The sequence below is a fragment of the Phyllobates terribilis genome, unplaced genomic scaffold (genome assembly GCF_046119375.1).
Source record: "Phyllobates terribilis strain yellow unplaced genomic scaffold, ASM4611937v1 Scaffold_81__1_contigs__length_6697587, whole genome shotgun sequence".
Lineage (NCBI taxonomy): Eukaryota > Metazoa > Chordata > Amphibia > Anura > Dendrobatidae > Phyllobates > Phyllobates terribilis.
The window spans coordinates 5,494,000-5,566,088 of NW_027362841.1; positions in this window are offsets into that span (position 1 = coordinate 5,494,000).

The window sequence follows — 72,089 nt, forward strand, 5'->3', positions numbered from 1 at the left end:
CTACCAATCTCACCACCGGAGAGTTCTATCTGTTGCCGTCGCATCAGTGCCCGGATCTCTTTCTGGAGCACTCGCTGCTGGCCGGAGCTGGCGTTCTTGGCAACCTGTTGTAAAAGGAAAATCACCTCTGCAAGACAATTTTTAATTACATTAGTTCCTAGAGTTATCTTTGGGTGACTCTCGTGTTTGTCAATGTCTACAATGATCAGTCCCTGTGCTGCCAGTTCGACTCTACCGATTTTAATGGTCACCTCTTTAAATCCAATCTGTGGCACGGGCTGACCATTGCTGGCGATGATACTCAAGTCGTCGTCAGGGTAGCGGGTGATATCCGAGTCATTCCAGTACTGCTTGAAGAGCACGTACGGGATAGTGGTGACCTGTGACCCGGTGTCCAATAGGGCACTCATAGGGATGCCATCCAGTACCACAGGCAAGACTGGACGTCCTCCCACATATCTGTCGCGCCAGTTCGATGGGCCTGATGATCTTTTTCCTGGGGTTTGGCCCTCTACCCCAGGTTGTGCCAGTTTAAAGGACAGTACCTTGCCATATGTCCGGGTTGATTGCAGCGGCGGCAGATGGGTTGTCCGTCCTCGTTGTATCGGTCGCTGGGTCTTCCTCTGGCCGGTGGGGTCCTCCTTGGTCGACGCCACGGGATGTCCTCCGGTCCGGATGCCAGCTGGATCTTCCCTGGAGTGGAAACCTGTAAAGACTGCACAGTTCGGGTTAGCGCGGCAACGCTTTTAGCTAGCTCTTGGACCTGATGGTGCAGGTCTGGAGCCGGGTCATTGTTCAAAGCCTGCGCATCAGCTCCCACAGGCCCTGCCGACAAGGGTGCCGCCTCCTGGTGGTAAGTGGTAGTGGGGCATCTGTGGGTCACAACGCCACCTGGTGCCGGTTCTCGGAGCACCCGGATGTCTCTGTCCTTGAACTGTGCAAATCCCAGATGAGGGTCCTGTAAGGCCATTGCCCGCAACTGGGTTCGGTGGGCATTGCAATATAAACCCTCTATAAATTGTTCAGTCAACAGCCTGTCCTCGTCTCCCACGCCGTCAGGGTCGGTCTGCTTAATGGCTCTCAGGGCCTCTTGTAGGTTCAGGGCATAGTCCCTTATACTCTCATGTGCCTGCAGTTTGCACCCGTAGAATCTAAGCTTTATCTCGGCTGAGGTGCGGGTATCAAAGGTGTCCCTCAGCCGGGTTAGTATCTCTGCGACAGTCCTCCTCCCAGGTGGCCAGGACTTTACCTCCCTTTGGGCTGCCCCGGTTAATTGGGCCACCAGGATGCTCATTTTTTGCTCCTCTGTGAGGGGATACACCTGGAAGAGGCTATCCAGCTTTTCACTAAAGTCATGCAGGGTATGTGACTCCCCTGAGTACTGGGGTAGCCAGGCTGCCCCCGGGATATAGGGCATGGTGAAAGGCATGACCGCAACGGCGGTGGCGCTGGCGGGGGTTGAAGCGGTGAAGCTCTCCTCCGTATCCGACATCCTTCTCCCCCCTAGTGGACCGTGGCCTACCTTGCGATGATCCTCTTCCGTAGGCCGCGGCTCCGCAGTGGATCGTCAGGGTTGAGGACCTTCCGTCGCGCTCCTGTGACGTCAGCGTCTGCTGGGCTCCTTCCAGGACCTTACGCGACGTCTGGACGTGAGGCGGGGCTTCAGTTCTCGCGCGCTTTTGGAGTCCACGCCCCTCTTCTTCCCGCGCGGCGTCTTCAAGATGGCGTCCAACGGCGGGAAAACTCCACGGAATGCGGGAAGAAGGCTGAAAATGGCGCCGGATGGCGGGAATCTTCACCGATGGCGGGAAGAAGGCTGAAGATGGCGCCGGATGGCGGGAATCTTCACCACTGGTAAGTTTGAACAGTCTTTTTCAGGCACGCAGTACCCGGTGGTTGCGGGCACGAAATCCTGCCGACTACGCCAAAAGTTGACGCACCCCTGGGCCTGTGTCGCGCAGCGTTGCGCACGCGGGAGCTTACCCGGAGCCGGATCTGTTGAGGGTTGTAGTCTCGTGGCGGTGACCCGGTCCGTGCCCAGGGAGTCAGACTAAGTGGCGCTGTATTAGCAGTAGATGTTGTACGACTACGCCACCCGTTGAATGCAGCGAAGGAGCTGCCGCTGCAGGGCAGACCGCTGAGGCCGGTGGTAGGATTGTGCAGCGTGATAGTATCACCCCCATCGGGAGGGGTATGGCCTCAGGGAAGCCGACGTGGATGATGGGGGTAGCAGGAACCACTCGGAGACGGTACGGTGTAGTTCAGGGTCTTTACTGGTGACAAAGATAGACCCTCCCGGAGTACTGGCTAGCGATTGGGGCCTGGTCAGTCCTTGAGCAGATGGGATCTCCCCTGGCCAGGCGGAGTTGTAGGCCTCCCAAACTAACTGTACTCTTCTGGCTACCTTGCTAGAGGCGAGTATAAGTAGCCCACGTCCCTGAGTGTACCGTGTGGTGCTCACCCGTATGGCCGGTGACTCGGGGCCTTCTAGTAGCTTCCGCTCCACGACGGCGGTGCTGGTCCCACGCGTGTGACCGTGCCTTCGGGTTTCTTGGCCAGAGGACCTGAAATCCCCTGCCGGTCGGTTTCTGCTGCTGGATAGGAGTTAGTCCCCACAGCCTCGGACTCCGGGTCCGGTGATAGCTTCTCAGTCAGGGCGAGCTCTGCAGCTGCCAGCCCCTGACTCCTTGTAACACTGCTCCCACAGAGCTCCTGTTGTTTCTTCCTATGCTGCTTCTCTTCTCTGTCTCTACTTCTTCTCTACTCACTAACCCTGCCTCAGCCCTAGGTTTATATAGGGGAAGTCCTTCCCCTCCCAGGACTGGGCAGGAGGTGTGGCATGCATAGGATTCCTGACCAAGAGACCTCCCACCTGCTCTCAGACATAACATTGCTGTTACTGTGGAAACCAGACCCCTGGGGTGCCACATACATACATTACATTATTGATCCTGAGTAACATTCTGTATTATACTCCAGAGCTGCATTCACTATTCTGCTTGTGCAGTCACTGTGTACATACATTATATTTCTGATCCTGTACTGATCCTGAGTTACATCCTGTATTATACTCCAGAGCTGCGCTCACTATTCTGCTGGTGCAGTCACTGTGTACAGACATTACATTGCTGATCCTGTACTGATCCTGAGTTACATCCTGTATTATACTCCAGAGCTGCACTCACTATTCTGCTGGTGCAGTCACTGTGTACATACATTACATTACTGATCCTGAGTTACATCCTGTAGTATACCCCAGAGCTGCACTCACTATTCTGCTGGTGCAGTCACTGTGTACATATTTTACATTACTGATCCTGTACTCATCCTGAGTTATATCCTGTATTATACTCCAGAGCTGCATTCACTATTCTGCTGGTGCAGTCTCTGTGTACATACATTGCATTACTGATCCTGTACTGATCCTGCGTTACATCCTGTATTATACTCCAGAGCTGCACTCACTATTCTGCTGGTGCAGTCACTGTGTACATATATTACATTACAGATCCTGAGTTCCATCCTGTATTATACTCCAGAGCTGCTCTCACTATTCTGCTGCTGCAGTCACTGTGTACATACATTACATTACTGATCCTGTACTCATCCTGAGTTATATCCTGTATTATACTCCAGAGCTGCATTCACTATTCTGCTGGTGCAGTCTCTGTGTACATACATTACATTACTGATCATGAGTTATATCCTGTATTATACTCCAGAGCTGCACTCACTTTTCTGCAGGTGTAGACACTGTGTACATCCATTACATTACTGATCCTGAGTTCCATCCTGTATTATACTCCAGAGCTGCACTCACTATTCTGCTGGTCCAGTCACTGTGTACATACATTACATTACTGACCCTGAGTTCCATCCTGTATTATACTCCAGAGCTGTACTCACTATTCTGCTGGTGCAGTCACTGTGTACATACATTACATTACTGATCTTGAGTTACATCCTGTATTATACTCCAGAGCTGCACTCACTATTCTGCTGGTGCAGTCACTGTGTACATACCTTACATTACTGATCCTGTGTTACATCCTGTATTATACTCCAGAGCTGCACTCACTATTCTGCTAGTGCAGTCACTGTGTACATACATTACATTACTGATCCTGTGTTACATCCTGTATTATACTCCAGAGCTGCACTCACTATTCTGCAGGTGCAGTCACTGTGTACATACATTACATTGCTGATCCTGAGTTCCATCCTGTATTATACTCCAGAGCAGCACTCACTTTTCTGCAGGTGCAGTCACTGTGTACATATATTACATTATTGATCCTGTACTGATCCTGAGTTACATCTTGTATTATACTGCAGAGCTGCACTCACTATTCTGCTGGTACAGTCACTGTGTACATACATTACATTACTGATCCTTTACTGATCCTGAGTTACATCCTGTATTACACTGCAGAGCTGCACTCACTATTCTGCTGCTGCAGTCACTGTGTTCATACATTACATTGCTGATTCTGAGTTCCATCCTGTATTATACTCCAGAGCTGCACTCACTTTTCTGAAGGTGCAGTCACTGTGTACATATATTACATTATTGATCCTGCACTGATCCTGAGTTACATCCTGTATTATACTCCAGAGCTGCACTCACTTTTCTGCAGGTGTAGACACTGTGTACATACATTACATTACTGATCCTGAGTTCCATCCTGTATTATACTCCAGAGCTGCACTCACTATTCTGCTGGTGCAGTCACTGTGTACATACATTACATTACTGATCCTGTGTTACATCCTGTATTATACTCTAGAGCTGCACTCACTATTCTGCTGGTGCAGTCACTGTGTACATACGTTACATTACTGATCCTGAGTTCCATCCTGTATTATACTCCAGAGCTGCACTCACTTTTCTGCAGGTGCAGTCACTGTGTACATACATTACATTACTGATCCTTTACTGATCCTGAGTTACATCCTGTATTACACTGCAGAGCTGCACTCATTATTCTGCTGCTGCAGTCACTGTGTTCATACATTACATTGCTGATCCTGAGTTTCATCCTGTATTATACTCCAGAGCTGCACTCACTTTTCTGCAGGTGCAGTCACTGTGTACATATATTGCATTATTGATCCTGCACTGATCCTGAGTTACATCCTGTATTATACTCCAGAGCTGCACTCACTATTCTACTGGTGAAGTCACTGTGTACATACATTACATTACTGATCCTGAGTTACATCCTGTATTATACTCCAGAGCTGCACTAACTATTCTGCCAGTGCAGTCACTATGTACATACATTACATTACTGATCCTGAGTTACCTCCTGTATTATACTCCAGAGCTGCACTCACTATTCTGCTGGTGCAGTCACTGTGTACATACATTACATTACTGATCCTGAGTTCCATCCTGTATTATACTCCAGAGCAGCACTCACTTTTCTGCAGGTGCAGTCACTGTGTACATATATTACATTATTGATCCTGTACTGATCCTGAGTTACATCTTGTATTATACTGCAGAGCTGCACTCACTATTCTGCAGGTACAGTCACTGTGTACATACATTACATTACTGATCCTGAATTACATATTGTATTACACTGCAGAGCTGCACTCACTATTGTGCTGCTGCAGTCACTGTGTTCATACATTACATTGCTGATCCTCAGTTCCATCCTGTATTATACTCCATAGCTGCACTCACTTTTCTGCAGGTGCAGTCACTGTGTACATATATTACATTATTGATCCTGCACTGATCCTGAGTTACATCCTGTATTATACTCCAGAGCTGCACTCACTTTTCTGCAGGTGTAGACACTGTGTACATACATTACATTACTGATCCTGAGTTCCATCCTGTATTATACTCCAGAGCTGCACTCACTATTCTGCTGGTCCAGTCACTGTGTACATACATTACATTACTGATCCGGAGTTCCATCCTGTATTATACTCCAGAGCTGCACTCACTATTCTGCTGGTGCAGTCACTGTGTACATACATTACATTACTGATCCTGTGTTACATCCTGTATTATACTCTAGAGCTGCACTCACTATTCTGCTGGTGCAGTCACTGTGTACATACGTTACATTACTGATCCTGAGTTCCATCCTGTATTATACTCCAGAGCTGCACTCACTTTTCTGCAGGTGCAGTCACTGTGTACATACATTACATTACTGATCCTTTACTGATCCTGAGTTACATCGTGTATTACACTGCAGAGCTGCACCCACTATTCTGCTGGTGCAGTCACTGTGTACATACATTACATTACTGATCCTGAGTTACATCCTGTATTACACTGCAGAGCTGCACTCATTATTCTGCTGCTGCAGTCACTGTGTTCATACATTACATTGCTGATCCTGAGTTTCATCCTGTATTATACTCCAGAGCTGCACTCACTTTTCTGCAGATGCAGTCACTGTGTACATATATTGCATTATTGATCCTGCACTGATCCTGAGTTACATCCTGTATTATACTCCAGAGCTGCACTCACTATTCTACTGGTGAAGTCACTGTGTACATACATTACATTACTGATCCTGAGTTACATCCTGTATTATACTCCAGAGCTGCACTCACTATTCTACTGGTGCAGTCACTGTGTACATACATTACATTACTGATCCTGAGTTACATCCTGTATTATACTCCAGAGCTGCACTAACTATTCTGCCAGTGCAGTCACTATGTACATACATTACATTACTGATCCTGAGTTACCTCCTGTATTATACTCCAGAGCTGCACTCACTATTCTGCTGGTGCAGTCACTGTGTACATACATTACATTACTGATCCTGAGTTCCATCCTGTATTATACTCCAGAGCTGCACTCACTTTTCTGCAGGTGCAGTCACTGTGTACATATATTACATTACTGATCCTGCACTGATCCTGAGTTACATCCTGTATTATACACCAGAGCTGCACTCACTATTCTGCTGGAGCAGTCACTGTGTGCATACATTACATTACTGTTCCTGTACTGATCCAGAGTTACATCCTGTATTATACTGCAGAGCTGCACTCACTATTCTGCTCGTGCAGTCACTGTGTACATACATTACATTACTGATCCTGTACTGATCCTGAGTTACATCCTGTATTATACACCAGAGCTGCACTCACTATTCTGCTCGTGCAGTCACTGTGTACATACATTACATTACTGATCCTGTACTGATCCTGAGTTACATCCTGTATTATACTCCAGAGCTGCACTCACTATTCTGCTGCAGCAGTCACTGTATACATACATTACTGATCCTGAGTTACCTCCTGTATTATACTCCAGAGCTGCACTCACTATTCTGCTGGTGCAGTCACTGTGTACATACATTACATTACTGATCCTGAGTTCCATCCTGTATTATACTCCAGAGCTGCACTCACTATTCTGCTGGTGCAGTCACTGTGTACATATATTACATTACTGATCCTCTACTGATCCTGAGTTACATCCTGTATTATACTCCAGAGCTGCACTCACTATTCTGCTGGGGCAGTCACTGTGCACATACATTACATTACTGATCCTGAGTTCCATCCTGTATTATACTCCAGAGCTGCACTCACTATTCTGCTGGTGCAGTCACTGTGTACATATATTACATTACTGATCCTCTACTGATCCTGAGTTACATCCTGTATTATACTCCAGAGCTGCACTCACTATTCTGCTGGGGCAGTCACTGTGCACATACATTACATTACTGATCCTGAGTTACATCCTGTATTATACTCCAGAGCTGCACTCACTTTTCTGCAGGTGCAGTCACTGTGTACTTACATTACATTACTGATCCTGTACTGATCCTGAGTTACATCCTCTATTATACTCCAGAGCTGCATTCACTATTCTGCTGGTGCAGTCACTGTGTACATACATTACATTACTGATCCTGTACTGATCCTGAGTTACATCCTGTATTATACTCCAGAGCTGCGCTCACTATTCTGCTGGTGCATTCACTGTGTACATACATTACATTACTGATCCTGAGCTACATCATGTATTATACCCCAGAGCTGCGCTCACTATTCTGCTGGTGCAGTCACTGTGTACATACATTACATTATTGATCCTGCACTGATCCTGAGTTACATCCTGTATTATACTCCAGAGCTGCTCTCACTATTCTGCTGGTGCAGTCACTGTGTACATACATTACAATACTGATCCTGTACTGATCCTGAGTTACATCCTGTATTATACTCCAGAGCTGCACTCACTATTCTGCTGTTGTAGTCACTGTGTACATACATTACATTACTGATCCTGAGTTACATCCTGTATTATACTCCAGAGCTGCACTCACTATTCTGCTGGTGCATTCACTGTGTACATACATTACATTACTGATCCTGAGTTACATCCTGTATTATACTCCAGAGCTGCACTCACTATTCTGCTGGTGCAGTCACTGTGTACATATATTACATTACTGATCCTGCACTGATCCTGAGATACATCCTGTATTATACTCCAGAGCTGCACTCACTATTCTGCTGGTGCAGTCACTGTGCACATACATTACATTACTCATCCTGAGTTCCATCCTGTATTATACTCCAGAGCAGCACTCACTTTTCTGCAGGTGCAGTCACTGTGTACTTACATTACATTACTGATCCTGTACTGATCCTGAGTTACATCCTGTATTATACTCCAGAGCTGCATTCACTATTCTGCTGGTGCAGTCACTGTGTACATACATTACATTACTGATCCTGTACTGATCCTGAGTTACATCCTGTATTATACTCCAGAGCTGCGCTCACTATTCTGCTGGTGCATTCACTGTGTACATACATTACATTACTGATCCTGAGCTACATCATGTATTATACCCCAGAGCTGCGCTCACTATTCTGCTGGTGCAGTCACTGTGTACATATATTACAATACTGATCCTGTACTGATCCTGAGTTACATCCTGTATTATACCCCAGAGCTGCGCTCACTATTCTGCTGGTGCAGTCACTGTGTACAGACATTACATTGCTGATCCTGCACTTATCCTGAGTTACCTCCTGTATTATACTCCAGAGCTGCATTCACTATTCTGCTGGTGCAGTCACTGTGTTCATACATTACATTACTGATCCTGTACTCATCCTGAGTTATATCCTGTATTATACTCCAGAGCTGCATTCACTATTCTGCTGGTGCAGTCACTGTGTACATACATTACATTACTGATCCAGAGTTCCATCCTGTATTATACTCCAGAGCTGCACTCACTTTTCTGCAGGTGCAGTCACTGTGTACATACATTACATTACTGATCCTGAGTTACATCCTGTATTATACTCCAGAGCTGCACTCACTATTCTGCTGGTCCAGCCGCTCCCTCTCTCCTCACACACATATTATACATATATACACAATAATAACTACCTACACCATGACATCTGGTCCGGTTACCAAACAAATAATAACAATATAATAAACAATAACCGACAAATTATATACAAACTAATATATACATTCTTCTTTTTTTTTTTTTTTTTTAAATAAATAAAATAAAATAAATACTAACTATACAAATATATACAAGACAAAACAAAACCCCCCACACTCAAGCCCACCAGTCCCTCCCCGGCACTGACCTGAGAGCTGGTCCTGCGCCTCATGCCTCAGTCCAACGTTCATAGGCCAGATCAGGCAGTGCCAGTTTTTCACCCAAATAACCAGTGTCCCACAAGATGAACCCACCTTCCCCCTTTTCCCTCCACCCAACCTAACACCTACACCCAAACCCATATATACAATATATACAGAAACAAACAATACAATAACCACAACTGACAAAGCCCAAGTTCGGTGCCTGCCGCCCTACATCACTGTCTACTGATCAATAAAACAAAAATCTATGGTGTCAGCAGCAGCCCACCACCAGGAGAGGCGATGACCAGACTAGGGCACACTAAAAGAAAAGCCCCTCCAGAGGAGAGCGGCCCTCCGTGTACCCAGTCTCTCATACTCCAGAGAACGCACCTTCACCAGGTCACCGAGTATGGTCCTAAACACATCGTCCACTGGGAGGATTTTCCGCTGCGTCGATACTAAGCACCGTGCGTTCCACGTGTGATACCTAACCACTGCGCTAACTAGAAATAAGGTGCAGCGGTCCCGACCATCCAGGTCCCCGAATGCTCCATAGGCCCATTCCGCATAAGAGAGACCGACCAGCCGGGGCCAGCCAATGGAGGCGCCCACCCTGTTGTACACCTCTGTGTTAAAGGGACAATGAAGCAGGAAGTGGTCCATGCTTTCAAGCATGGTACCACAATGCTCCCGAGGACAGTTCCTGTCCTCAGAGCTCCTACACTTCAGATTGTCCCTCACACACAGTTTCCCATGGAAGCAGCGCCAAGCCAAGTCCCAAACCTTCGAGGGGATCCTGATAGAATTCAAAAGATGCAGACCCACCCCAAGATCCCGACTTGGGCAATCCCTGAGCGCCAGAGGCCTCTGAAAATGGGTCAACAGAACCCTTTTGTCAAGGAGCTTCCTTGGCAGAGTCCTGACCTCCCACATTCCCAGACCCCACCAGCGAATTACCTTCAGAACCACGGTAGCGTAAGCCGGGAGATGTTCATGCGGTGTGCAGAGATCCTTCACTTGCCCTCCTGTCTCCCATTCCTGGAAGAAAGGCTGAAACCATCCCTTACAGGAGAATACCCACGGAGGAGCCCTCTCTTTCCAGAGGTTTGCAATATTGATCTTAATGAAGGTATTCACAAGGAATACCACAGGGTTGACCATACCCATCCCTCCTAGTCTCCTCGTACGGTAAGTAACCTCCCTCTTGACCAGGTTCAGTCTATTCCCCCATAACAGTTGAAAGAACAAACTGTAGACCCGAGTCCAGAGAGGCTCTGGTAAGATGCACACACTGCCCAGATAGATCAGCAAAGGGAGCAGGTAAGTTTTGATCAGGTTTACCCTCTCCCTTAGGGTCAAAGACCAACCCTTCCATTGGTTCACCTTCTGAGTGGCGATCTCTAGCCTGCTGTCCCAATTTTGTTTGGGGTAATCCCCCTGGCCAAATTCGATGCCAAGAACTTTTGCAGAGACTTTGGGTTCTGGAAGGGTGTCCGGGAGATCAAAACCAGGATCTCCTCCTCCCAGCCAGAGACTCTCACACTTATCCCGGTTGATCTTAGACCCGGATGCCTCCGAGTAGCGATTTACCTCTGACATCAGCCATTCTGCCTCCCCATCAGAGGAAACAAAAACGGTGACGTCATCGGCATACGCCACCACTCTCAGAGTGGCTTCCGGTGCTGCCCGGTCCATCCCGATCCCAGCCAACGGTCCACGCTCCACCCTCCTAAGAAGTGGGTCAATCGCAAACACGTACAGTAGCGGGCTCAAGGGACAACCCTGGCGAACAGCACACCCAACCTCAAAAGAGCTGCCAATCCAACCGTTCGCAAGCGGGAAACTCTCTGCCCCAGAGTACAAGGTCTTAAGCCAATCAACAAACCCCCCCGGCAGGCCATACCTGAGAAGGACAGACCAGAGGTACTCATGATTAACCCGATCAAACGCTTTTGCCTGGTCCAATGACAGCATGTACCCCTTCCATTGGCCAGCCCTACCCTGCTCCACCGCCTCTCGGACACAGAGTACAGCACTAATTGTACTGCGGCCCGGAACAGAGCAATGCTGGGCCCCCGAAAGGAGCTGGGGTGAAAATTTCACCAGCCGATTAAACAGCACCTTTGCCAAAACCTTCCTGTCTGCATTCAGAAGCGCTATGGGAGGCCAATTCTCAATGCAAGATGGGTCCTTACCCTTTGACAAGATGATCAGGGCAGACCTCCTCATTGACTTTGGCAGAGTGCCCGAGGAAAGACACTCATTGAATACCTCAGTCAAGAGGGGAACCAAGGCGTCCTTAAAGGTCTTATAGAATTCAGATGTTAAGCCATCCGGACCGGGAGATTTCTTCAGGGCAAGCCCTTCAATCGCCAACTTAACTTCCTCTTCCCTGATCATCTCTGTCAAAACGCCAAGAGAGGGGTCTACCCCTGGTTCGGGGACGGCTTCAGCCAGAAAAGCCGACATCTCATCCCAATCCAGATCCCTCTTCCCCAAGAGGTGCGAGTAGAAGGATCTGACGACCTCCAGGATCCCTGATCTGGAACTTTTCAAGGACCCCGCAGTGTCAACCAGTCCTGTAACAACTTTACTCTTCACTGACATCTTGCAGTTTCTATAAGGGTCGGGCGAGCGGTACTTCCCGTAATCCCTCTCAAAAACCAAAGATGCGTGTCTATCATACTGACACCTCATTAGCAAAGATTTCACTCTGGAGATCTCCTCGCGGCTACCTCCAGTTGAGACAAGATGCTCGAGTTTCCTCCTCAGGCCCTGATACAGGCGGTACCTGTCCAGGCTCCTGAGGCTCGAGAGCTGGCGGAAGAATCTCGCCACCCTTTTCTTAAACATCTCCCACCACTCTGACTTACTACTACAAAGATCCAGTAAGGGTACCTGGCTCTGAAGAAAATCCTCAAAGGACTGTCTTATCTCCGCTTCTTCCAAGAGAGACGAATTGAGCCTCCAAAAGCCTCTTCCCATCCGGGGGGTCTCTGTAACATTCAGGGAAAACAAAATCAAACAGTGATCGGAGAACTCCACCTCAACAACAGATACTGCTGAAGAGACGGCTTCCTCCTTTAAATAAAACCTGTCTATCCTGGACCTACAGTTACCTCTATGATAGGTGAACCCCTCGTGGCCTGCGGTGTGCCGGATGTGGACATCCACCAGGCGAGCCTCACTAGCTATACTATTAAGGGCGACGCTATCATAAGTCAGCTTGTCTCTGGAACCTCCTCTATCCCGGGGCCTCGTGACAGTGTTGAAGTCGCCTCCAAAGACGACCTGCCGACTTGTAAAAAGGTAGGGCTTGATCCTCATAAAGAGACACTTCCGGTCCCATTTAGATTGGGGACCATAGATGTTAATGAGCCGAAGCTCTTGTCCCTTCATGAGGACATCTAATATCAGGCACCTCCCCATTTCTAACTCAATAACCCGTCGGCATTCTACCGGTGCGGTAAAAAGGACCGCCACTCCGCTATACGGCTCGACCGCAAGAGACCAATAGGAGGGCCCGAGTCTCCACTCCCTCTTAGCTATAAACACCTCTGCCATATTTGGCAGCCTGGTCTCTTGCAAAAAGAAAATGTCAGCTTCAACCCGGCTGACAAAATCAAAGGCCGCAAATCTAGCCATGTTTGACTTAATGCTGGCGACATTAATGGACGCCAGCGTCAACGGAGTGGGTACCGCCATCATTGGTGATTGAGTTAGATGGCTTTCTTCTTCCGACTCCCCTTATCCTCTGCCTCAGAGGAGGAATCCTTCCACCACACAGAGGTGTCCATTCCCACATTTTTCCTTCTTTTTTCGTCCTCGTCTCTGGACTCTGGGCCAGTCCCTCCCCCCAAGGACCTTGCATCCCCAGGAGGAGGAGACTCGGCGCCCCCTGTAAGCTCCGCTGAAGCCGGAACCTCAGCCTCCTCCTCAGAGGAAGAGATGTTATCAAGGGCTTGGAACCGGTTAGAAAGACCAACTAGAGGGGAGTCGGTTTTACCTTCCTTAGGTACTATACTCCAGAGCTGCACTCACTATTCTGCTGGTTCAGTCACTGTGTACATATATTACATTACTGATCCTGAGTTACATCCTGTATTATACCCCAGAGCTGCACTCACTATTCTGCTGGAGCAGTCACTGTGCACAAATATTACATTACTGATCCTGCACTGATCCTGAGTTACATCATGTATTATACTCCAGAGCTGCACTCACTATTCTGCCAGTGCAGTCACTATGGACATACATTACATTACTGATCCTGTACTGATCCTGAGTTACATCCTGTATTATACTCCAGAGCTGCACTCACTATTCTGCTGGTGCAGTCACTGTATACATACATTACATTACTGATCCTGAGTTACATCCTGTATTATACTCCAGAGCTGCACTCACTATTCTGCTGCTGCAGTCACTGTGTACATATATTACATTACTGATCCTGAGTTACATCCTGTATTATAGTCCAGAGCTGCACTCACTATTCTGCTGGTGCAGTAACTGTGTTCATATATTACATTACTGATCCTGCACTGATCCTGAGTTACATCGTGTATTATACTCCAGAGCTGCACTCACTATTCTGCTGGTGCAGTCACTGTGTACATACATTACATTACTGATCCTGAGTTACATCCTGTATTATACTCCAGAGCTACACTCACTATTCTGCTGCTGCAGTCACTGTGTACATACATTATATTACTGATCCTGAGTTACATCCTGTATTTTACCCCAGAGCTGCACTCACTATTCTGCCAGTGCAGTCACTATGTACATACATTACATTACTGATCCTGAGTTACATCCTGTATTATACTCCAGAGCTGCACTCACTAATCGGCTGGAGCAGTCACTGTGTACATACATTACATTACTGATCCTGAGTTACATCCTGTATTATACCCCAGAGCTGCACTCACTATTCTGCTGGTGTAGTCAATGGGTACATACATTACATTACTGATCCTGAGTTACATCCTGTATTATACTCCAGAGCTGCACTCACTATTCTGCTGGTGCAGTCACTGTGTACTTACATTACATTACTGATCCTGAGTTACATCCTGTGTTATACTCCAGAGCTGCACTCACTATTCTGCTTGTGCAGTCACTGTGAACATATATTACATTACTGATCCTGCACTGATCCTGAGTTACATCCTGTATTATACCCCAGAGCTGCACTCACTATTCTGCTGGAGCAGTCACTGTGCACATATATTACATTACTGATCCTGCACTGATCCTGAGTTACATCATGTATTATACTCCAGAGCTGCACTCACTATTCTGCCAGTGCAGTCACTATGGACATACATTACATTACTGATCCTGTACTGATCCTGAGTTACATCCTGTATTATACTCCAGAGCTGCACTCACTATTCTGCTGGTGCAGTCACTGTGTACATACATTACATTACTGATCCTGAGTTACATCCTGTATTATACTCCAGAGCTGCACTCACTATTCTGCTGCTGCAGTCACTGTGTACATATATTACATTACTGATCCTGAGTTACATCCTGTATTATAGTCCAGAGCTGCACTCACTATTCTGGTGGTGCAGTAACTGTGTTCATATATTACATTACTGATCCTGCACTGATCCTGAGTTACATCCTGTATTATACTCCAGAGCTGCACTCACTATTCTGCTGGTGCAGTCACTGTGTACATACATTACATTACTGATCCTGAGTTACATCCTGTATTATACTCCAGAGCTACAGTCACTATTCTGCTGCTGCAGTCACTGTGTACATACATTATATTACTGATCCTGAGTTACATCCTGTATTTTACCCCAGAGCTGCACTCACTATTCTGCCAGTGCAGTCACTATGTACATACATTACATTACTGATCCTGCACTGATCCTGAGTTACATCCTGTATTATACTCCAGAGCTGCACTCACTAATCGGCTGGAGCAGTCACTGTGTACATACATTACATTACTGATCCTGAGTTACATCCTGTATTATACCCCAGAGCTGCACTCACTATTCTGCTGGTGTAGTCAATGGGTACATACATTACATTACTGATCCTGAGTTACATCCTGTATTATACTCCAGAGCTGCACTCACTATTCTGCTGGTGCAGTCACTGTGTACTTACATTACATTACTGATCCTGAGTTACATCCTGTGTTATACTCCAGAGCTGCACTCACTATTCTGCTTGTGCAGTCACTGTGTACATATATTACATTACTGATCCTGCACTGATCCTGAGTTCCATCCTGTATTATACCCCAGAGCTGCACTCACTATTCTGCTGGTGCAGTCACTGTGTACATGCATTACATTACTGATCCTGCACTGATCCTGACTTACATCCTGTATTATACTGCAGAGCTGCACTCACTATTCTGCTGGTGCAGTCACTGTGTACATACATTACATTACTGATCCTGAGTTACATCCTGTATTATACTCCAGAGCTGCACTCACTATTCTGCTGGTGCAGTCACTGTGTACATACATTACATTACTGATCCTGAGTTACATCCTGTATTATACTCCAGAGCTGCACTCACTATTCTGCTGGTACAGTCACTGTGTACATACATTACTAATCGGAGAGAATTATGAATACAGCTCTGGAGTATTATACTGGTTGTAATGATAAGTAATACAATATATTTAAGCAGTAATATGCGTCTCACAATTCGACAAACCCTTTCTAACAACATTCCCTCTTGAACATTGGAGAAACCTCACTGTCCTGTAATATTACAGTATATTATATATAACGCTCTGGATTCATTGTAGCGTTTGTTCTGTTAGTAAATAACAATGTAACATTAATAGACCCCAGATGTGGTGATCAGAGAGGGGCCGCTGCTCTTACCAGGGATGGTGCGGCCATTGTTCTCCTGGATGTGCTCTGCTGCGGTTCTGCTGCTGGACTGGGCTGTGACCCCGACTCCAGGACACATTATATAAGGGTCACACTTGTTTCTGGCCTTTCCTGGAAAGTTCATTACCGGATATTCAGGCTTCAATGACTTTGTGTATTTTTTATGATTTATTTTTCCTAATCTTTAGTAATGGGAAACACTGGGAGAATGGAAAGGTCCGGATCATCTCCGCTGTGGAATCCCTTAATCACTAATTAACCTGCAGAGCGGACACAGAAATAATATTCCCTGATGAAGATAAGAAGAGTCATAAACCCGAGCGCGGACTTGTAATAACAGGTGTGAGAAGCAGAAGACGTTCTGTCCCTCCATATACTCAGAGGGGCATCTGCGGACTGCGGGGGATGTCAGATGTAGTAGACTGCCTTATAGGCGTGTGAGTGGTGTGACGGGGGTAATTCTGGGTATAATTAATTGGGGAAACAATATATAAAACACCATAAATGAGGGGTGTCAGTGCTTTATGTATGATCGTATGAATGCTCGGCGGTCTTTCCCCGCTCCACCCCGACTCATGGAGAAAGCCTGACAGTCCTGCTGCTTCCACCTAATTAAACAGAAAGCCCATAAAGCCAATTCATCATTGCCTTGGGTCTGTTTTTTGTTTGTGCCATATTCATCTTTTCATTTGCCCTTTTTTATCGCCACTGTTTTATTTCTTCATCTGTTGGTTTTTATGTTCTCCGTTGCCGGTGAGGTTTTGCCTTTCCAGATGTTTTCATCCGGTTCATCATTTACGACTTTCTGAAAAGTTACAAAAGTTTTGCAGATATGCACTTGTGGCGCCCCTGCGGGTGGTTCAGTCTCCACAGGGGTACTGCATCTCAGCCAGAAGTGTGGTACCCCACTCTCAGGTAAGGAGGGAGCACTACCCGGGACCCACACACTCACATCCAACACTACACCACCTCATTAGGGAAGGGCAAGATTGCTCCTGAGGGAGAGCACAGCCCCTGTCCCTGTGTAGAGGTACACAGGGGGTCCATTCAAGTGCACCCAAATTAACTGAGAGTCTGCTGGATCACTTCCCCGGAGGACACAGGACGACGTGGGCGGTTATAATTCGGCGGCTGTAACCTGGAGCATCTTGACAACTGTGAGTAAAACCTGAAGACTGCACCCGCTGTGTCCTTGACTAATTGCTGCACCACCTGCCTTGCACTACACCAACATCTACCTCATCAAACACTATATCCTGCCCTGGAGCTGAGCTCTGCCGGTGGAGAGCTGCACTATCTCTGCTGCGTCACCATCAGCTCCAGAGGATCTGCACCGCAGCGGCGCCCCCTATAGCCACATACCACGGGTGGCGTCACAAATTTTATTCCCCTTTTCTTTATTCCAAAATTGACTTTCACTGTTCTTCATTTGACCGCCCTGGGCCATGGACCGGGTCACCGCCACCGTGACAATACAGGACCGGCCCGGCTACCGAGTACCCCACGGCCCATGGGGCGCGTCACTCCTCTCTCCTCTCCCTCCCTTGAGTGATTTTATGTATGCTAGTTTATTTTTTATTTTGGGCGGGGGGGTGAAAAATGTGCAACTTATTGTGCTGAAGAAAGGCAAAAAAAAGTTTTAATAAAAATAAAGGAAATGTTTTTCTTTAGTGCAGAGTTCATGAATCATTGATATAAAGTTACTAGAGATGATGGAATCTGCCAGGATTTCTATTTGTCAAAATGTGAGAATTTTACAGGGAAATTTGATTTGCCGCAAAGTTATTCTCTGCTAATTGAATCTTCCTCATTATGGGGTCTCTATTGTAATATCTTTAATCTATTGTAACCGTTTGCCCTCTATGGTTCAGCAAGATGGCGGCTGCAGCCGGCTGTCGTTATGTTGAATATGCAATAAAACTTATATTCTGGAGAAAACGGAGTTTTGTACAATTCAAAATTCAATGAGAATTCCAGTCGAATAAATTTCATCATCTTTAATAGTTACATTACAGGAAAGCAATGATGGGGGGATAGTTATATTAGGAAACCCCGAGGTCCGTCACTGCTGTGAGTTATTATCTCTGAGGCCCCAGATAAGCGGAGAGTTCAGATAAACGATGGCCGTGATTTAGGGAAGTGCTGGGATCTGACGCTGGTTTCTCTCTTTTATAATCGGACATTATAGGGCAGAGTCGGACAGTCCACAGTGACGGCCTCCATTCCTCACCGGTCACAGACACTGCGGGAACTTACAGAAACTTTTAGGAAAACTCTGATTCCTGGGATGGAGACTCCAACTGGAGCAAAAAGTGGTATAAATAGCGAGAGGGACGGGGATGGAAGGATCAGACAGGAGATCCACCGGAATATAGAGCGACCAGAAGAAGCAGGATGGTCCTTACAAGAACATCTCTCATCCTTGTGAGCAGGGGTGGATTAAGAGTAGCAAGGGCCCCGGGCAGTTTAGATGGCATGGCCCCCCCCCCACACACACACCTGATGTATCACGTGACTTGTCACATGATCCCCCTTTGATAGATCATGTAATAGTTCATGTGAAATTAATTCTGCACAATATTAATATATTAACCCCTTCGCAACCTTGGGTTTTGTCGTTTTTGCTTTTTCGTTTTTTGCTCCCCTTGTTCCCAGAGCCATAGCGTCTTTATTTTTTGGACAATATGGCCGTCTGAGGGCTTATTTTTTGCGGGACAAGTTGTACTTTTCAACACCATTACTAGTTTTACCATAGCGTGTACGGGAAAACGGTAAAAAAATTCCAAGTGCAGTAAAATTGCAAAAAAAGTCCAATACCACAGTTGTTTTTTATTTATTTTTTTACCACTTTCACTGAATGCTAAAACTGACTTGCCATTCTTATTCTCCAGATCATTACAAATTCGTAGACACCAAACATGTATAGGTTATTTTATATTTAAGTGGTGAAAAAAAATTCAAAAATTTGGTAAATTTTTTTTTAAAAAAATAGCGCCATTTTCCGAGACCTGTAGCGTCTCCATTTTTCGGGATCTGGGGCTGGGTGAGGGCTTATTTTTTGCGCGTCGGGCTTACGTTTTTATTGATAACATTTTGGGGTAGATCCGATGTTTTGATCGCCCGTTATTGCATTTTATTTCAACTTTGCGGCGACCAAAAAACGTAATTCTGGCGTTTAGAATTTTTTTCTCGTTACACCGTTTACCGATAGGATTAATTCTTTTTTTATATTGATAGATCGGGCGATTCTGAACGCGGCGATACCAAATATGTGTATGTGGTTTTTTTTTTTTTATATTTTATTTTGAATGGGGTAAAAGGGGGGTGATTTAAACTTTTATATTTTTTTTATATTTTTAAAAACATTTTTTTTTCACTTACTGCATGCTTCTATAGTCTCCATAGGAGACTAGAAGCAGCAGTTGTCTGATCGTCTCTGCTAGATACAGGGGACCAGCAGATCCCCTGCATATAGCAGAAATGGTCCTGTGCTATGAGCGCCGACCACTAGGTGGCGCTCATAGCGACGAGATCATGACAACCACAGGCGTCTGCTGCAGACCCTGGGTTGTCATGCACGCCCATCGGTTACCCGCGATCACGTGACGGGGTCGCCGGTGGGCGGGGCTTATGACGCGCAACCCAGAAGCGCGCGTTTAATGTCGCTGTCGGAGATTGACAGCGGCATTTAACATGTTAACAGCCGCGGGTGGATCGCGATTCCACCCGCGGCTGTTGCGGGCACATGTCAGCTGTAAGAATCAGCTGACATGTGCTCGGTTCAGTGCGGGCTCAGCGCCGGAGCCCTCACTGAACCGGGGGTACGCAAATGTGCGTACTAATACGGCAAGGGTTGGAAAGGGGTTAATTATAATTTTTTTTTTATATTAATTGTATGACTTAATATTGAGCACAATTAAGTATGCTGACATCCCCCTATGTATGTAGGGTCTCATACTGTATAATATGAGCTTTCACATAATCCTCCTATACACAGCAGGAGGCCGCACGGCGCTCCCCCCCAGATACAGCAGGAGGCTGCACGGCCCCCCCCCCCCCCGCAGATACAGCAGGAGGCCGCTCGGCGCCCCCCCCCCCCAGATACAGCAGGAGGCCGCACGGCGCTCCCCCGATACAGCCGGAGGCCGCACGGCGCTTCCCCCCCCAGATACAGCGGGAGGCCGCCCGACGCCCCCCCCAGATACAGCAGGAGGCCGCACGGCGCTCCCCCCCCCAGATACAGCAGGAAGCCGCACGGCGCTCCCCCGATACAGCCGGAGGCTGCAAGGCGCCCATCGAGATACAGCCGGAGACCGCACGGCCCCCCCCCCCAGATACAGCAGGAGGCCGCCCGGCGCCCCCCCCAGATACAGCAGGAGGCCGCACGGCGCTCCCCCCCCCAGATACAGCAGGAGGCCGCACGGCGCTCCCCCCCCCAGATACAGCGGGAGGCCGCACGGCGCTCCCCCGATACAGCCGGAGGCTGCAAGGCGCCCATCGAGATACAGCCGGAGACCGCACGGCCCCCCCCCCCCCAGATACAGCAGGAGGCCGCCCGACGCCCCCCCCAGATACAGCAGGAGGCCGCACGGCGCTCCCCCCCCCAGATACAGCAGGAGGCCGCACGGCGCTCCCCCGATACAGCCGGAGGCTGCAAGGCGCCCATCGAGATACAGCCGGAGACCGCACGGCCCCCCCCCCCAGATACAGCAGGAGGCCGCACGGCGCTCCCCCCCCCAGATACAGCAGGAGGCCGCACGGCGCTCCCCCCCCCAGATACAGCAGGAGGCCGCACGGCGCTCCCCCGATACAGCCGGAGGCTGCAAGGCGCCCATCGAGATACAGCCGGAGACTGCACGGCCCCCCCCCCCCCCAGATACAGCAGGAGGCCGCCCGGCGCCCCCCCCAGATACAGCAGGAGGCCGCACGGCGCTCCCCCCCCCAGATACAGCAGGAGGCCGCACGGCGCTCCCCCCCCCAGATACAGCAGGAGGCCGCACGGCGCCCCCCCCCCAGATACAGCAGGAGGCCGCACGGCGCCCCCCCCCCCAGATACAGCCGGAGACCGCACGGCCCCTCCCCCCCAGATACAGCCGGAGACCGCACGGCCCCTCCCCCCCAGATACAGCAGGAGGCCGCACGGCGCCCCCCCCCAGATACAGCAGGAGGCCGCACGGCGCCCCCCTCCCCAGATACAGCAGGAGGCCGCACGGCGCCCCCCCCCCCAGATACAGCCGGAGACCGCACGGCCCCCCCCCCCAGATACAGCAGGAGGCCGCACGGCGCCCCCCCCCCAGATACAGCAGGAGGCCGCACGGCGCCCCCCCCCCCAGATACAGCAGGAGGCCGCACGGCGCTCCCCCCCCCAGATACAGCAGGAGGCCGCACGGCGCTCCCCCCCCAGATACAGCCGGAGGCCGCACGGCGCTCCTCCCCAGATACAGCCGGAGGCCGCACGGCGCTCCCCCCCCAGATACAGCCGGAGGCCGCACGGCGCTCCCCCCCCAGATACAGCCGGAGGCCGCACGGCGCTCCCCCCCCAGATACAGCCGGAGGCAGCACGGCGCTCCCCCCCCAGATACAGCAGGAGGCCGCATGGCGCCCCCCCCAAATACAGCCGGAGTCAGCACGGCGCCCCCCCCAGATACAGCTGGAGGCCGCACGGCACCCCCCCCAGATACAGCCGGAGGCCGCACGGCGCCCCCCCCAGATACAGCCGGAGGCCGCACGGCGCCCCCCCCGAGATACAGCAGGAGGCCGCACGGCACCCCCCCCAGATACAGCAGGAGGCCGCACGGCGCCCCCCCCAGATACAGCAGGAGGCCGCACGGCGCCCCCCCCAGATACAGCAGGAGGCCGCACACACACAAACAAACATATACAGACATATACAAAGACAAATATATACACGCATAGGCTGCGTTCCCACTGTGCGTTTTTCAAGCGTTTTTGCCACGGAATTTCCGCAGCGAAAACGCTGAAAAAACTCTTGGTAATAGGTGCCCCATGGTCCCTAATGATAATCCTAATCCTAATGATAATGCGGATTATCATTGCGGAAAAATCCGCAGCATGTCCATTCATTTTGCGGACATGCAGTGTAATTGCCGCCATTGAATTGCATTGAATCGCTTAATATCCGTATGACTACATGTGCACATGCGGATATTAAGCGACTCAATGTGCGGATGGTACCCGGGTTTTGAGAAGAGGAGACTCTCATCCAGACCCGGGTACCATAGAACCTGTAAAAAAAAAGAATTTAAAATAAATAAAATAAAGATTATACTTACCTTCCGTTGGCCCCCGGTCTCCTCAGCGATACGTCCGGTCTGTTGTATGCGTCGCGGTGGTGTGAAAGGACCTGCCATGATGTCATTTAGTCATGTGACAGGTCACACGACAGCTGACATCGGCTGTCGCGTGACCTGTCACATGACTAAATGACATCATGAAAGGTCCTTTCACACCACCGTGATCCGCCGAAGACACCGGACGCATCGCTGAGGAGACCGGGGGCCATCGGAAGCTAAGTATAATCTTTATTTTTTACCATTCTCATTCTTTTTTTTAACTATTACTTGGTCACACTATATATGCCGGTTGCCGGTTGCATGGATTTATATAGTGTGACCAAGTTGTCAAGCACTTTCCAAGTGATGCTAAAATCTCTAGGAAAGTGCTTGATAACCCGCATGCATGAATGCTGCAAAAACGCTTGACAAACGCTTCTACCTGGCGGGAAAAGCGCATGCACAATAAGCACGTACAATCCGCATGCGTTTTTCCTGCCAGGGAGAAGCGGAAAAAATCTGCAGCATTTCTGCATGGTGGGCACATAGCCATAAACACATTTGAAACAGAAAAATACATATAAAGAGACATATCACACAATGATATCGGCACACACTGACACATCACTCACCGTCCCCCTGCTCGGCTCCAGTCGTCCAGCTCCTCTCTGGTGGTAAGAAGCAGTGCAGGGCGCACTGCATGACGTCATGCTAGCAGACACTGCCGCGCACAGGGCCGTGTCTTCTAGCTGTGATGCGGCCGGGCCAGCACACGTGCGCACGCACGATATGCAGATATGCGCACAGACACATGCACATGGTACGCAAGATATGCGCACAGACACATGCATACAGGCATACGTACATATCTTACAAACACATAAAACTGTCCTGTCCAGCAGCTCCTCAGGCATGTCTCAGTGCAGGGCCACCAGCGTGTCACAGACATGGCCCTGCTTTCAGAGGGGCCCACTCGCCGTTGGGGCCTGGGCTGCTTCTACAGCATCTGTGTAGGACCTCTAGCGCTGCTTGATTGCCAGCACTTCACCTGACATGGCCGTGCGCTGTGCGGTTGAGTCTGGTAGTAATGGCGCGGCAGGGGCAATACACAAGCACAATTATAGGCGCAGTGTCGCCCCAGCCGTGTCATTAATACCAGACACAGCCACACAGCTCACGGCCATGTCAGGTGACGTGCCAGTGGTCCTGCACGGGGGAAGCAGCCCGGGCCACAACAGAGAGTGAGCCCCCCTGATGGTCCACAAATACATACACATAGATAGATACACACACACATATACATACATACACACATATATATATATATATATATATATATATATATATATATATATAATATATATAACAGACACTGCACATGGACTTACCCTTTCTGTACATTATGCAGGTTGTTCTTTCATCTTCCCTGTGGGGCAGCCTCCCCTCCTCTTGGGGCCCGACTGCAGAGTTCTCGGTGTAATTGCTGGGCAGGAGGGGGAGAGCGGAGAGGTAACATTCAGACCCGGGTAGGGGGCAGGGGGAGCAGTGGCCATGCTGTAAGCGGTCTCTGTGCTCTGCTGGAGGCCGGAGCAGGTGGGCGGAGCCTCCTCTACTGCACTTACACAGTCAGCACCTGGTGAGTCATCCTCGCAGCGCCGCGGGACACAGCAGAGCAGATTCCATCTTCAGGCTCCCGGGCCCTCCTGTCACACATTATAATGAGGTCAATCCGGCCACAGGCCCCTGGGAGCCCCGGGCCCCATGGCAGCCCCGGGCGGTAGCCCGGATTGACCTCATTATAATCCGCCTATGCTTGTGAGTATTATAGGGACCATGTTATACTATTGTGTTCAGTAAGGGAGATGATATCCAGAATTCAAATGTTAATTCCAATAGTCTGGAAAAAGTTCCATGATTTATAGCACTTGCAAGTATTTGATAAAATAATAGTTAAAGGAATTTTTCTATGAAGAGGTAAGATTATATTGAATGCTTTTATGAAATCAGAAGAGGAGAAAGGCAGGACTCTGATCCTAAATAGTTATTTTAAAATGATTTTTCAGCTCGGGGTTAATAAAACAGTTTATAAATGAAAAGTTCTATATCTTTCTATTATACTTTGGAGCCGATTCTTTGGTGACTGTTTTTTGCCCAGTTTTTGGTGTTCGGCACCTTTTATTTTTGTTTGTGGCGTATTCATCTTAACATTTACACCTTTTGTTTCAGTCCCTTTTTTATGTTTTCGTCCTTTTTTTGTTTGTTCGCTTCTTTTTTTCGCTACATTGCGGAGTTTAGGGTTTCCAGATGTTTTCGTCTGATTTATCATTTGTGACTTTTCAAAAAATCTTGCCCATATTTTGCAACATTTTAGCAGAACATTCAACTTTTTAAGCTAAAAAGTTGCAAGACAGGTTAAAGTAAAAAGCATTTTTTGATTTTAGCGCAAAGTTGATGAAACGTTTGGGCCATTTTGATGACTTTGGCACATTGAAAACCAAAGGACAAAAAAAAGAAAAAAAATGCAAATGATAAACTGGACCCTTTATGTTTCAATTGCTCCCAATTTTAAGGCTATGTGCCCACGTTGCATTTATGAAGCAGAAAATTTCTGCTGCATAAATGCAAGTCCTCTCCCGGAAAAACGCATGCGGAATTCCGCACGCGTTTATCGCGCATTTTTCGCGCGTTTATCACGCGTTTTCCACATGCGGAATTGCCTTGCGTTTTTTATGCATTGGACAAAGGCAATTCCGCTTGCGGAAACGCAAAATTAAATGACATGCTGCGGATTTTTGAACGCGGCATAAACACTGCGGAAAAATCCGCAGCATGTGCATAGAACTTGCGGAATCCCATTGGGGACCATGGGGTGCGGATATACATGCGTTTTTCAAGCGTTTGCGCTGCGGAAATTCCGCAGCATATACGCTTGAAAAATGCTACGTGGGCACACAGCCTAAAGATATTAGTTTGCTGTCAGTGAATGAGAACACTGCTGTTTCCATTCAGAGGCAGTAAACCTGTCTGTATCTAGTCGAGAAGCGGATACAATTGTATCCAGTGCAGACAATGCTCTGTGAGCAAAACCCCAGACTGATACATTGTAACAAGCTATTAGATTGTGGCTGATATATATTGTGCTCAGGAGCATTTTCTAGACTGGATACAATGTATCCGCTGAGAGCAGGAGCAGCAATGTGCAGGATTACGCCCTCCGAATGGAAACAGAACCGTCCTCATTCACTGACATCAAGCAGAGATCCTGAAGATGGTGAGAGATGAAACACAAAGTGTAATAACACAAAGATGGAGAAGATTTCATTTATTCACTGATTTACCGCTGCTCCCATCACTAGTGGTGACGTTACATTTCTTAAAGAGACAGGACACATAATATTTGTAATTCTCCCTCTAAAGGTAGATAATAGACTCAGCCTTGTTAAAGGGGTTATAAGAAACTGTTTTATATATATATAAAGAAAACAAACCAAGTATTGCTCACCCTCCCCAGGTCTAACTCCAGCTTTCCGACACTGCCTGGTCTGTGCTGATTGTCTGCAGTGCTGACATCAAGTTGACAGCATTGCAACCAATCAGTGAGCTGAACACAACCATGATTGGCTGCAGAGTTGTCGATGTGATGTCAGTGCTGCAGACAATCAGCAGAGATCCGGCAGCAGCGGAGAGCTGGAGTTAGACCCAGGGAGGGGGAGTAATACTCAGTTTGTTTTGTTACAGCCACTGTAGCCCATGATAGTCACTATTCTGAAAGGGGACAACCCCTTCAAGGCAAACGTCATCTGCACAAGACAAGTTTCCCCTCTTCTGTTTGCAATGATGTGAATCATTCTCCATGTTCTCCCCATCTTTCCCTATCTCTCAGACGGCTGTCCTGGTCTCCTTCAGCTCGTCGGCCTTTCTACCAGAGGAGGATTTGCCCCATGATCAGGAAGGATCTAGGGGTGAAGAGCTCCCTCTAGAGGGCAGACAGAGATGTCCTGGAAGAAGGAACCGGCGCCTGCCGACCAGTATGACAGTGGACACCAGTCTGATTGACAGCAGCTCTATGGACGGCTCGGTGCAGATGGAGGACGGTCCCACCCGCTCTCTGTCCCCCTGGGAATACAGGTAATATCACAACCTGTCACATTACAAGCAGCGCTGAATAGTGATACAGTCCGGTGGAGATTCCCGGAGTCTCCTATAGAAGGACGTCTAGTAAAGTATAGAAAGAAAATAATCTTTTCAGTAGAGTTACAATAGCAGGGAATAGCTTGTCGGGATGTTTTTATAACCCCTTTAGTGGAGAATAACGTCTTCCCACCTTCTAGCCGCCTCTCGTTCTTCTTTTCCTGCCTACAAGCTCCCAGTAACCGTTCAGAAATCTCCCCTGTCCCCAAATAGACTTCAGGGGAGGAGGGAGATGCAGCTGCAGTTATTAGGAATTAAACATGAAGGAGAGAAGCTGAGAGCGCGCGGCGCGGCTCTGACATCACCCAGAATAACCTTGTATGGAGGGAGAAACTGGAGATTTATAGAAGACTGAAGAAAAAGCCTTGAGAATCTGCAGGATGAGGACAAGGAGCGCGGACATGGACCAGGTGTTACACAGCTTCTCTCACTGTGTATTTTTATTCCCAGTCTCTGCACAGATCCCAACAGGTTCCCTATCGTCATTGCCGAGGCCGATTGTCTGACTTTTGCTTGTGTAGACGCTGATGGCCATGAAAGTCCAGACCTGATCTCCTTCCCCATCCAGCAGGAGGTGATGGTCCTACGACGGGAGCAGAAAGGCTGCAGCTTCTCCTACAGACTGGAGGGCGAGGTGGTGACTCTGGGCTGCACATGTGTCACACCAACCATCAGCTATTACTGAATACGTGGAAATATGGATGGTGGACGCCTGATTGTCAACTTATAAGATTTCTTAAGAATTTTTTATTTAAATAATAAAATAAAAGCAACTTTAATTTTTTTATAGTGTTATCTCTGGTTACAATAGATTTTGGGGTTTGGTAGTAGCTACTTGTCCATTACACAGGTCCATGTTATGGTGGAAAATACTGGTATCATCAGAGGACACATGCCGTATATTCTCATTGTATAGGGCCATGCTGCTCCTTCAGGTGTCCTCAAGTTCATATGGAGGCGTCTTTTCTTCTTTAGATTCCAATACAATGTTTCTAGGGAAAGTTCCTCCATAAAAAGAAATCTAATATGGCAGAACGTCTGCTGCTCCGTAATATGAGGGAATCGGTGTGACGCTCTACAGGCGATGGGCAAATGGGCCTTCACCTTAAAGGTTTGGAACAAGATGGTGAGTTATCACTTATCCATAGGGGATAATTACTGATCGCTTGGGGCCCAATCACTAAAGACCCCACTAATCCCAAATGTGGGCTCCATAATGAATGGAGTGGAGGTCAAGTATGCAGACCCCTCATTATGTATGGGATTGTTGGATTGCCCAGACTAGCGCTCATTCTCAGGATTCCAAGACACGGACAAGATGGCGGATGAGACTATAAATTATCTTGAAAGTTTCTGACATGGCTGAAAATCAGTTTTTTGGCCATTATAAAATACTGTGAGGCCGATATATTAAGACTAAAGTTGTGCACGGACTGAAGTAGCATTACTGGCAGAAGAAACGCCAACGCTCTTGCAGAATTTGACAGGTGGACATAGCCATGTCCCATCCAGTCCCGGCTCCTCTCTAGCTCTGCCCAATTTGGCGGAGTTTCTTCAAACTGCCGAAAAAAATTTTAAAACTTGGAATATTTCTGTACAACTCCTCTTTGCTCAATTTTTTTGAATACATTTCAAAGCAGATTGCGCCAGTTTTCTGATAAAAAAAGCTATGATGAAAGATTTTGGTAAGTCCATTACTACACACCACCAAAAACCCACCTCTCCCAGGGGCTTGCCTATAATAAGTGCAGGGTTTACTGTCTCCTTCGTGCCCTAGAGACTAGGGGAGCCAAAAAGGTCCCTTTGTCCCATATGTAAAGAGTCTAGATTATTACTACTAAAGACCTGTGTCAGTTGGAGGAACTGATGGAGATTTAGCATCTGGGCCCTCGAGCTTCTGGATACATCACTGATCACCCTTATACTAAAATAAGGATATGGCAGCATCATGTTCTGTCTCAGGCTCTGGAAGACGTGTGAAGGTAAGGAGTAAAATGGGTTCTGAGGAAAACAGGGAAATCCTGGAGAAAACCTTCTGCAGGTGACGACTCGTGAGCAGATTTATCTTCCAGCAAAGCGAGAACTCAGACCGTAAAACCAAAACTACACAGAATGGACTGAAAAACAACAATGTGGTGGGGTCACTGACCAAATCAACCCATTAAAGGACGCGTGGATAAACCTGAAGCTTAAGTGAGGATTGGGGAACATGGCAGGGATTGTCCAGACCTATAGACTTATCCAGGACTCAAGACAATGACTGCCAAAAAGTCCACCAATGTCTTCATTTACGTGTGTCTATGCTATGACTCTTTCAGGGTCATCTATTTGGTCTCCGACATGTCTCCTGGTTCATGTATTGTCCGTATTGTGTTATTATATAAAACGCTGGGTCATTGAGAGGAAGAGGAGCCGGAGCTATAATGTGCACCAGGGCTAAGGGACATTTAGGCCACGTGAGCGCAACATGCAGCCCGGGCTCCACAGTATGTAGATGGCCGTGCCACACTCTCTGCCCTGAAGACCTTGTGAGATCCGGGTCAGCACCCGCTATCGACTGCTCCCATGTATCTTCTCTGGCTTGTGGCTTAAAGTGATGCCCAGAATGGACAAGACAGCGCTAATGGCACACAATGTGGCTAGCATGGCATAAACGGCAATGTTATGGAGGCACTGTGTGGCTGACACTGTTATGGGGGCATTGTGTATGAACTGGTCAGTCATCAACACTGGAGGTCCTATGTAAGTAGATCCCACCATTCACCAGGCACCTAAATCAGAGGAACGTACCGCCCCCTACTCCAGGTAGAAAAATGTAAAACCGTCCATGTTGTTAATATTGTGTAATATAAATGATTTTCCTGCATAAGTTGCTGAATATTCTTTATCATTTGCTGTTATAAATTTGTTATTAGTCATTATTACAGGTGGAGATTGTCTTACTGACCCCACAGCCCTAGTGAAAAGGGTGGTCTCAGAAGTGATCACTAGAATACAGAAGGTTATGTGACAGTGGGTATGTGACCCCTGGGCTCCCCAGGACGCCCAGCACCGAATCCAACTGGTCCCTGTGCATAACACTTATGTAGAGCCATATTAGGTAAAAAGGTCCAAGTCTATGGATAAAATCTATGGATCAGAACATGTTTTTTCTACATTGACCGTCATTCTTAGGTGTAACAGAATCACTGGTCCTCGCCTACACTTTTGGTTGAGGTTTAGAGGATTAATGGGAGACATGTAACAGATATTCTCCTGTTTGGAGCCCACCCATCAAACATGTATAACGTATAGTACTGACGCCCCATAAATGTCTATTAAATCCAAAGGGACATTAATCAATTTGAAAGTTTTATTTTTAAATTAAGAATTGCATGGAAGGACGAGGAGATGTTCTTGGAGGAACCTCCTTCTTCAGCAGATGTTCCTTGCTGGTCAGGAGGCCACATGTAGATGGTGCCAGTCCTTCCATACAGGTACAGCATTGATGGTGGACGCGCTGTACTTTCCTCAGGGTGCTAGACGTGGCGGTTTTCTGCCCTCGCGATGTTTATGGAGCCGCGGTGACAGACACCAAATAAGCAGCTTTCTCGGATGGAGTGAGCAGCCCTGGATAGTCCACGCCGGCAGGATGAGATCACCCGGCGGAAGAGAGAACCTATGAGAAGAGACGTAACACTGATGTCAGTAACAGGACTCCATATCAGAGGACACGGCTGTGCGGTCACTGTGGCCGGACGGCAGAGGAATCATCCATACACAGGTGACCCTTATTAACATGACATTACTTGTAATGTGCCGCAGTGTTGCCTTATAATCAGTTATATAAACCTCAGCGTAACATTGAGGCCATAAAGGGGTCAGTATGGGTCATATGGGGCCGTGGGCGCAGGATTCGGGTCAGTTTGGCAGAAGACTAAAAGGCTCCTTATAACTTTTAATGAATAAAAGAATGAAGATTTTTACAGAATGAACTGCTCATTGCTTTATAGAGAGAAAAAAGTAGTAATTTTCTGATCCTTTATGTGCACGTTCACATTACACGTTTTGATCATAGGCTGTAATAGGATGTCATATAGACCTGTACACACCTGACAATGGGGAGGACTCGCTGTCCTTAGCAGTAAAACACTGCTTGTCTCCATCAGGTTTGGAAGGGGAAGATTCTTGCTGCCTGTTTGGTAGAAGAAAAACATATAAATTACAAGTAAAAACAATAAGAACACCCGTCTGCAAAACCGGTTAGGACATTTGGATAACATGGAGGAGGCACCCTGCTCAGGACCCACTTCTATCACTAAGAATGGAGAATCGCTAGTAAGATTGGCCTGTAATGAACTGGAAATGATTGACTGGTCGCAATGATCGTCTGTTATCGCCAGCGTTATCACAAGCCAGAACCACAGTGATCATCAATCATGGGGTGGTGGTGCTGGATATAGTGCTGAGTTACACTTATCTTACAGTTGATCTTCTGATATATCAGATCCAAACCCAATAATAATAATTTACTCACATTTCTGAGTGTTTTGCACTCTCTGGGGAATACACTGGAGGTGGCTTCAGTTCTTCATCGTTCATCACCCTGGTATTGGTGGAACAGAGCTAAAACATAGAGAAAAATAAAATAAATATATATTTAAACTTTATTTTAATTATAAGTTTTATAGATCTTACCGGTCACACTTACTTTAGAAAGCCTTTGAGACGATGATATAAAGTTCAGGCTTTCTGGCCAGTCATTGTCCTCGCTTGTGTCCCCCTCATCTGAATCAATAAGTTCGTAATTGCTACATTGAGCTGAAAAGCACAAGTGTTATTAGAGATTATTAGTATGAGACCGGATCACGGAAAGTTACCATTTGATCACTATTAATGATTAGGACTGATTGTCACAAAATATGAAAGACAAGACACACAAAAGCTTTCTGCAGATGACGTCTCCTTCTACTTACGGTCAAAGTAGCCGGTGTCCTCTTCTGACTCAAAGTTAGGAATGAAATGTGGCTCCTTACTTAGAAGACTGTCAAAGTCTATGCCACATAGGAATGGATGCATTTTGATCTCTTTAGCTCCTCCTGGGAAAGGAAGACAATAAAAAGTGATATAGACATTATCAGACAGACAGCTCCATATCTGAACAGTTTATGTTACTCTGAACTGAAGACGTAACAGAGCTGATGTGAAGAAAAGTTGCTGAAAGTCAGAGCATGAAGAAAGGGAATGGAAAAGCAGGTAAAGCAGAGAACCTCAGTGCTGATCCTCAGGGGCGTGATCATTTATCTGGTCACAGATGTGTAATAATTCATTATTAATACTATTATATACATTACCTGTCCCAAGTCTATGTGCTGGATCTTTTCTGAGCAGCTCAGTGATGATGTCCTGAGCATCAGGTGGAGGAGTGCGATTATCAAATGTCCAAGTTATGTCATCTGTTATATTAAAAGAAAATGTTACAGAAAATAAAACCTCCTCATTTACTTTATTAACACAAAAATCTTTTGTATTAACACAACAAGTAACTAAACCACAGAACCAATCTAAGCAAATAACAATGACACCACACCGCATTCAGATTATTTTACTTACCCCTTAATATACTGCAGTAAGTGTCATATTTGGAATCCCCATGAAATGGTACACGGAATAGAAGGAATTCGTGTAGGATGATCCCTACCGACCACCAGTCCACAGGCCGCCCATAGCCTTCCTGTAAGATGACTTCAGGGGCGATGTATTCAGGGGAGCCAGCAATCTGGAAAGCAACAGAAGAAGGAGATGAGGAGCTGAGAAAATAATTGTGACGAATAACATCAGAGGAAAACGTTTTCTAGATGAGAAGATATCAGAGAAGAAGAAATAGATGAGAAGAGTAAAGAACAAGATCCTGTAAGTAAAGCCGACCTCATCATCACGGAACTCTCTGGTGACGTCCTCGGTTGGAGCCTTGTAGGTTTCTGATGTTGGTCTCATGAGGCCGAGTTTGGAAAGTCCGAAGTCCGTGACTTTAATATGACCAGATGCCGATACCAGGAGGCTGTGAGAAAACAGACGGTGTCAGCCCCAAGTAATAACCCATAGACTTTATGACAATCTCTAACTTTCTTCCTCCTAGAGGGGGCACTTACTTCTCAGGCTTCAGGTCTCGGTGCACCACACCAAAGCTGTGCAGGTATTCCACAGCCAGGACTGTTTCTGCAATGTACTTTCGGGCCAAGGGGACAGGTAAAGGTCCATAGATGTTCATAAGACTGCCACAGTCTCCTCCTACAGGAGAAAGCAAGTATGACAGGAGAGGGTTTGTTACAATGTAAATGACACATGATGCGTGTGAATGAGAAATAAGCGGAGACATTGGGGCAGGATGTCACACATAGAGATATACTGTGTAATAATGCAAAAGAAAAACAATGGAGCGTACCCTAATAGTAACTAGGACTGCGCTGAATGTCTATGAAGCAAAACCACAAATGTGCAAAAGCTGCAGAAATAAGTGCAAGGAAACAACGTCCCATATAAAAATGTGAAGCTATACTATGTATATTACAATAAATAACCTAAATAAATCTATAATTGATAGAAGGTGTCAGCCGTCTCATAGTATGGTGTAATATAATCTGACGGAGTATGAAACGCTTGTTGCAGCGCGGTACTCATACTTTTTTTCTTAAATATAGCTATCCACTCTCCTTCATGGCTGGATATTACCATCAACAAGAATATATTATATATACTACCCCATCCTATGAGATTGCTGACATCTTCTATGATTTATAGATTTATCTCGCTTATTTATTGTAAGACACTATACTTTTTTGGCCGTATTAGTATCCCTTTTTTCTATGAGTTACCTTGTTAGTTTAAGTTATTTATTCCATGGGACTAATAAAGATTCATATTTTTATATAGGGGGTTGTTTTATTGCATTTATTTGTACAGCTTTTGCTCATTTGTGGCTTTGCTTTATGTACTGTACTATGTAGAGCGTATACTATATACTGCAGAGCGACCCTATACATAAAGACAGAGCTGGGCTTCATCTACGAGCCTCTGGTTCATTTCTCTATGAAATGCTCATCTACCGTGGTTCCCCGAAAATAACACCTACCCCGAAAATAAGCTCTAGCAAGGTTTTACAGGATTTTTGGAGTATGCTTGAAATATAAGTCCTACTCCAAAAATAAGCCCTAGTTACAGTCAGGGCCAGCATTAGGAGGGGGGGGGGACACTTGGGAGTTGCCCAGGGCCCGCACTCTTTTAGGGGCTCCCAGCATTTTTATTCTGAGGTTAAGACTGCTTAAGGACTTTTGGTGACATCATGGTCATGTGACCATGATGTGACCATAGGTCCTTTAACTACAAGAGAGTCTAGATGAACTGAAGGGGAGGCAGGCTACTATGTATCATTTATGCAGTGTGTGTATAGGCATGTGTATGTATGTGCTGTGTGCATGTACGTATCTATGTATGTGCTGTGTGTGTATAGGCATGTGTATGTATGTGCTGTGCGTGCATGTACATATCTATGTATGTGCTGTGTGTGTATATACATCTGTATGTGCAGTATATGTGTGTATAAACATGTGTATGTATGTGCTGTGTGTGCATGTACATATATATCTATGTATTTGCTGTGTGTGTATATACATGTGTATGTATGTGATGTGTGTATGTGCAGTGTTTCTGTGTATACAGTTGTGCTCAAAAGTTTACATACCCCGGCAGAATTTTTCTTTCTTGGTTTTGTTTCAGTGAATATGAATGATAACAAAAAAAAATTTCTCCACTCATGGTTATTGGTTGGGCGAAGCCATTTATTGTCAAACTCAGCAAATACTGGAGGAAAATTTGCACTCATCAGCCCGGAAGCTGCGGATGGGACGTACTTGGACGTTCCAACATGAAAACGATCCAAAACACAAGGCCAAGTCGACCTGTCATTGGCTACAGCAGAACAAAGTGAAGGTTCTGGAGTGGCCATCTCAGTCTCCTGACCTCAATATCATTGAGCCACTCTGGGGAAATCTCAAGCGCGCAGTTCATGCAAGACAGCCCAGGAATTTACAGGAACTGGAGGCTTTTTGCCAAGAAGAATGGGCAGCTTTACCATCTGAGAAAATAGAGAACCTCATCCACAACTACCACAAAAGACTCCAAGCTGTCATTGATGTTAGAGGGGGCAATACACGGTATTAAGAACTGGGGTATGTGAACTTTTGATCAGGGTCATTTGGATGTTTTTGGTTGTCATTAAGATTTAAAAAGAGAAAACACAGGAGTTTGACAATAAATGGCTTCACCCAACCAATAACCATGAGTGGAGAAAAAGTTATCATTCATATTCTCTGAAACAAGGCCAAGAAAGGAAAAATTCTGCCGGGGTATGTAAACTTTTGAGCACAACTGTACATGTGAATATGTAGTGTGTGTATGTGCAGTGTGTGTGTTTGATGATATAGTTATATTTGAAAAAATGTTTCTTTTTTTCAAGAATAAATGTGGATTGTTGTGCATGAGGAAAACAATAAGACATCCCCTGAAAAACAACGAACCCATCTCTCACAGCAAAAAACTATAGACCCTGTGTTATTTTTGAGGAAACATGGTGCAAACTGTTAAAATTCAGTCAAATCCTCCTTTCTCCATAGTGGAGATTTCTGCCATGCTCAGTGAGGACATACCCTGAAGACTTTCACAGACAAATTCATTTTTCTGGCCTGTTGCTAACAGATAACTTATAGTAAAAGCAGTGTGGACATGTAACCATCTATGTGGTCACATTCTGCTTATGGAGAAGGTCCTAGAGATGAGCAGACCAGCGCTGGATATAGATACGATGGAGATGTCCTACCTGGTACATACTCCATGACCATGCACAGATGACGTGTAGCTGGAAAGGAGCACAACATGGAGGCCACGAAGGGACAATCTGCGAATGTTAGGATGTCCCTCTCTAGAAAGGCCCGTTCAAGTCTTACTGGATCTTTCAGCTTCTGCTTGTCCAGTTTCTTCATGGCGTATAACTGTTTGGAGTCTTTTTGGCGCACTAAGTGGACGGTTCTGAAGAGGAAGAAAATCGGTGGTTTATAATGTATTCTTACTAACAGTCTGTCTATAGACCTCATCACATCTCCTGTACTAATGGTGAATACTAGATGAGCTGCCATCGCTACATAGATGATCTCCACTGGGAGGTCCTCATCCGTGCCCCATCGTAAATGAACTGAATAATGACAATTAGATGTGCACAGAAGAGATGAGAGAATTAATTACAGTGAAATAGAATTCTACTCATATTTTACAAAGATCTGTATTCACCAAAATGGCGATTTTATTTTGTAATTTGCTTCCTCATGGATTCAGCAAAATGATGAGCAAGTGAACACTATTTTCTAAACCTTAAAAGGCCTTCAAAATGTTAAAAAAAACACATTCTTATCCTCACCTCTCCGGCCCCTCTGCCTCAACTGCCTGGTCCGCACTTTCAAATCTCTGCTGCCAGTGCAGAAGTCCAAACATGTCTAAGGCTGAGACAGGACTTCTGGCATTGAGGAGGTCTAGGAGGATTCTGCACAAACGCATGAAAGGTCACGGTGTCGTGGCATTGGGAACCTTCATGAGCTTGCATAGAATCCTCCTGAAGCTCCTCAAAACTAGAAGTTCTGGCCCAGCGTGAGCAGCGGCAATCTGAAGATGTGGTGAGGACTGGACGGATGTTGGTAAAAAGCAGAGGGGTCGGAGAGGTGAACAGTGAGGTCAGTATAAGTCTATTGTCCACTTTTTACATCTTACATTTATTAGGCTCTGGGGTCTGGAGAGAACCCAGACCATAACAAAAGACATTCAATTCGTGAATCACATTTCCCAGGAAAGTCTGCATGAACAGGCGAATGTGAATTATGCCAGATCCGCTCTTCTCTAGAGAACAGGGATGTAGACTCCAATAATTCCTCTATGGTAACACTGTACGGGCACAGAGACAGAGGGATCATCATAAGGAGCCCTAGAAAACATATATTATGCCGACATCAAGCTCACCCAAAAGCTCCACAGCTGAACTGTTTGATCTGTTTGTAGTCGCTCTTACAAGGATTTCTCCCTGGGTTCAATGATCCGATCAAGGCCTAGAAATAATAAGAAATGGCATTAAAGCATAAAATCTGCAGAAAGATAAAATCTGTGGATGCAGGAACTTCTCCTGTATATTATGTGGACGTGATACAAGCCGGACCCCCACAGACACCATTATATATAGGGGATATCCCCCATACACAGACATCACTGTACTGCAGGGGAGGAGACGGGAGATCACACAGCGGGGGCAGGAATAATAATGCCGCCATCACACACAATAGATCTGATCTACATGAAGAATAGGGATATCCCCTCGTCATATGGGGGATAATATTATATGTGTAATTCACCCCCGTTACCTGATGGTACACAGACATCTCCGCTGATACTTACACTGACAGATTCCTGGACCTCGGGGGTCTCACATATTCCACCGTCATTAATTGGTGGCACAGATATTCCTATAATAATGAGGAAACGTTTTGTATTAGACGATATCAGTACATAATATATAACATCCATATTAAGAAGGAGATGAGACGGGCTCTGTACACGGTGTAATACTGGTATATGGGATTCTGCACACAACATATATATTTATGGCTCCTCCATAGATGGATATTCTGGACCATAAATGGCCATTGTTCAGGATCTGATTTATCCTAGAACAATTACATGATTGGGGACCTAGGAGCCTCCTTGTACATGATAAAGAAGAGCACAGAGGAGAGAAGCAGAATTACCTGCGCCCCCTCCATTATAGTCTATAAGGGGCTCCGGAGCCGTCACCGGCCTCATACAGAGGTTGGAGAGTAAATCTACATGTTCTCTGCCGTTCTCTATAATATCTCGATATGTGAATGTAAGAATATTAGATGATTGCTCACCTTCCATCAGATCAGTGTTCAGCCCCTGCTGACTGGTATTAGGGTCCGGGATAGTCAGGTTTTCCCCCTCTTCGGAGTCACCTTCTGATGTTTCCTGATGGGTTTAATATGTGCAATTAATATAACATTTCACAAATACTAAATTACCGTATACAGTCCATCCTCGACTTATGAACTTCTGACTTACAAACGACTCCAAGATACAAAGGGTTGATGTTGAAAAAAAAGCTAATATTCACCCTCCAGTCCTTTCCACTGTCATGTGCCATTTCTCTGGTCTCTTTACTATAGTCTAGGACTTCCGGCCGCATTCAGGACCCAGAGGTCACTGTTCATCATAAGGTCATAAGGATGAGGCTGGAAGTCCTGCCCCATAGTGAAGAGGCTGGAAATGTGGTACACTATGATGGAAAAAGGAGGACCGGGTGGCGGGCAGCGAGCAAAAAATTATTGTTTTTTTTTACCCTGTTTTAACTTATATACAAATTTGGGTTACAAACAAACCTATAGGATTTATCTAGTTTGTGACAAGGGGACGACCTGTACATAAGTCAGGAAGTACTAAACTAGGACCTAGGGAATAAGCTCAGTATTGGACGGACTATGCATAAGGCAGGAAGTACTAAACCTGGATCTACGGGACAATCTCAGTATTGGATGGACCATACACGGCCGCTCCCTCCAGAAAATCCACATGAATTTGTAAGGGACTTGTATCTACAGCTGTTTTCTAATAACTTCTATTATCAGAACTGCAGCATTTACAAGATGGAAGATTGTGATGATGGAGTGAGACAGAGACGGAAACACAACCTCTGCAGCCGTAGAGACAGGCGGCCATAGAATATCCTGCACCTCTGACATCATAAATCTGCCCCTCTGCTGTATGACGGCTAATCTGGAGAAGATCAGACCAGGACGTGTGATATAGAAGGTGATGGATCCTTACCAGACGCTCCAGTGAGCCGGCCGGACGCTCCAGTACATACAGGACATTTTGGGCCAGTTGTATAATAAAGGCCAATTCTCCACTTGAGGATTTTTCTTCAGACTATAAAGATGGAAATAAATAGAAAGGGAAAATCATGAGAGAACATGGAGGAGGCCGGTTATGCCACCACTTTACTCCTGCGATCTACTTTACAATTACTACATATCTGGTGACTTGGTGCCAGTTGTCTATAATATAATCAGGGATGTGTCCGTCTGTCCGAAGCCTCTATAGACTGCGCCTGCACAGTCTGGCCCCAGACAGAAGAATGCATCCAGCCATTACAGGTGACAGATAAGATGAGTATATGGCACTGGAGATCGCAGTATGCGTAGGCACTGAAGGCATACTGCGTTCAGAGCCTACGCATACCTAGGCCGGGGGAGGAATGCAACGTCGGAATCGGCGCTTGTGCATAGCGCGCTATCTGGCGCCATTTTAGTGAAAGCAGATTTGCAGTGTGTCTTCAATAAAATGACACTGGACAGCGCTGTATGCGCACGCGAGTACTCTGGCGCCTTTTTGTTGAATACATGCGGTAAATGTGTCTTCACTAAAATGGAGCCAGATTCCGATTGTCATTTCAGTAAAATAACACAGGTGACGCGCTTCCGGGGAGCGATGGAAAGGTGAGTAGGATGGGTAGCACATAACAGGATGGGGGAGCAAGATAGGGGAGCACAAAACAGGATGGGGGAGCACATAACAGGATTGTGGAGCACATAACAGGATGGGGTGCACATAATAGGATGGAAGAGCACATAACAGGATGGGGGCAGCACATAGTATAAGGGCAGCACATAACAGGATGGGGAGCACATAACAGGATGGGGGAGCACATAACAGGATGGGGAGCACTTAACAGGATGGGGGCAGCACATAGGATAGGGGCAGCACATAACAGGATGGGGAGCACATAACAGGATGGGGGAGCACATAACAGGATGGGGGCAGCACATAACAGGATGGGGGAGCACATAACAGGATGGGGAGCACATAACAGGATGGGGGGGCAGGATGGTGGAGCACATAACAGGATGGCAGAGCACATAACAGGATGGGGAGCACATAACAGGATGGGGGAGCACATAACAGGATGGGGGAGCATGGACCAGAATGGGGGCAGCACATAACAGGATGGAGGAGCACATAACAGGATGGGGGAGCACATAACAGGATAGGGAAGCATATACCAGGATGGAGGAGCATATACCAGGATGGGGAAGCAGGATGGGGGAGCATGGACCAGGATGGGGGAGCATGGACGAGGATGGGGGAGCATGGACCAGGATGGGGGATCATGAACCAGGATAGGGGACCATATACCAGTAACAAATGCTCCCCACCCGGGCGTAGAATGGGTTCAATAGCTAGTATACTATATTACTGTCGGCCTAAAGAACAATTTTATGTGAATAAACTTATATTCCATCATTATTACTTTTATATGTTTTGTGCAGATTTCTGCTACTTACCTGTTGCACCAATCTCCTGATGTTCTTCTGTAAATGCTCAAGATATGCTGAGCTCATACGACCTTGCTGGTATTTGGTCAGGCAGTCTCTCACTAGCTCCATAACCAGCCGGTAAGTGAAGCTGAGGACGCCATCGGGTAGTGGTAGCACAATGTCAGGGGCATAGGTGGTAAGAATCCCCTGCAGCAGTGCTAACACCTGAAAATTGTCTGAAGGAATTTCAGACATTTCAAATAAATCCAAATCGCAGTCAGTAAATCACTAGCTATGTAGTTAATCACCAACAACAATGACACCAGAATGTCAAAGTGACACTGTAGCTGTAAACACTGGCACAAGTATTGTTGGTGCATTATGATGTCATAATAGCAGTGATATCATCACGGAATGTTGAGATGTTACCTTATATGGAGCTTCTCTCCATAAAAGTAAGTTGCCTAGCAACACAAGCAGCATCATCACAGGCTGAGCATCAGTACCAGGTGCAGGCATGGAGGAAAGACCTGTTGGGACTTTACTCCTCTGACCAGCGGGGGTGATTTTTATGTTTTAAATTCAATCATTTACATCTGTTCTACATAATAAAAAATATATAATTTCTATAAGAAATCCAGATTCAGATGCTAAAAGAAGTATATTTACTGGTGGATCAGAGACTGCAGCTCAGAGGCCCACACCTACCCCCACATCCGCTTCCCAAGATAGGGGTCTGTGCACAGCTCTCCGCAGCAGCCAGCAGCCAGGCAGCATTATGTGGTGAGTATGGCAGCGCTGCAGTGCTGAAATCAGCAGGTCTGCGGCAGCACGGTATGGCATAGTGCGCCTGGGACCTATGGGATCTTCAAGGGTTTGTTCAGCGCCGCGTACTTCCATACTGGGAAGTGAACAGCGCTGATGACATCACATCTACAGATACATGATGGGACGGTGTAAGTGTGGCCGCCATCATGCCTGTGACTTGGTAGGTTCCTCAGACGGCAGCTCACTCACCTCCCAATGTGGAAGGAAGCGGCCGGAAAATCCTTTTAGTCTATAAAAAAAATTAAGATTCCACCAATTCTTGCAGACAATTTTTTTTGTTCTTCTCACCTCACAAAAAAAACCAAATGATGAAAACATCTCATGTACCGCGCACTGTTACCCATAAATATTGTAGCTCGTTCCATTGAGCTCTTGGTCAAATCTAAACAGAAAAATGAAAGTTATGGGTCAATGATTAAAAAAGCAAAATAAACTGGATATCTGTGTAATTGTATCAACCTGCAGAATAAAGTTAATTTGTCTACAGTGAGCGGCAAAAAAGAAGGAAAATAAAAAAGTGATGGAAGATTTATTTATTTATTCATCGTCACTCATATCATACCATTAAAAAAGAAAGAAACTGTAGTGGTGGTGAATTCTGATGTCATAATAGCAGTGATGTCATCATGGAATCTTGTGAGGGAATCATATATGGAGCTTCTCACCTTATAAGGAAGTTGCCTAGCAACAGTGAAGATGGTAAAACCATAGGGTGAGCATCAGTGCTTGTATGTAAGAGGGAGCTGTGGGCACCGGGCTCTTCTCATCAGTGAGGGGATTTATAAATATATTTATTAATATCTGTATACACAATAAAAATCATAATTACGTATTTATAAGAAATCCGGATTCAGGATCTAAAAGAAGTATCTTTATCTGGGGGGTCCAGGGAATGAAGATCAGAAGCCCACGCCTCACCACCCCCCAATCTCCCAAGATGGGGGTCTCTATTACAAATATAACCCTGCCTGACATTTGAGAAAATCTAAATTTTGTTAATTATTACTAATTTTTATTACGAAACAGAAAAAAGAGTCGGAATCAGGAGAATTCAGGGATGTTTAGATATTTAGCTCAAATTTTGAGTAGGTGACAGATCCTCTATAATCTTGGTGAATAAAACACTAGTCCTAATAAATCTCCTCCTACGTTCTCCGATCACCACCATATTTGTATTCCAAGAGCCTCAAAGCACCGGAAAGAGCAAGTAACTGAGGAATCAGGCGCATTCTAATCTGTAACCATGGAGACACATAGGCTGCATAAGAGCTGTATATGACGCGCCCCCTGGGCCATGTTCAAGGGATTACCCGGAGCCGGATCTGGATAGGGGTAGTAGTCCTTGTGGCGGTGACCCGGTCCGTGCCCAGGGTGTCAAACTAAGTGGCAGTCTATGGCAGTAGATGTTAATTTGATCGACTACGCCACCCGTTGAGTGCGGCTTTGACGCCGCCGCTGCAGAGCAGTCCGCTGAGGCCGGTGGTATATGTGCAGCAGTGATGGTATAACCCCCAACGGGAGGGGTATGGCCTCAGGGCAGCAGGTGTGGATGATGGGTGTAGTTATGTTGTAGAAAGGAGAGTCAGAGACTTGAGGTGCAGTTTCAGGGTTTTTACTCACGGTTGTTCTCTCTGTCACTCTGGCCTTGAGTGACCACCCGAGCCGTGCTGCGTCCACCAGGTCCTGGACTCGGCTAACCCCCAGGCAGTTCTGGAGCGTGGTCCTGAGCTCCCTTTCTCTCTCTCTGTCTCTGGCCATTCCCACCAGGGATCCAACTTTGGCCGGCTCCCTCGGGTCTCTTGGTGGTCAAACCTCCTCTGGGTTCCCTGACCCTATGCTTGGTGTGCCTTTCTGGTGGATTTGGTGAGGGTCGTGGCAAATCTTGACGACGACCTCCGGTTCCTGGCTGAGGATAAGTGGCCTCCACCAGTTCGGGTTCCGGTACCCGTGTCCGCCAACCCTTCACCCTTTTTGGTCTGATTCTGGGTTCTTAGGGTTCCTTCTGACTCTGCTTCTCTGGGCCTTTCTTCCTCCTCTCTCTCTTCAATGCAGGCTTGGCCCTGGAGCTGGGCCCAGCCGGAGCCACAGCTCCCTGTCAGCCCTCCTGGCTGAGCTCCCCTGCTAAAAAGACCCTGTCCTAAGATGGTGCCCACCTTATATACTCCCTCTATGTGTGAGCCCAGGTGACTAGCACCCAATGAGCTCCTAGCTTTACCCAGAGTACTCCCCCTATCTGCCCCTACACTACTGGGATGTTCCACCCCCCTCCCACTCCAGCCAGGGACAGACGCTGTAGTACCTGCACATATACTTGGTGGGAGTACCGTTGTTCTGTCCCCCGGAAATGGGATGTATGTAGTGCATGCAGCCTACTGAGCTCAGTTCCACACTCCATCCTTACCCGGGAGTGGAATACCACACCTCTGGCTTGAGGTGTAATACCCCTGTAGCAGCCGAGTCCTCAGGGTGCTACATATACACTACACAAGATTTACAAATTTGATTCATTTTTTATTTTAAGGAACCAAGAAAAAAAAATACTGTAAAAGATCTTCTAACAACGAGAAATGATTCCAGGATTGTCTTTCCACTATATATACTGTATATACTCACAACACAAAGGTTAACTAATAGTTTTAATGATTTTCTGTAATAAATATTTCTATAAATATGAGAAACATTTATATAAAAATACAACAAATAATAATAAAAATTTCAATTATAAAACAAGAAATACGTCTTATAATAATATTACTCAGCGATTTATAAAAATAACAAAATTCTTGTCGCTGCTGCTCCTGACGACCAATCAGATTTCTGCCGTTTTGCCTCTTGCAGTGCGGAATCGATGGCTGGAATCTGACTGGTTGCTACGGGCAACACTTTCATTATTCTCTACACTGTTTGTATAAATAATCCTTGAACTCTCGTTGCCGATAGCAACCGATTAGAATTCAGCTTTTACATTTGTAATTTACACGAGATAAATAAACGTGATTTCTGATTGGTCGCTAGGGCTAACAAAGACGCTACATGACAGCTGAGGCTCCGTGACAATGGCGTCTGTTACTCCAGGTACTGGATGATGGGCCGGACACAGGTGCAGCCCACCGTCACCAGCTGCTTCTCCAGCCTATAGGTGGGACACATCCTCTCATCTCACCACGCAGGACCAGGATCTCCTGTCTGATGGGGACTGAGTTCATGCTGAGGTCCACATGACCCTCCGGGTCCAAACATCCGCGGTGGAGACATCGGGCCTCGCTGATGACCGCAGGGAATCTGTTATTGTCCACATTAGAGCTGGTGGAAGGAGATGAGAGAAATCAGGACACAGCAGTAACCATGTTTAGTCCCCCATACTCCGGCCTGCTGACCCCCATATATCATTATTATTATTTCTGCCATTACTCCATGTACATTCACCTGTATTCCCATGGAGAGATGGAGCGGCTCCTCACACTGTCCGCCATTACTTGTGCAGAACTCCGACTGCCGACCTTCATATCCACCTTCACACGTGGAGGAAATGTGGTGTCCGGTGTGAAGAGACATCCCCCGCCGGACACTAGAGGGGCCTCCCAGCCATCAGCGCCAGGGACCTGCCCTTCTCTTCCATGGACACAAGAGATGAAGATCAGAAGAAGCAAAGTGGAGAAAACCTGAGGACAGAAGATGTCACACATGTGATAGGGGACATTGTGGAAGTGTCAACATTATGTAGTGATATAAGTAAGGGTTAAATAATGGATCAATAATATACACTAATAATATTCATACTCGTATGGATCTATCCCAAAGATATGCAACAGCGCTCAAGCCAAGAGCAACCAGATATGACTATATAACACATATAAGAAAGTCCAACATTTTAAGTGGAATTCATTCAACAATCTATTATACTAGCTATTGAACCCGTTCTACGCCCGGGTGGCGAGCATTTTTATTGATATATGGTCTCCCATATATCGTATGAGTATGTGTTCCCCCCTCCTGGTATTTGTGCTGCCCCCATCCTGTCCCCACGATCCTATCCTGGTATACATGGCACACCTCAACCCCAATCCTGGTATGCATGGCACCCCTCATCCCCAATCCTGGTATGCATGGCACTCCTCACCCCCAATCCTGGTATGCATGACACCGCTTACCCCAATCCTGGTATGCGTGGCTCTCCTCATCCCCCATTCTGGTATGCATGGCACCCCTCATCCCCAATCCTGGTATGCATGGCCCCCTCATCCCCAATCCTGGTATGCATGGCCCCCCTCATCCCCAATCCTGGTGTGCATGGCACCCCTCATCCCCAATCCTGCTATGCATGGCACCCCTCATCCCCCAATACTGGTATGCATGGCAACCCTCATCCCCCAATCCTGGTATGCATGGTACCCCTCATCCAGCTATCCTGGTATGCATGGCACCCCTCAACCCCAATCCTGGTATGCATAGTACCCCTCACCCCCCAATCCTGGTATGCATGGCACCCATCACCCCAATCCTGGTATGCATGGCACCCCTCAACCCCAATCCCGGTATGCATCGCACCCCTCATGCCCAATCCTGGTATGCATGGCACCCCTCATGCCCAATCCTGGTATGCATGGCTCCCCTCATCCCCAATCCTGGTATGCCTGGCCCCCCTCTTCCCCAATCCTGGTATGCATGGCACCCCTCATCCACAATCCTGGTATGCATGGCCCCCCTCATCCCCCAATCCTGGTATGCATGGCAACCCTCATCCCCCAATCCTGGTATGCATGGTACCCCTCATCCCCCTATCCTGGTATGCATGGCACCCCTCAACCCCAATCCTGGTATGCATAGTACCCCTCACCCCCCAATCCTGGTATGCATGGCACCCCTCAACCCCAATCCCGGTATGCATCGCACCCCTCATGCCCAATCTTGGTATGCATGGCACCCCTCATGCCCAATCCTGGTATGCATGGCACCCCTCATGCCCAATCCTGGTATGCATGGCTCCCCTCATCCCCAATCCCGAGATGCATGGCACCCCTCATCCCCAATCCCGGTATGCATGGCACCCCTCATCCCCAATCCCGGTATGTATGGCACCCCTCATTCCCAATCCTGGTATGAATGCCACTCTTCATCCCAATCCTGGTATGCATGGGCCCCTCATCCCCAATAATGTTATACATGGTACACCTTATCCCTATCCTGGCATACATGGTACCCCTCATCCCTCTCCTGGTATGTATGGTACCCCTCATCCTGGTGTGCTTGGTACCCCTCATCCCAATTCAGGTATGTATGGCATCCTCATCCCAGAGACCTGGTATGCATGGCACCCAATCCCTCATCCTAGAATGCATGGTACCCCTCATCCTTATCCTGGTATGCAAGATACCCCTCATCCTGGTACGCATGGCACCCCATACCTCATCCTGGTATGCATGGTACCCCGCATTCCTATCCTAGCATGCTTGGTACCCCTCATCCCTATTCTGGTATGCATGGCACCCCTCACCCCCCCAATCCTGGTATGCATGGTCCCCTCACCCCCCAATCCTGGTTTGCATGGTCCCCTCACCCCCCAATCCTAGTATGCATGGTCCCCTCAACCCCCAATCCTGGCATGCATGGACCCCTCACCTCCCAATCCTGGTATGCATGGGCCACTCATCCCCCAATAATGGTATGTGTGGTAGCCCTCATCCTGGTATGCATAGTCCCCTCACCCCCCCAATCCTGGTATGTGTGGTACCCCTCACCTCCCAATACTGGTATGTATGGTTTCCTCACCCATCAATCCTGGCATGCATGGTCCCCTCACCCCCCAATCCTGGTATGTGTGGTACCCATCACCCCCCAATCCTGGTATGCATGGTCCCCTCACCCCCCAATCCTGGTATGTGTGGTGCCCCTCACCCCCCAATCATGGTATGCATGGTCCCCTCACCACCCAATTCTGGTATGTGTGGTACCCCTCATCCTGGTATGCATGATCCCCTCGCCCCACAATCCTGGAATGCATGGTCCCCTCACCCCCAATCCTGGTATGTGTGGCCCCCTCATCCCTTTCACACTGTACACACATACAAAAAAAATAAACAGTTATACTCACCTTTCTTCTCTGTGCTCCAGCGCTGCTGCGTCCTGTTTTGCCGGGGGCCTGTGGAGGAGTGCGGCGCTGGAGCACCGCGCTGTCCGGCGCCATTTTGCTGAAGACACACTGCAAATGTGTCTTCAGTAAAATGGCGCCGGATAGCGCTATGCGCATGAGCCGATCTGATGCCTCACTCCTGCCCCGGACTTCGGCGAAAAGAGGCGCCGTGGCAACGCTTCCCCCAGTCAGGTAAGTATGTATGTATGGAGATCGCGGGATGCGTTCAGTTTCTACGCATACCGCAATCTCCGGCGCCATATACTCCTCTTATCTGTAACGGCTGGATGTATGATTCTGTTTGGAGCCAGACTGCGCATCGCGCATGCACAGTCTATCGAGGCTTTAGACAGAGACACGCATCGCAGGTTATATTATAGACTAGATATAGAACCCGTTCTACTCCCGGGTGGCGAGCATTTTTATTGGTATATGGTCTCCCAGGCTGGTATGTGCTGCACCCCTCCTGGTATTTGTGCTGCCCCAATCCTGTCCCCGCCTTTCTATCCTGGTATGCATGGCACCCCTCATCCCTATCTTGGTATGCATGGCACCCCTCATCCCTATCCTGTAATGCATGGCACCCCTCATCCCTATCCTGGTATGCATGGCACCCCTCATCCCTATCATGGTATGCATGGCACCCCTCATCCCTATCCTGGTATGCATGGCACCCTTCATCCCTATCCTGTAATAGATGGCACCCTTCACCCCCCATCCTGTAATGTATGGCATCCTTCACCCCCAATCCTGGAAGGCATGGCACCCCTCATCCCCAATAGTGGTATGCCTGGCACCCCTCATCCCCACTCCTGGTATGTGTGGTACTCCTCATCCCTATCCTGGTATGTATGGTATCCCTCATCCTGGTATGCATGGCACCCCTCACCCCCAATCCTGGTATGCAGAGCACCGCTCACCCCCAATCCTGGTATGCATGGCACCCCTCAACTCCAATCCTGGAAGTCATGGCATCCCTCATCCCCAATCCTGGTATGCGTGGCACCCCTCATCCCCAATCCTAGTATGTGTGGTACTCCTCATCCCAATCCTGGTATGCAGGGTACCCCATCCCTCATCCTTATCCTGATACGTATGGTATCCCTCATCCTTGCATGCATGGGCCCCTCACCCACATCCTGGTATGCATGGCACTCCTCACCCACATCCTGGTATGCATGGCATCCCTCACTCCCATCCTGGTATGCATGGCACTCCTCATCCCTATGCTGGTATGCATGGCCCCTCATCCGAATCCTGGTATGCATGGCACCCCTCATCCCCAATCCTGGTATGCATGGCATCCCTCATCCCCAATCCTGGTATGCATGGCACCCCTCATCCCCAATCCTGCTATGCATGGCACCCTTCATCCCCAATCCTGGTATGCATGGCACCCCTCACCCCCCAATCCTGGTATGCATGGCTCCCTCATCCCCAATCCTTTTATGCATGGCCCCCTCTTCCCCAATCCTGGTATGCATGGTAACCCTCATGCCCAATCCTGGTATGCATGGCTCCCACATCCCCAGTCCTGGGTATGCATGACTCACTCATCCCCAATCCTGGTATGCATGGCTCCCTCATCCCCAATCCTGGTATGCATGGCATCCCTCATCCCCAATCCTGGGAAGCATGGCACCCCTCATCCCCAATCCTGTTATGCATGTTACCCCTCATCCCCAATCCTGTTATGCATGGCACCACTCATCCCCAATTTGGTATGCATGGCTCCCTCATCCTCAGTCCTGGAATGCATGTCATCCCTCATCCCCAATCCTGGTATGCATGGCACCCCTAAGCCCCAATCCTGTTATGCATGGCACCACTCATCCTCAATCCTGGTATGCATGCCATCCCTCATCCCTAATCCTGGTATGCATGGCACCTCTCTTCCCAATCCTGGTATGCATGGCACCCTTCATCCCCAATCCTGGTATGCATGGCATCCCTCACCCCCCAATTCTGGTATGCATGGCTCCCTCATCCCCAATCCTGGGAAGCATGGCACCCCTCATCCCCAATCCTGTTATGCATGTTACCCCTCATCCCCAATCCTGTTATGCATGGCACCACTCATCCCCAATTTGGTATGCATGGCTCCCTCATCCTCAATCCTGGAATGCATGTCATCCCTCATCCCCAATCCTGGTATGCATGGCACCCCTAAGCCCCAATCCTGTTATGCATGGCACCACTCATCCTCAATCCTGGTATGCATGGCTCCCTCACCCCCATCCTGGTATGCATGGCACTCCTCATCCCTATCCTGGTATGCATGGCCCCTCATCCGGTTCCTGGTAAGCATGGCACCCCTCATCCCCAATCCTGGTATGCATGCCATCCCTCATCCCTAATCCTGGTATGCATGGCACCTCTCTTCCCCAATCCTGGTATGCATGGCACCCTTCGTCCCCAATCCTGGTATGCATGGCATCCCTCACCCCCCAATTCTGGTATGCATGGCTCCCTCATCCCCAATCCTGGTATGCATGGCCCCCTCTTCCCCAGTCCTGGTATGCATGGCACCCCTCAACCCCAATCCTGGTATGCATGGCTCCCTCATCCCCAATTCTGGTATTCATGGTACCCCTCATCCCCAATCCTGGTATGCATGGCTCCGTCATCCACAATCCTGATATGCAAGGCACTCCTCATCCCTATCCTGGTATGCATGGCACTCCTCATCCCTATCCTGGTAAGCATGGGCCCCTCATCCCCAATCCTGGTATACATGGTACCCCTCATCACTATCCTGGTATGTATTGCACCCCTCATCCTCGTATGCATGGCACTCCATCACTCATCCTGGTATGCATGGTACCCCTCTTCCCTATTCTGGTATGCATGGTACCCCTCATCCTGGTGTGCATGGCACCCCTCATCCCAATTCTGCTATGTATGGCCTCCTCATCCCAGAAACCTGGTATGCATGACACCCAATCCCTCATCCTAGTATGCATGGCACCCCTGATCCTTATCCTGGTATGCATGGTACCACTCATCCCTATTCTGGTATGCATGGTACCCCTCATCCTGGTATGCATGGCACCCCATCCCTCATCCTGGTATGCATGGCACCCCGCATTCCTATTCTGGTATGCATGGCACTCCTCATCCCCTAATCCTGGTATGCATGGTCCCCTCAACCCCCAATCCTGGTATGCATGGTCCTCTCACCCCCCAATGCTGGTATACATGGTCCCCTCACCCCCCAATCCTGATATGCATAGTCCCTTCACCCCCCAATCCTGGTATGTATGGTCCCCTCACCTCGCAATCCTGATATGCATTTTCCCTCACCCCCCAATTCTGGTATGCATGGCACCCCTAATCCCCAATTCTGTTATGCATGGCACCCCTCAACCCCAATCCGGTTATGCATGGCAATACTCATCCCCAATTTGGTATGCATGGCTCCCTCATCCTCAATCCTGGTATGCATGGCATCCCTCATCCCCAATCCTGGTATGCATGGCACCCCTAATCCCCAATCCTGTTATGCATGGCACCAATCATCCTCAATCCTGGTATGCATGGCTCCCTCACCCCCATCCTGGTATGCATGGCACTCCTCATCCCTATCCTGGTATGCATGGCCCCTCATCCGAATCCTGGTATGCATAGCATCCCTCATCCTCAATCCTGGTAAGCATGGCATCCCTCATCCCCAATCCTGGTCTGCATGGCCCCCTCTTCCCCAATCCTGGTATGCATGGCTCCCCTCAACCCCAATCGTGGTATGCATGGCTCCCACATCCCGAGTCCTGGTATGCGTGGCTCCCTCATCCCCAATCCTGGTATGCATGGCTCCATCATCCCCAATACTGGTATGCATGGCTCCCTCATCCCCAATCCTGGTATGCATGGCTCCCTCATCCCCAATCCTGGTATGCATGGCTCCCTCATCCCTAATCCTGGTATGCGTGGCACCCCTCATCCCCAATCCTGTTATGCATGGCACCACTCATCCCCAGTCCTGGTATGCATGGCTACCTCATCCCCAATCCTGGTATGCATGGCTCCCTCATCCCCAATCCTGGTATGCATGGCTCCCTCATCCCCAATCCTGGTATGCATGGCACCCCTCATCCCCAATAATGTTATGCATGGCACCACTCATCCCCAATCCTGGTATACATGGCTCCCTCATCCCCAATCCTGGTATGCATGGCTCCATCATCCCCAATACTGGTATGCATGGCTCCCTCATCCCCAATCCTGGTATGCATGGCTCCCTCATCCCCAATCCTGGTATGCATGGCTCCCTCATCCCTAATCTTGGTATGCGTGGCACCCCTCATCCCCAATCCTGTTATGCATGGCACCACTCATCCCCAGTCCTGGTATGCATGGCTACCTCATCCCCAATCCTGGTATGCATGGCTCCCTCATCCCCAATCCTGGTATGCATGGCTCCCTCATCCCCAATCCTGGTATGCATGGCACCCCTCATCCCCAATAATGTTATGCATGGCACCACTCATCCCCAATCCTTGTATGCATGGCACATTTTCTGTTAGTACAATAAACCTCATTTCAAGGTAGAAACATTACTGTGTCCAACAGTTATTACATATATCAAACTGAAATAGCTGTTGCAAAAACACGAATTTTTGTAAAACATTAAGCTTAAGATTAATAGGGGTGCCCAAACTTTTTCATATAACTGTATACTACGTCAGCGGAGCAATCCAGCCACTTTCTACTGAATATATATAATACGTCAGCGGAGCAATCCGGCCACTTTCTACTGAATATAAATATATATAATACGTCAGCGGAGCAATCCGGCCACTTTCTACTGAATATATATATATATAATACGTCAGCGGAGCAATCCGGCCACTTTCTGCTGAATATAAATATATATAATACGTCAGCGGAGCAATCCAGCCACTTTATACTGAATATAAATATATATAATACGTCAGCGGAGCAATCCAGCCACTTTCTACTGAATTTAAATATATAATACGTCAGCGGAGCAATCCAGCCACTTTCTACTGAATATAAATATATATAATACGTCAGCAGAGCAATCCAGCCACTTTCTACTGAATATATATAATACGTCAGCAGAGCAATCCGGCCACTTTCTACTGAATATAAATATATATAATACGTCAGCAGAGCAATCCAGCCACTTTCTACTGAATATAAATATATATAATACGTCAGCGGAGCAATCCAGCCACTTTCCTCTGAATATATATAATACGTCAGCGGAGCGATCCAGCCACTTTCCTCTGAATATATATAATACGTCAGCGGAGCAATCCAGCCACTTTCTACTGAACATATATAATACGTCAGCAGAGCAATCCGGCCACTTTCTACTGAATATAAATATATATAATACGTCAGCAGAGCAATCCAGCCACTTTCTACTGAATATAAATATATATAATACGTCAGCGGAGCAATCCAGCCACTTTCCTCTGAATATATATAATACGTCAGCGGAGCGATCCAGCCACTTTCCTCTGAATATATATAATACGTCAGCGGAGCAATCCAGCCACTTTCTACTGAATATATATAATACGTCAGCAGAGCAATCCGGCCACTTTCTACTGAATATAAATATATATAATACGTCAGCAGAGCAATCCGGACACTTTCTACTGAATATAAATATATATAATACGTCAGCAGAGCAATCCAGCCACTTTCTACTGAATATAAATATATATAATACGTCAGCGGAGCAATCCAGCCACTTTCTACTGAATATAAATATATATAATACGTCAGTGGAGCAATCCAGCCACTTTCCTCTGAATATATATAATACGTCAGCGGAGCGATCCAGCCACTTTCCTCTGAATATATATAATACGTCAGCAGAGCAATCCAGCCACTTTCTACTGAATATAAATATATATAATACGTCAGCGGAGCAATCCAGCCACTTTCTACTGAATATAAATATATATAATACGTCAGCAGAGCAATCCAGCCACTTTCTACTGAATATAAATATATATAATACGTCAGCAGAGCAATCCAGCCACTTTCTACTGAATATATATAATACGTCAGCAGAGCAATCCGGCCACTTTCTACTGAATATAAATATATATAATACGTCAGCAGAGCAATCCAGCCACTTTCTACTGAATATAAATATATATAATACGTCAGCGGAGCAATCCAGCCACTTTCCTCTGAATATATATAATACGTCAGCGGAGCGATCCAGCCACTTTCCTCTGAATATATATAATACGTCAGCGGAGCAATCCAGCCACTTTCTACTGAATATATATAATACGTCAGCAGAGCAATCCGGCCACTTTCTACTGAATATAAATATATATAATACGTCAGCAGAGCAATCCGGACACTTTCTACTGAATATAAATATATATAATACGTCAGCAGAGCAATCCAGCCACTTTCTACTGAATATAAATATATATAATACGTCAGCGGAGCAATCCAGCCACTTTCTACTGAATATAAATATATATAATACGTCAGCGGAGCAATCCAGCCACTTTCCTCTGAATATATATAATACGTCAGCGGAGCGATCCAGCCACTTTCCTCTGAATATATATAATACGTCAGCAGAGCAATCCAGCCACTTTCTACTGAATATAAATATATATAATACGTCAGCGGAGCAATCCAGCCACTTTCTACTGAATATAAATATATATAATACGTCAGCGGAGCAATCCAGCCACTTTCTACTGAATATAAATATATATAATACGTCAGCGGAGCAATCCAGCCACTTTCCTCTGAATATATATAATACGTCAGCGGAGCGATCCAGACACTTTCCTCTGAATATATATAATACGTCAGCGGAGCGATCCAGCCACTTTCCTATGAATATATATAATACGTCAGTGGAGCAATCCGGCCACTTTCCTCTGAATATATATAATACGTCAGCGGAGCGATCCAGCCACTTTCCTCTGAATATATATAATACGTCAGCGGAGCGATCCAGCCACTTTCCTCTGAATATATATAATACGTCAGCGGAGCAATCCAGCCACTTTCCTCTGAATATATATAATACGTCAGCGGAGCAATCCAGCCACTTTCCTCTGAATATATATAATACGTCAGCGGAGCGATCCAGCCGCTTTTTTGACTTTATCAAACGTCAGCAGAGCTAAATATTTTAATTAAAGTTTACAACCTTATTCGTTCCGTAATTCCATTATAATGGCCCCCAAACGCCAGCAAGTTCTTTCTGAGGAGGAAACTCAGGCAAAAAAATCAAAAAGGGCTGAAGCTCAAAAGGTTGGTAGAAGTAGGGGTAAAAAACAGCACCTTAAATTGCAGCGTGAAAAAAATACTGTCAGAAGAAAGGCTGCCCGTCATAATCTCACCCCAAAAAAGCGTCAACAGATGCGCAACGCTGACGCTGAGAGGCATAGGTCTGCCCCAGAGAGGCATAGGTCTGCCCCAGAGAGGCATATGTCTGCCCCAGAGAGGCGTAGGTCTGGCCCAGAGAGTCATAGGTCTGCCCCAGAGAGGCGTAGGTCTGCCCCAGAGAGGCATAGGTCTGCCCCAGAGAGGCGTAGGTCTGCCCCAGAGAGGCATAGGTCTGCCCCAGAGAGGCATAGGTCTGCCCCAGAGAGGCGTAGGTCTGCCCCAGAGAGGCGTAGGTCTGCCCCAGAGAGGCAGAGGTCTGCCCCAGAGAGGCGTAGGTCTGCCCCAGAGAGGCGTAGGTCTGCCCCAGAGAGGCATAGGTCAGCCCCAGAGAGTATGACAGACGCTGAGCTTCAGCAGCATCGCAGCGCCAATGCTGAGAGACACAGAGGAGCCCGTACTAAACAACCTGCCCGCTGGGGTAAAAACGGAAGATCTCGCAACACTGCTTTGCTTACTGAAAACTTCAATGAAGACGACATTGGGGCATGCTATCTTGGCCCAATGAACAACAAATGCTCATTTTGTAATACCAACCATTTCCAAAATGAAATTGCAACAAACTGTTGTCATAGTGGAACCATCAAACTGGAAGAAGTGTGAATGCATCCCTATATTACTAATTGCATGAAGAGATCAGAACCAAACTCCAAGAATTTCATGGAAAACATAAGATCATACAATAGTGCAAACGCTTTTGCATCCATGGGCGCACAAATTGACCAATCAATTAACAGGCGATCAGGTCCTTTCTGTTACAGAATCCATGGGCAAATTTACCATGCAACATCTGCGTTGCACCCTAACCAAGGTGAATCACCAACATACGCCCAGTTATATATTCTGGTTTCGGCACAATCCAGCCAACAGTGGATGCATTCGTAATCTTATGGAAAATCTACAAAGAATTCTGGAAGATATCAATCCTTTCTCCAGAGAATACAAAAATATGTTGCAATTTGAACAAGAAGAAATGCTAAAAGCAAATCTAGAAAACCGAATGCCAATTGAATATAGCATGACTTTCGTGAGAGAAAAAGTAAATACTATGCACCCCGGCAGAATCAATGCTCCAATTGCCAGAGGGGAAATTGCTGCCATTTTCCACAGCACAGATGGTGCACCCCCAGAAAACCGTGACATTACCATTCATCCAAAAAGTGGAATTTTACAAAATATATCTATTCTGAGTAGACTCTGTGACCCAATGAGCTACGCTTTGCTTTTCCCTTATGGGGACTCTGGGTGGACTACAGAACTAAAAAAAACAGTTGGTCGAGGAAATGTGACTCCACTTCAATGGTATTCATACCACTTTGCCATTCGTGATGGTACTTTTACCAGTTCCTTAATGCAGGAAAGCTGACACACCAATTTATGGTTGATGCCTATTGCAAAACTGAGGCAAACCGTTTGAATTGGGTGCGCACAAATCAAAGTACTGTAAGAGCTGAAGAATATGACGTCCTTCACCAATTCATGACCAACCACCGTTTCATGAACATAAATATCCTACCTGGAAAAAAAGTCATATTGCCATCGACTTTCCAAGGAAGTCCAAGAAATATGGCACAAAACTACCAAGATGCCATGGCAATGGTCAGGAAATATGGCAAACCAGACCTATTTGTAACAGTAACGTGCAATCCAAAATGGAAGGAAATCAGGGAAAACTTACTTCCCTGTCAGCAACCATGCGACAGGCCCGATTTAGTAGCTCGAGTATTTAACATGAAACTAAAATTGCTACTTGGAGACCTAACCACATACCACAGATTTGGACGTGTTAATGGTATGGTGTATGTAATTGAGTTCCAAAAAAGAGGGCTCCCTCATGGACACATATTGGCATTTATGGCCCCGGAATACAAAGCCTGGGAAAAAGAAAGAATTGACAAAATTGTTTGTGCAGAGCTCCCGCACAAAGACACGCATCCGAAGCTTTATGAAATTGTACAATCTTGCATGATGCACGGTCCATGTGGTCCACTTAATCCAAATGCACCATGCATGGACAATGGAAACTGTACAAGGTTTTCCCAAGGATTTCTGTTCCGAAACTAATAGCAATGTAAATGGATCCCCTAAATATCAACGCCGGGATGAGAACAACTTTGTTGAACTTGGTGGAAACAGGGTTGATAATAGATGGGTTGTACCTTACAATCCTTATCTTTCCTTAAAATACAATGCTCACATAAACGTTGAGATTTGCAGTTCTATACAAAGTGTAAAATATTTGTTCAAATATGTTTACAAAGGGCATGATTGTGCAAATCTACAGTGTGTTACTGCTGCCACAGAACAAGAAGCCACGGTTGAATGGGATGAAGTAAAAAATGACTTAGAAACTCGATATGTAAGTGCACCTGAAGCATGCTGGAGACTCAGGGAATATAAAATGCACCATCAACCTGACCATGTGGAAAGATGAAATGTCCACCTTGAGGACAAGCATACAATATGCTTTATAGCAGGTAAAGAAGCTGAAGCTGTGCAGCGGAAAAACACCAAGTCTAAACTTCTTGCTGGGTTTAAACTGAATCGGGAAGATCCTAATGCCCAACAATATTTCTACATTGAAATCCCTGAACATTTCACTTGGGATGAAAAAAACGTTAAATGGAAACCACGTTGCAAATGTCGTAAAACCACAATTGGCAGAATGTTTAACGTTAGTCCATTAGACAGAGAAAAATACTTTCTCCGAATTCTCCTTCTCAATGTTAGAGGCGCAACATCTTTTGAGGATCTCAGAACAACTGAAGGAAACCGTTTTGCTACTTTCCAAGAAGCCTGTATTGCAAGAGGGTTAACTGATGATGACTCTGAATGGGATACTCGCCTAACAGAAGCTGCCACTTATCAAATGCCAATACAACTTACACAATTGTCTGCATTTATTTGCATCATGTGTGAGCCGTCTAATGCTGCAGCATTGTTTCAAAGGCACAATAAAAATCTCATGGAAGACTATACCAGACGTTTCCCTCATGTAGAAAAGGCCGTCTATATGACATTACATGAAATTGAGTCTGTGTTACGGACACATGGAAAGTCATTACAAGATTTTGGCCTACACCTTCCTGTTGGCAAGTACGATGATCCAATCAATTCTGGCAAATATTACGACCCTGTTGCGGAAAAGGCTTTGAGGAGAAATTCCAAATGTTGAACCCAGGACAACGAAAGGCTTTCGAAAAAATCAGAGAAGCTTTTGAGATTCCAACTTGGAAAAACGTCTATTTTTTATTGACGGACCTGGTGGAAGTGGTAAAACATTCCTGTATAATACAATCATGCATTACGTTCGGAGCAAAAATGAATTAGTCTTGCCATGTACATTTACAGGCATTGCTGCTACTTTGCTGGAAGGAGGCCGAACTTCCCATAATCTGTTCAAACTGCCTATACCAATTAATGAAACGTCGACGTGCAATATTCGTCATGGCAGCATTACTGCCAATGAGTTGAAAAACACCAAACTCATAATCTGGGACGAAGCTTCTATGGCTCCAGCTCATGCTGTAAATGCAGTTGACACCTTCTACAAAGAACTCATGGCTGAAGATCCAAAAGTTCCCTCCAAAAAAACGTTCGGAGGTGCAGTGTCTGTTTTTGGTGGAGATTTTCGACAAATCCTTCCTGTTGTACCACATGGCACCAGAACCGAAATAATTTCAGCATGCATGAAGAACAGCAATTGTTGGAGGAATATTGAAGTCCTCAAATTGGACCTAAACATGCGTACCAATGAGGACAATGTCCCCCAAGAACATCAAGGCTTTTCCCAATGGCTTTTAAACCTTGGAGATGGAAAACTTCAAGAACCAGGACTAGAGGAAGGTATCTTTGAAATTCCTTCTGTCTGCATTGAAAATGGATGTATTGTTGATGCTGTCTTTCCTCAAGTCATACAACCAGAAGATAAAAGCATTGCAAACCGTGCAATCCTAACTCCAAAAAACCAACATTCACATGAACTGAATGAAAATGTTCTTAGACGAATTCAGTCTGAATTGAAATGCTACACCAGTATTGATTCCATTCAGCAAGATACTGCAAATGCTGAGGAAGCAGCAAACTATCCGATGGAGTTCTTAAACAGCTTAACGCCTGGTGGTATGCCTCCTCATAGATTACATTTGAAAGTTGGAGCAGTAGTCATGCTATTAAGAAACCTTAACTCAAGAAGAGGTCTTTGCAATGGCACCAGAATGGTTGTGAAGCAAATTATGTCAAAAGTCATTGACTGTGAAATCCTCAGCGGATCATTTAAAGGTACAAGGGTATCATTCCCAGAGTTATTCTGCCCCAAGCCATCCTCATCTTCCTTTTACTTTAAAACGAAAACAGTTTCCCTTAAGACTGGCTTATGCTATGACCATCAACAAAAGTCAAGGGCAAACACTGGATTCAGTTGGCATATATTTGCCATCTCCAGCCTTCAGCCATGGCCAACTTTATGTCGCCTCTTCAAGGACAAAATCCTTCCAACAAGTCAAAGTCAAAGTTTTTGCTACTGATCAACAAGGCAACTTAAAGAAAGACCACAGAGTTTACACCAAAAATGTTCTTTACACAGAAGTTTTTGCACAATAATTTTTTTTTCCAGCTAATAGTTTAATAAAATGTAAAATGTTATATATAACAGTGAATGTGTCTTTCTGTTCAAAGCCAAAATGGGTGGCGGCTGTGCAGTGTGGTGCCTGAGTCAGAGCGTGTGCACACTGCACTACGATGCCATTTTACTGAAGACACTGTGTGTGCAAATTCCCAGACACAGTGTCTTCAAGAAAATGGCGCCAGATATTGTGAGATGCGCACACGTTGACTCAGGCACTATTTTATGGGAACAGCACATACCAGGATGGGGGCACAGGATGGCAGCAGCACATACCAGGATGGGGGCACAGGATGGCAGCAGCACATACCAGGATAGAGGCACAGGATGGGGGCAGCACATACCAGGATGGGGGCACAGGATGGCAGCAGCACATACCAGGATGGGGGCACAGGATGGGGGCAGCACATACCAGGATAGAGGCACAGGATGGCAGCAGCACATACCAGGATGGGGGCACAGGATGGGAGGAGCACATGACAGGATGGAGGCCATATACCAATATAAATGCTCGCCACCCGGGCGTAGAACGGGTGGTTCAATAGCTAGTACATTATAGGTGAAGTAGACTCAAAAGACCAAAGCAGATTCAACCTTAAATAACGAGTCATTACTTCTTCTTTTACCCATGAGCCCCGCACGTCATGCCCTACTGCCCCAATGCACATTTCGAATCTTCCTCAGGGGGTGCCCCTGCGTGCGTTGGGGCAGTTGGGCATGACGTGCGGACTCACGGGTAAGTGCCTCATTCATTACCAGTATACTTATCTCTAACATTCAAGAAGTTGTCCACTACTTTATTCCCCCCCCCCAATGTATCCCCCCCGGGGCCCCTAAGACTTATTGTGAATACCTTCTGTTGCTGATAATGCCTGTGAGCGGCGCTATCGGTTGCCTCTCACAGGCATCACGTGACTCCGCGCTGACGTCATGACAAGTGAGGCGTGACTCAGCACTGGGGTCCCCGCGGTGGCCGCTGGGTTGTGGGTGGGGTTACCCCCGCGTCACACCTTGCATCCACCGCGCGCTTTCCCAATGAATGGAGAGAGGCAGAGCGCGTGGTGGATGCTGGGTCTGACGAGGAGGGGTAACCCCGCCCACAGCCTGGCGTCCACCCTGGAACCTGGAAGACAAAGACCCCCGGCTGCTGCCAGCACTTGTCGTGACATCAGCGGATGTCAGAGCCGGCTGCAGCCGGGGGTCATATGATGCCTGTGAGCGGCCAGTGATAGCGCCACTCACAGGCCGTATCTGCAACAGAAGGTATTTACAAGAAGTCTTAGGGGCCCCGGGGGGATACATGGGGGGGATATAAAGTAGTGGACATCCCCTTTCAGCCATGGCGCTCTGTTTTACCACCTGTGTGCCTGTTTTTATGTAATCTCCACCTTTATGATGTGTGCTGCTCCTCTTTATTGATTTTGATTTAATTATACTGAGTTAGGACCTAAGCACTATAATACTGTTGTGGGGTCTATGTGATACTGCTATATCTATGTCAGATATGTAATTGGTCTGGCACCCCCACTAAAACCACGTCCCCTCCCCCACCCCCCACCCCCCCGTCCAACTAATCTCATATATGTGTGTCTCTCTTGTGATTAATACAATTGATATTGATATTTACTTTATGATTGAAGTAGTAATGACTCGTTCTTTAAGGTTGAATCTGCATTGTCATTGTATCATAACACAGGATAACAAAAAAAATGGTGGTAGCCCATGCAAGTGCTGCACTCACTCTTCTGCTGGTGCAGTCACTGTGTACATACATTACATTACTGATCCTGAGTTACATCCTGTATTATACTCCAGAGCTGCACTCACTATTCTGCTGGTGCAGTCACTGTGTACATACATTACATTACTGATCCAGAGTTATATCCTGTATTATACTCCAGAGCTGCACTCACTATTCTGCTGGTGCAGTCACTGTGCACATACTTTACATTACTGATCCTGAGTTACATCCTGTATTATACTCCAGAGCTGCACTCATTATTCTGCTGGTGCAGTCACTGTGTACATACATTACATTACTCATCCTGAGTTACATCCTGTATTATACTCCAGAGCTGCACTCACTATTCTGCTGGTGCAGTCACTGTGTACATACATTACATTACTGATCCTGAGTTACCTCCTGTATTATACTCCAGAGCTGCACTCACTATTCTGCTGGTGCAGTCACTGTGTACATACATTACATTACTGATCCTGCACTGATCCTGAGTTATATCCTGTATTATACTCCAGAGCTGCACTCACTATTCTGCTGGTCCAGCCGCTCCCTCTCTCCTCACACACATATTATACATATACACACAATAATAACTACCTACACCATGACATCTGGTCCGGTTACCAAACAAATAATAACAATATAATAAACAATAACCGACAAATTATATACAAACTAATATATACATTCTTTTTTTTTTTTATTTTTTTTTATTATAAGTAAAATAAATACTAACTATACAAATATATACAAGACAAAACAAAACCCCCCACACTCAAGCCCACCAGTCCCTCCCCGGCACTGACCTGAGAGCTGGTCCTGCGCCTCATGCCTCAGTCCAACGTCCATAGGCCAGATCAGGCAGTGCCAGTTTTTCACCCAAATAACCAGTGTCCCACAAGATGAACCCACCTCCCCCTTTTCCCTCCACCCAACCTAACACCTACACCCAAACCCATATATACAATATATACAGAAACAAACAATACAATAACCACAACTGACAAAGCCCAAGTTCGGCGCCTGCAGCCCTACATCACTGTCTGCTGATCAAAACAAAACAAAAATCTATGGTGTCAGCAGCAGCCCACCACCAGGAGAGGAGATGACCAGACTAGGGCACACTAAAGGAAAAGCCCCTCCAGAGGAGAGCGGCCCTCCGTGTACCCAGTCTCTCATATTCCAGAGAACGCACCTTCACCAGGTCACCGAGTATGGTCCTAAACACATCGTCCACTGGGAGGATTTTCCCCTGCGTCGATACTAAGCACCGTGCGTTCCACGTGTGATACCTAACCACTGCGCTAACTAGAAATAAGGTGCAGTGGTCCCGACCACCCAGGTCCCCGAATGCTCCATAGGCCAATTCCGCATAAGAGAGACCGACCAGCCAGGGCCAGTCAATGGAGGCGCCCATCCTGTTGTACACCTCTGTGTTAAAGGGACAACGAAGCAGGAAGTGGTCCATGCTTTCAAGCATGGTACCACAATGCTCCCGAGGACAGTTCCTGTCCTCAGAGCTCCTACACTTCAGATTGTCCCTCACACACAGTTTCCCATGAAAGCAGCGCCAAGCCAAGTCCCAAAACTTCGAGGGATCCTGATAGAATTCAAAAGATGCAGACCCACCCCAACATCCTGACTTGGGCAATCCCTGCACACCAGAGGCCTCTGAAAATGAGTCAACAGAACCCTTTTGTCAAGGAGCTTCCTTGGCAGAGTCCTGACCTCCCACATTCCCAGACCCCACCGACGAATTACCTTCAGAACCACAGTAGCGTAAGCCGGTAGATGTCAATGTGGTGTGCGTAGATCTTTCACTTGCCCTCCTGTCTCCCATTCCTGGAAGAAAGGCTGAAACCATCCCTTACAGCAGAATACCCACGGGGGAGCCCTCTCTTTCCAGAGGTTAGCAATATTGATCTTAATGAAGGTATTCACAAGGAATACCACAGGGTTCACCATACCCAACCCTCCTAGTCTCCTCGTATGGTAAGTAACCTCCCTCTTGACCAGGTTCAGTCTATTCCCCCATAACAGTTGGAAGAACAAACTGTAGACCCGAGTCCAGAGAGGCTCCGGCAAGATGCACACACTGCCCAGATAGATCAGCACAGGGAGCAGGTAAGTTTTGATCAGGTTTATCCTTTCCCTTAGGGTCAAAGACCAACCCTTCCATTGGTTCACCTTCTGAGTGGCGATCTCTAGCCTGCTGTTCCAATTTTGTTTGGGGCAATCCCCCTGGCCAAATTCGATGCCAAGAACTTTTGCAGAGACTTTGGGTCCTGGAAGGGTGTCCGGGAGATCAAAACCAGAATCTCCTCCTCCCAGCCAGAGACTCTCACACTTATCCCGGTTGATCTTGGACCCGGATGCCTCCGAGTAGCTATTTACTTCTGATATCAGCCACTCTGCCTCCCCATCAGAGGAAACAAAAACGGTGACATCATCGGCATACGCCACCACTCTCAGAGTGGCTTCCGGTGCTGCCCGGTCCATCACGATCCCAGCCAATGGTCCACACTCCACCCTCCTAAGAAGTGGGTCAATTGCAAACACGTACAGCAGCGGGCTCAAGGGACAACCCTGGCGAACACCACACCCAACCTCAAAAGAGCTGCCAATCCAACCGTTTACAAGCGGGAAACTCTCTGCCCCAGCGTACAAGGTCTTAAGCCAATCAACAAACCCCCCCGGCAGACCATACCTCAGAAGGACAGACCAGAGGTACTCATGATTAACCAGATCAAACGCTTTTGCCTGGTCCAATGACAGCATGTACCCCTTCCAGTGACCAGCCCTACCCTGCTCCACCGCCTCTCGGACACAGAGTACAGCAGTAATTGTACTGCGGCCCGGAACAGAGCAATGCTGGGCTCCCGAAAGGAGCCGGGGTGCAAATTTCACCAGCCGATTAAACAGCACCTTTGCCAAAACCTTCCTGTCTGCATTGAGAAGCGCTATGGGACGCCAATTCTCAATGCAAGATGAGTCCTTACCCTTTGACAAGATAATCAGGGCAGACCTCCTCATTGATTTTGGCAGAGTGCCCGATAAAAGACATTCATTGAATACCTCAGTCAACAGGGGAACCAAGGCGTCCTTAAAGGTCTTATAGAATTCAGATGTTAAGCCATCTGGACCGGGAGATTTCTTTAGGGCAAGCCCTTCAATCGCCAACTTAACTTCCTCTTCCCTGATCATCTCTGTCAAAACGCCAAGAGAGGGGTCTACCCCTGGTTCGGGAACGGCTTCAGCCAGAAAAGCCGACATCTCATCCCAATCCAGATCCCTCTTCCCCAAGAGGTGCGAGTAGAAGGATCTGACGACCTCCAGGATCCCTGATCTGGATCTTTTCAGGGACCCCGCAGTGTCAACCAGTCCTGTAACAACTTTACTATTCACTGACATCTTGCAGTTTCTGTAAGGGTCTGGCGAGCGGTACTTCCCATAATCCCTCTCAAAAACCAAAGATGCGTGTCTATCATACTGACACCTCATTAGCAAAGATTTCACTCTGGAGATCTCCTCGCGGCTACCTCCAGTTGAGACAAGATGCTCGAGTTTCCTCCTCAGGCCCTGATACAGGTGGTACCTGTCCAGGCTCCAGAGTCTCGAGAGCTGGCGGAAGAATCTCGCCACCCTTTTCTTGAACATCTCCCACCACTCTGACTTACTACTACAAAGATCCAGTAAGGGTACCTGGCTCTGAAGAAAATCCTCAAAGGACTGTCTTATCTCCGCTTCTACCAAGAGAGACGAATTGAGCCTCCAAAAGCCTCTTCCTATCCGGGGAGTCTCTGTAACATTCAGAAAAAACAAAATCAAACAGAGATCGGAGAATTCCACCTCAACAGCAGATACTGCTGAAGAGACGGCTTCCTCCTTTAAATAAAACTTGTCTATCCTGGACCTACAGTTACCTCTATGATAGGTGAACCCCTCGTGGACTGCGGTGAGCCGGATGTGGACATCTACCAGGCGAGCTTCACTAGCTACACTATTAAGGGCGACGCCATCATAAGTCAGCTTGTCTCTGGAACCTCCTCTATCTCGGGGCCTCATGACAGTGTTAAAGTCCCCTCCAAAGACGACCTGCCGACTCGTAAAAAGGTAGGGCTTGATCCTCATAAAGAGACACTTCCGGTCCCACTTAGATTGGGGACCATAGATGTTAATGAGCCGAAGCTCTTGTCCCTTCATGAGGACATCTAATATCAGGCACCTCCCCATTTCTAACTCAATAACCCGTCGGCATTCTACCGGTGCGGTAAAAAGGACCGCCACTCCGCTATATGGCTCGGCCGCAAGAGACCAATAGGAGGGCCCAAGTCTCCACTCCCTCTGCCATATTTGGCAGCCTGGTCTCTTGCAAAAAGAAAACGTCAGCTTCAACCCGGCTGAGAAAATCAAAGGCCGCCAATCTAGCCATATTTGACTTAATGCTGGCGACATTAATGGACACCAGCGTCAACGGAGTGGGTACCGCCATCATTGGTGATTGAGTTAGATAGCTTTCTTCTTCCCACTCCCCTTATCCTCTGCCTCAGAGGAGGAATCCTTCCCCCTCTTTAATGATACAGAGGTGTCCATTCCCACATTTTTCCTTCTTTTTTCGTCCTTGTCTCCGGACTCTGGGCCAGTCCCTCCCAACAAGGACCTTGCATCCCCAGGAGAAGGAGACTCGGCGCCCCCTGTAAGCTCCGCCGAAGCCAGAACCTCACCCTCAGCCTCCTCTTCTGAGGAAGAGATGTTATCAAGGGCTTGGAAGCGGTTAGAAAGACCAACTAGAGGGGAGTCAGTTTTACCTTCCTTAGGTACCTTGGTCAGAGCGGGAGAAGATATTTTATCTCCCTTCTTTCTCTTCTTTTTGGTGCCGAGCTTACGCTTGTTCTCTAGCCACCGCTTATTGTCCTCATCCATACTTTCATATTGGGAGGATTCTGAGGCAGAGGGGGTTTCCTCCCTGTGGATCCTCCTGACCTCCTCATCAAACTCATCATCCCTCGGGGCCTCAGCAGCAACACTGGCATCCAGGACAGGGGCCGCCCCCGTAGCCCGGGGCTCGCCCCGCTCCCTCTCCTGTCTGCACTTGTCTAGACGCCTCAGCTGGGCAGGCATCTTTTTATTGTTTTTCTTCCCTGGCCCCTCAGCTCCCCCACCCCTGCTAGTTCTCTCCCCAGCAAAATCGGCCTCATGGCTTTCTCCCACCGGGGTCTCGACTGCATTAGCGAAGGAGCGAGGACAACGGCTGACTGGGTGACCTAACTCACCACACAGGTGGCACCTAATCTCCACACAAGAGGCAGCAAGATGACCGACACCCCCACACAACGCACATTTCTGCACAGTGCAGTTTGCACTGAAGTGTGTAGGGTCGCCGTACCTGTGACAGAGCTTTGGTTGCCCCAGGTAGAAGACCAGGATACGATCCCTACCCAGGAAGGCAGATGATGGAATGTGGGCAACCGTACCACCTGAACACTTAAGTTTTACCATAAACGTCCAGGCCCCTGACCAGATACCAAACTCGTCGCGGTTTTTATTTGGCATCTCCACCACCTCTCCACACTGACCAAGCCATAATCATCAACATTAACAGAAATAAACACTTGAAATAGATCACTCTGTGTGTAATGACTCTACATAATATATGAGTTTCACTTTTTGTATTGAAGAACTGAAATAAACTAACTTTTTGATGATATTCTAATTTAGTGAGATGCACTTGTATATTACCTCTCTTATCTGAGATTCGTGTACAGGAGACCTATATCAGTTGGGATAGCGTTTTACAGGCATCTAGTCAGGGATTATTGCATTGTACTCCGTGCTTGAAAAAAACTATTCCCTATTGAGAACGCTGTTAGCTGCTTTTAAAATAGGGACAGGTGCTAGATGGTATTATCAGCTGGAAATGAGTGTTCATTCTGGATGTGTTTGATCATATCTCACACACCACATGGCCAGATAAGGTAGCAAAATGTTAAAATGACATTTGCGGGTGAATGCATTTTTCACCGTTGAAAAAAATGCAAAAGTGCAAAAAACATCAAAAACGATAAGTGTGAACTTAGCCCAAGGTCTGGAGGTGCATTTTTGCTTTTGGTTATTTATTTGGCTTTATATACAGTGGCAAATCCAACCAAAACAAAGCAACGAAAAAGGAGCCAATGGTTTTAAAGATATGCATCAAAATTTATTAGTACATAGATGATCAGACAAAAGCAGGAATCAGGGTGGAAAACACATGAGGAATAGAAACCCGCAACAACCCTCTCCACATGGCGGACACATGCAGGACCAAACAGTACAATTTAAGTCGGATATAGACTATCTAAGTATTTGAGGAGTAACACCATACATAGATGATATGTCAATACATATTTTCAAGTACAGCACCTATACTGGACTAGAATACCCATGCTGTTCTATACTGCTGAGTGTACGTTCCCTATCATATGCCAGATATAACCATAAGTGACCTGCTAAGTCACTATATATACATACCAGAGATATCAAGCTTCAGCAGAAGACAGTCAGGGAATAGTCAAAGATTTAGAGGTCCGTCTAAGGTCGGCACATGCGGAGCAGAGAAGCCCCGACGCGCGTTTTGGTGGTTCCCTTCGTCAGGGGGCATGTTTGCTGCCTCGCTGTCACTTGCTTATATTGGCGCCAGGCACATTTAAAGACTGGAAGTGATATCAGCGTCACTGCGGAGACCAGGACGCCAGCCGACATCCGCATCATGTGACAGCGGAGGGGCGGGGCTTAAGCCCTAACGCCACACACCGCTGAAACGCACAGTGTCATTGCGGAGGTAGAACGCCGGCCGGCAACCGCGTCATGTGACAGCAGAGGGGCGGGGCATAAGCCCTGATGCCACACACCGCTAGAACACAAAGACCGCGGGACCGGAAGTGACGTGTGCGTCACCATTTAGATCCGGACGCCGGCCAGCATCCGCGTCATGTGACAGAAGCGGGGGCTACAGAATAGCCACAACACCTCATGTCACTGGGACTCGGAAAGCCGGCCGGCGCACAGACCCACATAGTCAGCACATTTGCCTGACTGTCTCCTTCACTAGACCAGGTATCATCGCATCCCTCTCATTGAAATAACGAGAGTCAGTTCTATAAGGCCATGATGCCACATATCAAAGATTGTCTAAAAGATAAAATAAAGAAAGAGGGGAAAGAAAACATGAACTGGGGGGGGGTACCCAGAAATGTAGAAATTTTTCCAAATTTATTAAAAAAGAAAAACTTAAATATCACATGGTCATAAGTATTCAGACCCTTTGCTCAGTATTGAGTAGAAGCCCCCTTTAGAGCTAGTACAGCCATGAATCTTCTTGGGAATGATGCAACAAGTTTTTCACACCTGGATTTGGGGATCCTCTGTCATTCTTCCTTTCAGATCCTCTCCAGTTCCGTCAAGTTGGATGGTGAACGTTGGTGGACAGCCATTTTCAGGTCTCTCCAGAGATGCTCAATTGGGTTTAGGTCAGGGCTCTGGCTGGGCCAGTCAAGAATGGTCACAGAGTTGTTCTGAAGCCACTCCTTTGTTATTTTAGCTGTGTGATTAGGGTCATTGTCTTGTTGAAAGGTGAACCTTCGGCCAAGTCTGAGGTCCAGAGCACTCTGGAAGAGGTTTTCATCTAGGATATCTCTGTACTTGGCCGCATTCATGTTTCCTTCAATTGCAACCAGTCATCCTATCCCTGCAACTGAAAAACACCCCCATAGCATGATGCTGCCACCACCATGTTTCACTGTTGGGATTGTATTGGGCAGGTGATGAGCAGTGCCTGGTTTTCTCCACCCATACCGCTTAGAATTATCACCAAAGTTATCAAAAAGTTCTATCTTCATCTCATCAGACCAGAGAATCTTATTTCTCATAGTCTGGTAGTCCTTCATGTGTTTTTGAGCAACTTCTATGCGGGTTTTCATATGTCTTGCACTGAGGAGAGGCTTCCATCGGGCTACTCTGTCATAAAGGCCAAACTGGTGGAGGGCTGCAGTGATAGTTGACTTTGTAAAACTTTCTCCCATCTCCCTACTGCATCTCTGGAGCTCAGACACAGTGATCTTGGGTTTGTTCTTTACCTCTCTCACCAAGGCTCTTCTCCCACGATTGCTCAGTTTGGCTGGACGGCCAAGTCTATGAAGACTTCTGGTGGTCCCAAACTTCTTCCATTTAAGGATTAGGGAGGCCACTGTGCTCTTAGGAACCTTGAGTAATGCAGAAATTATTTTGTAACCTTGGCCAGATCTGTGCCTTGCCACAATTCTGTCTCTGAGCTCTTTGGGCAGTTCCTTTGAGCTCATGATTCTCATTTGGTCTGACATGCACTGTGAGCTGTGAGGTCTTATATAGACAGGTGTGTGCCTTTCCAAATCAAGTCCTATTGACGCGCCCCTGGGCCTGTGTCGCGCTGCGTTGTGCATGCGGGAGCTTACCCGGAGCCGGATCTCTTGAGGGTTGTAGTCTCGTTGCGGTGATCCGGTCCGTGCCCAGGGAGTCAGACTAAGTGGCGCTGTATTAGCGGTAGATGTTGGACGACTACGCCACCCGTTGAGTACAGCTAAGGAGCTGCTGCTGCAGGGCAGACCGCTGAGGCCGGTGGTAGGATTGTGCAGCGTGATAGTATAACCCCCAACGGGAGGGGTATGGCCTCAGGGCAGCCGACGTGGATGATGGGGGTAGCAGGAACCACTCAGAGACGGTACGGTGTAGTTCAGGGTCTTTACTGGTGACAACGATAGACCCTCCCGGAGTACTGGCTAGCGATTGGGGCCTGGTCAGTCCTTGAGCAGATGGGATCTCCCCTGGCCAGGCGGAGTTGTAGGCCTCCCAAACTAACGATACTCTTCTGGCTACCTTGCTAGAAGCGGGTATAAGTAGCCCACGTCCCTGAGTGTACCGTGTGGTGCTCACCCGTATGGCCGGTGACTCGGGGCCTTCTAGTAGCTTCCGCTCCACGACGGCGGTGCTGGTCCCACGCGTGTGACCGTGCCTTCGGGTTTCTTGGTCAGAGGACCTGCAATCCCCTGCTGGTCGGTTTCTGCTGCTGGATAGGAGTTAGTCCCCACAGCCTCGGACTCCGGGTCCGGTGATAACTTCTCAGTCAGGGCGAGCTCTGCAGCTGCCAGCCCCTGACTCCTTGTAGCACTGCTCCCACAGAGCTCCTGATGTTCTTTCCTATATCTGCTTCTCTTCTCTGTCTCTACTTCTTCTCTACTCCTGGCATGGACCAGGAGCTGGGCCCAGCCGGAGCCACAGCTCCCTGTCAGCCCTCCTGGCTGAACTCTCCCTCTGAACTCTCTAACCCTGCCTCAGCCCCAGGTTTATATAGGGGAAGTTCTTCCCCTCCCAGGACTGGGCAGGAGGTGTGGCATGCATAGGATTCCTGACCAAGAGACCTCCCACCTGCTCTCAGACATAACATTGCTGTTACTGTGGAAACCAGACCCCTGGGGTGCCACATTCCCCCCTAGTGAAATTTAGTACTCCGGGACTAAACATATTTTTAGAAAAACATAACAAGGTATAAACAATAATAATACAATAAGAAAAACACATAAAGATGGTTACGGCGTTTCCGCAACCGGGTGCAGTTTTGAAGAAAAGCAAGGTGTCCATTTCACCAAAACAGGGAGACGTAACCAGGTAGTGGTCTGTCCTGCCCCGAGTCCTTAACAGTCTTTAGTCCATTCCTGGGTTACGCTCCAACCATGTACAAAGGATTCCCGGCAAATCCACCAAAGACTCCCATAAATTACTAGAAACACATAATTATTTACAGGATATGGCCGCTCTCAGTCCTCGGCCAGTGGGGATAAGGAATGGCTGCTCACAGTCCTCAGCCTGGTTTAAGATAGGGGCACATGGGGAACAATTCACTAATCCCAACGGGGACCATATTTTAATTAGCAGCAGTCCTTGTACCCTTACGGGTAACTATTTACAGCTCTTTATTCACGCTACTTCCCTTCAGTAGCTATGTCCTCTTTGTGCTCCCTCCTGAGGGTAGTCCTCAGACCCGTCCGGGTCCTCTTGGCTTTCCTCGTATTGGTAGTACTGCAGCTCCTCCTCGGTTAGCTGGGTTAGTATCTCTGCGACAGTCCTCCTCTCAGGTGGCCAGGAATTTACCTCCCTTTGGGCTGCCCCGGTTAATTGGGCCACCAGGATGCTCACTTTTTGCTCCCCTGTGAGGGGATACACCTGGAAGAGGCTATCCAGCTTTTCTCTAAAGTCATGCAGGGTATGTGACTCCCCTGAGTACTGGGGTAGCCAGTCTGCCCCCGGGATATAGGGCATGGTGAAAGGCATGACCGCAACAGCGGTGGCGCTGGCGGGGGTTGAAGCGGTGAAGCTCTCCTCCGTATCCGGCATCCTTCTCCCCCCTAGTGGACCGTGGCCTACCTTGCGATGATCCTCTTCCGTAGGCCGCGGCTCCGCAGTGGATCGTCAGGGTTGAGGACCTTCCGTCGCGCTCCTGTGACGTCGGCGTCTGCTGGGCTCCTTCCAGGACCTTACGCAACGTCCGGACGTGAGGCGGGGCTTCAGTTCTCGCGCGCTTTCGGAGTCCACGCCCCTCTTCTTCCCGCGCGGCGTCCTCAAGATGGCGTCCAATGGCGGGAAAACTCCACGTATGGCGGGAAGAAGGCCGAAGATGGAGCCGGATGGTGGGAAAACTCCACCGATGGCGGGAAGGAAGCGGAAGATGGCGCCGGATGGCGGGAATCTTCACCACAGGTAAGTTTGACAGTCTTTTTCAGGCACGCAGTACCCGGTGGTTGCGGGCACGAAATCCTGCCGACTACGCCAAAAGTTGACGCGCCCCTGGGCCTGTGTCGCGCTGCGTTGCGCATGCGGGAGCTTAGCCGGAGCCGGATCTCTTGAGGGTTGTAGTCTCGTGGCGGTGATCCGGTCCGTGCCCAGGGAGTCAGACTAAGTGGCGCTGTATTAGCG